This window comes from Lolium perenne, chromosome 1 (assembly GCF_019359855.2).
Source record: "Lolium perenne isolate Kyuss_39 chromosome 1, Kyuss_2.0, whole genome shotgun sequence".
Taxonomy (NCBI): Eukaryota; Viridiplantae; Streptophyta; class Magnoliopsida; order Poales; family Poaceae; genus Lolium; species Lolium perenne.
Genome location: NC_067244.2, coordinates 195,640,697 through 195,712,785, shown reverse-complemented (window position 1 = coordinate 195,712,785; position 72,089 = coordinate 195,640,697). Strand labels below are relative to the sequence as shown.

General features: G+C 45.6%; 1 pseudogene; it reads left to right on the top strand.

Moving 5' to 3' along the window:
- Nucleotides 1–37,542: 37,542 nt before the first annotated feature.
- LOC139829824 (ABC transporter G family member 48-like) lies at nt 37,543–48,441 on the top strand (annotated as a pseudogene).
- The last annotated feature ends 23,648 nt before the right edge of the window (nt 48,442–72,089 follow it).

Genomic DNA, 72,089 nt, shown 5'->3' with positions numbered 1-72,089 from the left:
ACTTGGATTTGCCATGCTTTCTTCAGAATGCCCGGTTCTTGCAATGTCATCAGTGTTCTTCAATGGTCAACACTCATGACAAGGATTGCAATGGGTGACAGTCCACTGGTGTAGATTTTTGCGAACAACTGCACATACAAGTACGGCTACTACCTTGCCAACAACATCTACCCAAGATGGCAAACATTTGTGAAGCCGGTGCACAAACCGCAAAGTAAGAAAATACTTGGTTTCCATATTGCTCAAGCCCGGATAAGAAAGATGTGGAGAGAGCATTCAACATTTTGCAAGCCCAATTTGCTATTATAAGAGGATAGACTAGAGTTTGGGATCAAAAGATTTGTGGTACATCATGCATGTTTGTGTGATTATGCATAACGTGCTCATCGAAGATGAGCGTGTCCAAGATTTAGACTACTCCTACTACGATTTGATGGGACAATCCGTGTAAGTGTATAGGAGAGAAGAGAGGATAGCCCGCTTCATTGCGTCATAGCATTCGATCCAACAAACTGATGTGCATCATGATCTTCAAAAAGATCTTATCGAGAATTGGTGTACATGGAATGGCCGCCAAAACAATTACTTTCATATTTGTATGTTTGTTGTATTATTGTAGAACTATATGTTGTATTGTTGAGAAACTATTTATTGTATTGAGGAACTATCTATTTGTGTTGTAAGAATAATGAAACTATTTATTGTTGATTGTTTTTAGTGTGTGTTTGATTTTTGTTGTTCTATGTTTATGTGTGTTTGGTGTTTGTGCTGCCACGCGCGCTGCATTATTCAACATCTGGTTGCCGCGTTAGTTGCCGCACACGTCATTTTACAGCGTCTAGAAAAGCTGAGTGTGGCTATGACGCTAAACCGACTAAAGTGACATTGTAAAACGTTTTAAAGAGCGACTAGCTTACGGTCACGCTCGCGGAAGCACGCGGGAGACCGCGGACGCTGGCGCGTGGCGTCTGGTCACTCGACACGTGGTAGAAGAAGGCTAGGCGTATATGATGCCCACAAGTATAGGGGATCGCTAAAATTTTCGATGGGAAGTATTACCCAAATTTATAGTTTGCCTCAAAGGGAACACAACAATATCAGTAAGACTATAGAAATTGAGACGTCATTCTCAACCACACTTGTATATCAATAAACTCCTAAATCAAGTGGTGATTTTATAGTTGTTGATTCAAAGCAGTAAAAACAAGTAGTAAATAATAGCAGCAGATTTTTAGTTTTCACCAGAAGTAGTGATGTGTAACTTTCAGTGACTAAAAGCGTAAGCATGAGGTGATAGTGGGGTGTTGCATGAATGATATTGATCAGATAATGTAATACAACTAACATAGAGTCTATCTCTAATTTCGTGTGTGTAGGTGTGTGATCAAAATATAGCTATGCATACTAACAAAGAGAATTTGCATAGCATCTTTTATCATGTCTGCCCATTTTACCGGGGACAACTTTGAACTACAAACAATTAAGGTCTATCCTTTCGAATAGCCCGGAACAAAGCATTAAGTTTCATGAACAGACAATATCCTCAAACTATTATATATTTCCCTTGCTTTTTCATATCTGTCACCTTAGGGATTCGTAGTTTCAACATAATAATAAGCACTACACCTTGCAGATAAATACTAACCTCATATATATGATAAAGAAATATAGGTTCGGTAATGAAATCATGTCACTCGGGCCCTAGTAACAAGCATAAACATAGCAAAGGTGTACCAACACTCATACATCAATATCCTCAAGAAAAACACTTCAAATCTCAATGCATATGGATGATTACATGATCAATCTCATCCAAATCCCATCCACCTCTTAGGCCTACAGAGAACTACTCACTCATGATGAAGGATAGTCAACACATGGTTCTTGCTGATGATGTCGGTGGCGGTGATGATGAAGAAGCCCTCGAAATCCCTCTCTCCGGGGTGGAGAGCAGGATCAATCTGACCCCCAAATGAAGATCGTGGTCTTGGCAGCGCTCTGTTTCGCGAAAAGCTCTATGCCTCTAGACAGGGTAGGTTTTTAGGGTATATAAGGCGTCACGCGAAGGGGGAGGTGAGAAGATGATCGAGGGGAAACGGGTCATGGTGGCGCGCCACTGGGCCTGGTTTGGGCCTCTTGGATCCCCTCTTGTTATTCGAAGCTTCAGATCCCTTCTTTTGGTAAAAAACTTTCGTGGTATTTTTCCCCGATTTTATTTCCTGCGAAAATAGACAGAAATAAGACTTTTGATAAAAACAATGTTAGACTCGCTATTTTTATCCAAGTATGGTGAGATTCGAGAGCAAATCCTGGAGAAAAGTGCTCGAAAAAGTAGATACATTTGAGATGTATCAGCATGCGAGCGAGTCCAGCAGCGCACGGCGAGTTTTGCAAAGTGCTCGAAAAAGTAGATACATTTGAGGTGTACCGGCATGCGAGCGAGTCCGGCAGCGCGCGACGAGTTCTGGCACCGCGTGAGCCAGCTCCTTTCTTGGGTTTGACTGATCGCAGTAGTGCACTCCGAAAAAGTATGCACCTTGCAATGTCACTGCTTTGCACGAGTGATCATGCATGTGATATTTAATTTTTGATTTTTAGTTCCGCAAAAAAATTACACCGCGAAAAACAAAGGCGGTGCAACTCGAAAGAGAAGGAAGTGCAGGGTGGTGCACCACGATTGCACCGCGACTGGAGGCAATGCAACGTGAAAGAAAAGGCAGTGCATGGCCGGTGCACCACCATTGAAGCGCGGAAAAAGAAGGCATTTCAACACGAAAGAGAAGGCAGGACCGGTGCACTAACATTGCACCGCGAAAAATGAAGGCATTTCAACGCGAAAGAGAAGGCAATGCAGGGCCGATGCACTACCATTGCACCGCGAAAAACAAAGGCAGTGCAACCCGAAAAGAGAAGACAGTGCAGGCTCAGTGCACTACCATTGCACAGCGAAAAATGAAGGTAGTGCAACATGAAAAGAGAAGGCACTGCATGGTCGGTGCACTACCACTGCACCGCGACAGGACCAGTGCAACGCTAAAGAGAAGGCAGTGCATGGCCGGTGCACTATTGATGTAGCGCGAACAAAAAGGCCATGGCACCACCTTTGCACCAGAGAATAAAAGATAGTGCAATCTAGATACAAAAGGCAGTACAAATAAAAGTTCATCGAAACGTATCAACATGAGATCTTGTTTTGAAGATCTCGATGCGGTTAGAACAATTGTGAAAATGGATCTTGATTTGGACGCTCGTTTCAAAAGATTATTCATTTTTGTATTCCAATCTAAAAAAAGGGGTACAGACCCATGGACACCCTTTGCAGTTGACACATGGCTAGCATTGGGAGGGGTGCGGAACCCGCGGGATGAGCTTCGTTGTGCCACTTGTAGCGACCTCTAGGGAGAGTGCCGTTTTTCTAGTATTTCTGATATTTTTACCACATGTGATTATTGAGCGTCTGTCTGCTGGGGATGCTCTTACGCACGGGATTATCTGGTCAGGTTTCTCGATCGGACTCATCTTAGGAACGGGATTATCTTTCTTGTAGAGGAAGAAGTCGCATATAAGATTGTGGCTTGGCAAATCCTTAGTCTATGCACTTCGAAGATCACGATCAGTGGTGTGATTGTTCGCGTGGTGTATCAAGGGCCTCTGGTCATGTGCAAATAACCGAAAGCAATGATTGGAAATCATCAAGAAGGCCGACCTAGCTGGCGTGATGGCATCATATCGCCATCCCCAACTTCCTTCCCAAGGGCGGAGATTATGGATCACCAAGCAGGCCGCACTCGCCCGCGTCATATCAACGACTTGGCCGCGCTACTCTACTCCTCGATTCCTCAGGCCCCACAGGGAAGAGCAAGAGATTCTGCAGCTTCATCATCAAGTTGACCATGGTGGTTTCAGACCAGAACCAGCGATGCTTCCTGTAATGTTCCACATCTTTGGCCTCTCCGTCATAAAGTTTGGTCTACAGCCGAGGGGACCTCGCCGTGCTCGTTGGATCCCGCCTTGGCAGGAGAGCGGCCAGCCGGAGTTTGTCGAAGCCTTTGTCGCATCTGCGAGATGGAGTTCACTGGGGGCTTGCACCCTATTTTTTGGTAGTGGGCACTCGGCGCTCCAAACCTGAATCAAGCAAGACACAAGAACACACGATTTTTACCTAGGTTCAGGCACAGGATGTGAAACCCCTACATTATGCTTGTTTGATATCCTTATGCTTAGATAGAGTACAAAGGGAGCTGACACTCCCCCTTCCTTCTCCTCCTTTACAACTTTTCCCCCTCCTTACTCCAAGCATGTGACTTTGCATCCCTTCCTCAACTACTCCCCCGTTTTCGACATAACAGAAATCCTCCTTTTATATTACAAGAGGATACCACAAAGTGTTCGTGCATGTTGCATGTGTGGCAACCAGTGGGAAGGGAGGCAAGATGGCCGAACCGCCGCCGAGAGCCCACATGGCCTGTCCAATCTTGACCTAATGCCCTCGATCCGTCTTGTCGCCCTACCCCTGCGCCTAAGATGCTGCTCTGACGAGCAGTGACAACGCCAATGGTCTCCTCATGAAGAAAACGCCAGGTGGAGAGCATGCGCTCCTTGGATCTGGACACACCTCCCGTTCCCGGGAACACCTTGTGCACCAATTGAGGCATCATGCCTAGTAGCAAAATCTTCTGGGTGGAGCCCCTCTTGGGCAATGTTCCTCACATGGGGCAAAATGCGGATGACTCGGCGACCTCTCGGGGCGAGCTCCTAGAAGATGTCGTGTGGCCTCTGTGAACGGCATATTTGAGAAGTTCCGCCACCGTAGATCCCTGGACCTGTTCCCTGCGATGTCTCCTCCAGGGTGTCACCTCTGCTAGGGATGCAGATCCCGCATGCTTCCATGTTCTTCTTGTGAGCTTGGTGCGGAACTCTGTCAAGACGGAAGGTCCTTTTATACACGAGGCGCTGCCCCCGCCGTTGTCTTGTTCTTCCAGCAAGCCATCGTGCGCTACATGCCTCATCACCTCAAGCAGTGTCTCCACCCACGCGTCTGGCGTGGTGGGGACCCTAGTTCCCAGTAGGTAAATAGTAGCCCCTCGGTCCACTATGTTTCCTCCACCTAGGCAGCTTCACCGCCATCTTCGAGGGGAAGTCAAAGAGGGGGTACACCTTGCCAACGTCCACCCACACCCAACTCTACCGGAAGTTGTAAAGCTTCTTTGACCACTTCCCACGAGGAAGGGATGCTCTGCATGAAGGGAAACTCCCCCCAAGATCTCTGAGGTCCGTGTGCTTACCCGCAAGCATCAGAAGTGGCGGAACAAGGCCACTGAGGGTCGGACGCCCATGAAGGCCTCATAGCTGAAGCCGAAGACAGCGGTGGTGGTCAAGGACTTGGAATGGAGGTGCGCTTGTTGGATGTTGTAGTACTCCAGTAGCGCCGGAATAAAGGAGAGAAGGGTAGCACCAAGCCAGAGTACATCACCTGGATGAAAAAGCGGTACATGGTGGCGGTCACATCGCGCGTGCTTGAGCATGGTGGCCCCATTCTCTTTGATGGTGGAGCCAACCACCAAGAGGGCAAGGGTTACATCCCCCTCGTTCTTGAGGGTCGACTAGAGGGCGGGCGCGTTGATCATCAGCGCTCCCCCCCCCCCCCCCCGCGACGATAAGGTAGGAGCTTTCCCCGTGCCGCGTTTCGACGTCATAGCTCCTGGAGTGAGGTTGGGGTAAGAGGAGAGGGAAGTTGGATGGTGACAACAAGTTCGGATGCGAGATTGGGGGCAAGTGGTGATGGTGAAAGACTGGACAAGAAGAAGTGGGGGAATTTCTGGGTGGGGCTCACCTTTTGAGGCGCATGCAGCAGTCGGAGGCCAGGGCGGTTCCACGATCCAAAAATTCGGAGGAGCATGTCGTTTGGTCTCTACGGTCGAGATGGCAGACATGTTCAGGCGGCAGGCATGTTCCTCCACGTGCCACCGCGTGGGCCCGCAGCTTGTTGGGTCCTTGTCCCTTCGATGCTAGGCTCGTGCGGGCCAGGCCCCAAGGGCTATTGCCGGTGTAGTGGAAACGGGGGTACGAAGTGTCTGTCCCTCCACGAGGTCCGAAGGCTCTGCGAGGATGAAGCCCCTCGTGAGGCACACCTCGCGAGGAAGTCAAGACTTGGCGTTTTCCAAAAGACATGGAGCTCTCGCCAGGATTCCTTTCGCGAGGGGCGCTTGCCAGGCGCCAGGAGGTGCGGTGCAGGATCCCTCCGCAAGGACGGATGCGTAGGGATGAAGCTAAGGATGATGATGCAAGCCATGACACGCCCTAGAACACAAGGCAATCCATGTCCTTTCTTGCATAAAGCAGGATGTTCGTTGCTCCTTTATTCAAAGGTTAGGGGTGTACAACGCAATACAACAGGGGGTGTCAACATCGTCCACTCCCGTAGACCAAGGCGCTTAGCCTAGCCATGGAACATGTTCATGTGCGTAGACCGGGACAACTGTCCTCCTCCTTGTGCATGCCTATGGTTACCCCTCCCCAAGTTTCATTTGGGAGTTCGGCTGGTGCCTCTATAAAAGGAGGGGTGGCTGCCCCTAGGAGAGATCGGCCTTTGATCCTCTCCTGATCCCCTTTAGATTCCACGTTCTTCCACCTAGAGTAGATTGAATATGGATCAGGCCACCACCTTGTAACCACTATACTCGCTCAGCGAGACATCACTACCACTCCAAGGCAGGACTAGGGGTTTTACCTCACCAAGAGGGCCCTGAACCTGGGTAACTCTCTCTATCTCTCTCTATGTCGTGCTGCTATCACTTCTCTCGGCCATCACCATGGCTTTGGCCAGCTTGGAGCGTTTCTTCTTGCCCCTTGTCGCGACCCCGGGGGTCGTAGGCTAGACAAACCCAGATCTGCATCTGGCATAAGCCGAACCTAGATCTCTAGGGCCTACAGGGTGAGAATCGGTAACACAACAGTGACTCTACGACTCTAAGAGCAATACAAGCTCATAACTGAGCTAAAAACCAAAGTATTACAAGCAAAGGTCACTGACCTGACAATTCATCAATCAACGGAAGCGAAGTTATGCTATTCTAAATAGCAAGATAGCAAAAGGCCTAAGATGCCAGGAGCATAACGGCGACGTCCCAGCCCATAGATTCCAGGCTGCCACCTGGGAATCCCAACCTACTTGTCGATGTCGACCTAGAAACCACCATTTGTTGGAGCGAATTCGTCTGAAACAAAGCATGCAAAGCTGAGTACATGGACTCAGCAAGACTTAGTACAACCTTTTAGCAAAGCTGGTATGCGAGGCTTTATGTGGAGCTTATTTTGCGTAGAGCCAGTTTTCCTTTGTAAAACAAGAGGGAGCAGAAGCTCGTCTATTCAGATCATTTTAAAAAAAGGATAAGAGAGCGATATCTCTAGCTCTACTGATCATCATATTGAATCCACCGAATTTTCATCATCAGCTGAACCTATCAACTACAACTAGGAACACCCCCTCGATACCCTGAGGAGGGATCCTTATCACACATTGATTCCAAGTTTTACGATTAGGTTAGAGTTGTCTATGATCACAGAATCCATCACCAAGTCGTCCGTAACCGTGGACACGGATTTTCTAAAAGATTTACCCTGCAGGGGTGTACAACTTTACCCACACGCGCCGACCGACTCTTAGCGCCGTCATGTACACGCTTCCTTGGCGTGCCGGCAGAGGGTGGTCGACCAACACCTTTCCCTTACTTCGCCTATTCCATGAGTCAAACTAACTGGGGAGCTCTGTCATCGTAGGTAGCCATTCTCCGAGGCGGTCCCGGTCATTCTGTGCAGGGGATCCAGTTCAATGCCTCCAGCATCCTTCACCCTAGCCACGCCCTGTATGATGCACTTTGAAAACCTTCTCCACCTATCCCCTATGCGTATGACAAATGGAACTCGCAAACTAATTGACTCATGGGTAAGCTAGGTAAGTTCGGGCCAAGGGGTTCCCATGGGCCCCGTGTGGTTGTACGCTCAGTCTTGGTTCCGAAGGCGAGAACCTCAGGTCCTAGTATCGGCGAGAACGAGTCAAATCACCACATCCCCATGTGGCGGCCCATCCAAGCCTTTAGCATGTTTATTAACATCACCACTGATCTTACCACATCATCATGTTCAACTAGGTTCATTCGTAGCTCTGATTCATCAACCGGATGGATCATACTTCAACTTCTAAGCATGGCTAAGCATATCACATATACGGCTCTAGCGATGCGGACAAGCTCAGACCTAGTTTTGTTGGGAGCGGTGGATCAGTAACTCTGGGCTACAAGGATGGAATATGCACACATAGGATATCTACAACTGCCGATAAAACATATTTGAAGCGGATGCAATATGTAAGAACCGGAAGTAAAGCATTTCGAAACCATATATGAACCAGGTTAGGGCTTGCCTTTGTCCCTGACAAACGAATATGGATCTTCGGAGATCTTGTACTTGAATTGTTCGTCGATGGACAAGTATTGACTTGTGTCGTTGTCGACCATCATCACCTCGGCACGTGCTCTATCGATCGCGAAGAAGAAAATACCGGAAAGGTAAAAGAACAATCAACACATGGCATTGATGCAATACGCATACAAGGATGATGACATGACATATTAATTAGGTATTGAAACTAACCCTAAGACATCATAAATTTAACTGGGGTTCGACGGGACTAGGGTTAGTAGTTCCGGAGCCTCAGAGGGGTTGATTAAGCTCTTCTAAAACAACTAGGGTTCAAAGTTGTTTAACAATGCATGATTTTGTAACCAAATTGTAGATCTCATTTTTCTGAAAATTTTGATATATTATACATATTTTTCTGATTTAAAAATGAATAAGTTATGAATTTCACAAGATTTATTCATTTTAAATCATTTATAAAAAATCTGGAAAAATAATAAAAACCTGACACCCCTGTGGTCTGATAACCTAACGGTCTAGCCCAGGTACCAGTGTTCCTTTGAGATACCAAAACCCCAACACTTGAGCCTCCCTCGAGAGCCTTCAGCTTATATAGGCAAGGAAGTGAGATTGGCAAAGATATTTGAGCAGGGGAAGGAAGTGGAAGATGCAAGATTTGAGGGCGAATGTAGCGGCGGAGGAATCGAGAAGGGGACTACTTTGCTCCTAGCTCTACTTTTAAGAGCATGTGGAGCGGTTCCCGCAGAAAGCCATCATTTCACCGGTTGGTACGACCAATAGTCCACGATCACCTGCTATTTGGTCTCCGTGGCGAGGATCGCACCACGATCAGGGCAATAGGTGGGCCCACGATGCCGTCGGATGACCTGTGCTGCCATGTGTCATCGGTTGGGCCCGACAACTCTTTCTGCCACTTACCATTCGCTCTCGACGCGTGCGGGCTAGGGCCCCGAGGGATACTGTCGGTGTAGTGGCTTTGGGGATGATGCATCTAAAATGCATACACGAACTTTGTAGTTTATTGCCACATATTCCTTCACATTGGCATCTCATATAAGGTTATATCAATGTTTTATATTGTTTTGGAGGATTTTCCAATGCCCCTCTTTATTTTGGTTATAACTCTAAGAACAAGAATCTCCTTTTTGTGTACCTTTTTATTTTTAGGGACCGATATAGAGTCAAATGGACATGGGATTTTTCAAGTATCAATATTTTACGAGGGATGATGATATGAAGCTTTGAAATCACTTAAATGGAGTTAGGAGGCCCAAAATCCTAAAGTTGGTGCGGCCCCCACCTTAGGCCACGCCACCCATAGGATTGGGTGCCTCAAGCATCCTCAACTGCCCATTAAGAGCCCCAGATGATGGTCTTGACCTAAAAATCCCTATACAAAGGACCCCCGCCGTGTATCAGAAAGGAGGCGCAACGTATATCAGAAACACAAAAATAGAGTCGCACCAATGAAGATTGGAGGGGGAACCTATGCCAGAGAGGCTCCTACCCCTCCAAGATCTACATCAACACCACCATGATGAGAAGGGAGTAGTCCACCTCTGGACTATGGGTTTGTGGCAGTAGCTTGTTCTATATCTCTCTTGTTATATCATTGTATTAGCACCATATGAGCTGCCCAACATGATTATGGTCATCTATGTAACCCCTTTGTGGTGGATCCATTTTTGATGAGTTGATATTTGAGATTGGAATCCTCTTTTGTGTGAGATGTATAAGTAGATGCATATTATATACCCCTTTGTAAGTACTTGTTTTGATCCAACTTGTAGAACAGAAGATTTGTGGGGAACGTGCGTGTTAGATGGAGTAACATGGGGGTAGTTATTGAATAGTGACACAAATTCAAGATCTACTTTGGTTTTTACCTTTCTTTTGTTGCATCACTAGGGATTAAGTGGATACATGTGCTATAGTTTCATCTGGTGACATTCTAGGTGGTCTTGTTAAATCAAGGTAGTATATTTGAGATCCAAACATCATGTCAAAGTTATTACATCTATACTCTGTTAATTCTTAAATACTGGATTGCTTGGAGTTTTCCCTTTCTAGCGGAGTATAAGAGATATATGTTGCATTATCTCTATGTTAGGACGTAATTCCCATACATATACTTATTTCACAATATGAGATTCCGCCAACATAATATAATTTATGAATTGTTTAAGTGCATTACACCTTTATGAGAGAGTAGACAAATGAAACCATGAATCTGATGCATGTAAAATGCATACATGAAAATTTTCCTTTATCATATTGAATTACCACATATTTGCAACATATATGATGATAATATTATTTTTACATTGATTTATGGGGATTTACCAATGATCCACTTTATTTGGTTTATAACTCTGCAGAACAGGAAAACCCTGTTTTGCGTATATTTCACTTTTAGAGAAATATACGGAGCCAAATTGACATGGGATTTTTTGAGAATCATTTTTTCATCGGCAGAAGCACCCTGGGCCCTGGAAGCACACATGGAGAGGCCTAAGGGCCGAAAGAGACCAGGTGGCGTGCCTAGCAACGGAGGATGCGCCACCCTGGCTCTTTCGGTCGTTGATCGTCCGATTGCCCTAATTCTTTCGCCCACCAACGTATTTTGCCCTAAAAATCACTATATATATGGTCCCGAAGAGTTCTCGGGAGAAGGGGGCCGCACAAACACAGAAACACGAAAATAGAGGCTGATTCAGAGAAGATTGGAGGTGGAAACTCCGCCAGGATCACCGTCGGAGGGATCTCCACCTTCTCCAACGTCTTCATCATCATCACCATGATCAAGTGAGAGTAGTCCATCTCTGGACTATGGGTTTATGGTAGTAGCTTGATCTATTTCTCTCATGTTCTTCATAGTTCTTAGTGCCATATGAGCTGCATAATATGATTATGGCCATATTTGTAATACCTATGTGGTGGATTCTTATTCTATAATATTGTGCTATGAGATCTGATTATATTATATGTAAGATGTATTAATAGATGCATATTATGTACCACATTCTTAAGTATTTGTTCTGATCTAATATCTATGCAAGAGCGTGTGTGGGGTGATGTGTGTATTAGATGGAGTAGCATGGTTTTAGTGATTAGATAGTGACAATATGTTCAAGATCTATTATGGCTTTGCCTTTTCTTTTTTCTACATCACTAGGGATAAAGTGAATGCACTCTAGTCACCCTCTGAACTTTGAAGCTGTCCTTGCATTTATCTTTTGCTATTCCATAAGGACATGTTGAGTACCAATTTATTATGTTTTCTATATGCTTATAAACACACCGTTGCTTTAAATGCACTATTATTCATGATCCTTTGTTTGAGTCACTCTTCATGTTATAACATAGTTGCTAAGTTTAATTGAATCATATCTATCATGTCTATGTTAGAGTACTTAGATCCCAGCTGCTTTACATGCTTGATCAAGATTGTGTTGGCTTCATGTCACCTCAAAAATTATTTCGTTATCACTTACCTACTCGAGGACGAGCAGGAGTTAAGCTTGGGGATGCTGATACGTCTCAAACGTATCTATAATTTTTTATGATCCATGCTTGTTTTACACCAATTCATATATGTTTTGTTTACACTTCGTTGCACTTTTACATGATTTCCGACACTAACCTATTAACAAGATGCCACAGTGCCAGTTCCCTGTTTTCTGTTGTTTTTGTATTTCAGAAAAGTTGTACAGGAAATATTCTCGGAATTGGACGAAATAAAAGTCGAATTCAATATTTTACCGAAATGAAGACGAAGTCCAGAGGGGGGTCGAAGAGGCACAGCAGGGCGGCCAGACCACCCCATGGCGCGGCCTAGGCCTGGCCCGCGCCTAGGGGGTCTGTGCCCACCAGGCGCCCACCGACCTAATTCCTCCGCCTATTTATACATCTTCTCGGGAAAACCCTGGATACCCGAGCCTCCATCCACGAAAATTTCCGTCGCGGCCGCCATCGCAAAGCCCATCTCGAGGGTTTTTGAAGCTCTTCCCGGCACCCTGCCGGAGGGGAAAATCATCACCGAAGGCATCTACATCGTCATGCCCGCCTCCGAAGTGATGCGTGAGTAGTTCATCCCTGGACTATGGGTCCATAGCAGTATCTAGATGGTTGTCTTCTCCACTTTGTGCTTCATGTATCGATCTTGTGAGCTGCCCTACATGATCAAGATCATCTTTATGTAATCCTATATGTTTGGTTTGCTGGGATCCGATGAATATTGAATACTATGTTGAGATTGATTATATATTCATGTAATATGTTATTTGTGATCTTGCATGCTCTCCGTTGCTAGTAGATACTCTGGTCAAGTGGACACTTGTGACTTCAAGAGTGGGTATTTATGCTCGATAGTAGGTTCATGCCTCTAGTTTTTTGGGAGAGTGACTTTATAACTTCTAAGATTGTAGATGTGTTGTTGCTACTAGGGCGACAACAACAATTTTTTATCCAAGGGTAATTCTATTGTTTATTTTACACATATTGCTTAATGCGATAGTCTGTTGCTTGCAACTTTATACTGGAAGGGGTGCAGACGCTAACCTGAAGGTGGATTATTATTCATAGACGCAGTTGGATTACGGTCTATGTATTATGTTGTAATGCCCAAGACCAAATCTCATAGTAATCATCTTGTCATGTATGGTCGATATTCTGTCAATTGTCCAGCTGTAATTTGTTCACCCAACATGCTATTTCTTTATGGAGAGACACCTCTAGTGAACTCTGGACCCCGGCCCTTCTTCCTTTACTGGTAAATTCAACTGCAATCCCGTTCTGTTTACTTTCTGCAAACATCTCCTTCCATTCGATACGTCTAATCATTTGTGTTCAGCAAACCGGTGAGATTGACAACCTCGATGTAAGTTGGGGCAAAGTACTTTGGGTTGTGTGCAGGTTCCACGTTGTTGCTGACTCCGGTAGTGCACCCTGCCACTAGTTAGCCAGCACCACCTTCAGAAGTCACGCCTTTCTCCTACTGGTCGATTAAACCTTGGTTTCGTACCGAGGGAAAACTTGTTGCTGTGCTCATCACACCTTCCTCTTAGGGTTCCCCAACAGCCTGTCTTCGTACGACGAGCACACGCCATCAAGGACCAACACCTCTATAAAAGGGAGGACAACTTCAATGTAGAAGGGGCTCTCCTCGGGTCATTTTCTAGCTAGGAAATCGCATCTAGATCTAGGCTAGAACTTCTTCTAGCTAGGTACTTTAAACCCCTTTTACCTCGCGAGCCTTCGCGGCGCAATACAGATAAGGCAAGAGTAGGGGTGTTACCTCCTCAAGAGGACCCCAGCCTAGGTAACATCATAAGTGTCTCTTTCTGTCGGGATCGCTCACTCGGTTCATTTCGGTGTCGTTGCTGCCGAGGTCTTTGTGAGCTTGGAAGTCGTGTTCAGCCCCCTGAGTTTGACGCCTCTTTGGGTCGTCGCGAGTACCCATGTTCCTTGGGACACAAACCTCTGGCAAACCCATTGAGGCCTTGTTTGGCGCTAGAGTATTAGTGGGGATAGTCCGCAGCAAACTTCAAATCCCGACGTATTCTAAATGAATGTTTGGTGTAGAGTATTGAGCGACTTTAATTCCCGCTTATCCCCACTTTTTCCCAAATCTTAGTGTATTCTTTTCAATACCCAATACTCTACCAAGTGGATTGGAGATGGGGGTTTTGCGGAGATTGGGTGACCATAGGGATTCACCCAATACTCTAGAGTATTATCCCCACAAACACTCTAGTACCAAACAAGGCCTAAGTCGTGCATCCCAACAAGCACCGGTCAGCCTAGTTAAAAATCAAGTACGTCCGAGTGTTGACGTTTTCCAGGATAATCCGATGGTTTAATCATGTTTGTTTCAGGTCCATCAAGGACTTTCCACCATTTTTTCACCTTCTGAGTAAGTCGATGATGCTGGCACGCAGTTAACGAGCCCGTTGGGAACCCCAAGAGGAAGGTGTGATGCGTACAGCGACAAGTTTTCCCTCAGTAAGAAACCAAGGTTTATCGAACCAGTAGGAGCCAAGAAGCACGTTGAAGGTTGATGGCGGCGGAGTGTAGTGCGGCGCAACACCAGGAATTCCGGCGCCAACGTGGAACCTGCACAACACAACCAAAGTACTTTGTCCCAACGTAACAGTGAGGTTGTCAATCTCACCGGCTTGCTGTAATAAAGGATTAGATGTATAGTGTGGATGATGATTGTTTACAGAGAACAGTAGAACGAGTATTGCAGTTAATTGTATTCGATGTAAAAGAATGGACCGGGGTCCACAGTTCACTAGAGGTGTCTCTCCCATAAGATAAATAGCATGTTGGGTGAACAAATTACAGTTGGGCAATTGACAAATAAAGAGGGCATGACCATGCACATACATGTTATGATGAGTATTGTGAGATTTAATTGGGCATTACGACAGAGTACATAGACCGCTATCCAGCATGCATCTATGCCTAAAAAGTCCACATTCAGGTTATCATCCGAACCCCTTCCAGTATTAAGTTGTAAACAACAGACAATTGCATTAAGTATGGTACGTAATGTAATCAACAAATATATCCTTAGACATAGCATTGATGTTTTATCCCTCGTGGCAACAGCACATCCACAACCTTAGAACTTTCTGTCACTGTCCCAGATTTAATGGAGGCATGAACCCACTATCGAGCATAAATACTCCCTCTTGGAGTTACAAGCAAAAACTTGGCCAGAGCCTCTACTAGCAACGGAGAGCATGCAAGATCATAAACAACACATAGATGATAGATTGATAATCAACATAGCATAGTATTCATTATTCATCGGATCCGAACAAACGCAACATGTAGCATTACAGATAGATGATCTTGATCATGTTAGGCAGCTCACAAGATCCAACAATGATAGCACAATTAGGAGAATACGACCATCTAGCTACTGCTATGGACCCATAGTCCAGGGGTGAACTACTCACACATCACTCCGGAGGCGACCATGGCGGTGAAGAGTCCTCCGGGAGATGATTCCCCTCTCTGGCAGGGTGCCGGAGGCGATCTCCTGAATCCCCCGAGATGGGATTTGCGGCGGCGGCGTCTCTGGAAGGTTTTCCGTATCGTGGCTCTCGGTACTGGTGTTATTATCGACGAAGGCTTCTTATAGGCGAAGAGGTAGGTTTAGGGGCGACGCGAGGGGCCCACACAACACGGCCGCGCGGCCAGGGCTTGGGCCGCGCCGCCCTGGCGTGTCGCCACCTCGTCGCCGCACTTCGTATCTCCCCCAGTGTTCTGAAAGCTTCGTGGAAAAATAAGATCCTGGGCGTTGATTTCGTCCAATTCCGAGAATATTTCCTTACTAGGATTTCTGAAACCAAAAACAGCAGAAAACAGCAACTGGCTCTTCGGCATCTCGTTAATAGGTTAGTGCCGGAAAATGCATAAATATGACATAAAGTATGTATAAAACATGTAGGTATCATCAATAAAGTAGCATGGAACATAAGAAATTATCGATACGTTGGAGACATATCAGTCGACATGTCAACTCTAAGCAAAGAAAAAAGATTATAGGGAAGTCCCTGATGCACTCAGGGGATAATGGCGAGTCCTATTCTATTCGCCACCTTGTTGGGCCTATGTAGTCATCAAGATCCAGAACAACGTGAAGGCCCGATAGATCCTCTCAAGTTCACCGTGGAAAACAAGCTAAGGATCCAACGGTGGTCTGTCGATTTTGGTTTAGATTACTCACTGCATGATATAAAACCCTAGGTCAAGTAACCTATCTAATGCTTGACTTGACAGAGTAGAGGCAGACTTCCGAGATCCCGTTCCCCCTTCATATAGCCTCCATACTCTCCATCTACGCCTCCGGGAACATGTAACATATAGACATCAATATACTCAAAAAGGAGTTGGTCCTTACCTCCAACGCGAGGGGCCGAACCTAGGTACCTCGTGTCCTGTACCAACCTTGTCTAGGTGATCCAATGCCGGCATCGCTTTCCACCTCATGGAAGCTACCCATGTAGCACCTGTCTCATCAATACCACTACCAACGGAGTGTAGCATCCTCAAGGGTGTGAACTTCAAAATATATCTTCGTCCACACGTGTCTCCATTATCTCTTTAGTGAACTCCTTTACTTATGCAATTTCATTTGTGATAGCCCTCACGCTTGAAGTTATATACGGAGTATCTTTTTTATCACCTTGTTGCTTGACTTGCATACATAAGTTATTGGTGCACATAGTTGAGCCTAGCATATATAGATTTTGTGCTTGAAAAAATAAATGCTAATTTTATTTTGCTTTCTTCAAGCCCTAACTATAAAGTTTCAAATTGCTTACTCGCCCCATCTAGGACACTAGTGTCATTTCACCATTATTTGGGTCTTCGCGCCTCGGCGCATCCGGCCCTTTGTCGGCACCAAGCTAACAACTCCCAAGTGCAGTGGATCACCGCAGTACAGTTCGATAAGTACTTGAGTGTCGATGTGAAGTGATGTGAAGTAAAGTGGAGTGACTCAAGGGAGTAAATGTTCAGGAAATTTTTTATTTGATTTGTGTGGTTGTCATAATTAGTGAAGCCCAGTATAGTCTTTTTAGTGTTTCTTCTAGAGAGGAGCCATAGATAGGTGCAGCCATTAATATTATCTAAATAGATTACGGCTGTTACAATCGTTGGCTCCTCATCGTTTTGCTGGTGCATGCATGGGCTTGTGGGCCTGCGTTGCCGCGAGTGGAGTTGCTGGTTGTGAGTCTATCCCAATCAATGTGGCCGGTCCAAGCCTGACCCCAGACGCGTCTCCACCCGCCCCCGCCGGTCTCTCTCTCTGCATCTCCCTCTCATCTTCTTCCAAAGCTCCGGCCTAGGGTTTTTGGCCACCGCCTACTGATCTCCGGCCGCCACCCCGCTCAGCTCGCACAGCCACACCTCCTTTTGATTCTTCCCTCGGCCTCAACTCGATCACCACATAACAAGGCGCAGGGGTTGGGGAAGTACGGGCGGGGTTCATGAGGCCAAGGTGGCGCCGTGCAGAAGGACGAATAGGCGGCTGCAGCTTGGCCTCTCCCGCCGACATTGCCGTGGAGGAAGGGGAGTCCGCCATCTCGGAGGAGAGGGAGAGACCTTGCGCCGCTGCAGCGGAGAGTTAGAAAATACACCCCTAGTGATTGATACCAAGGCCAATTAAGAGCAAACAAGAGAATTATTAAGACATAGGGTCCAAGCACCGATGTAAGTTTAAAGGTCCCCATAGTTATACCCCCTCGCTAATTAACTCTAAATTAATATAACATAAATATAAGAATTGAGACATGGTTTCTATCAAGCTCTAGCTGTCCCTCCTCCTATCATCATGCAATGGTGACAAGGCAATGCATTCCCCAACATATGTGTGCACTCTTATATCAGTACAAGAGATCATCATAGAAGATAACAAATACTTATATGCAACCATCAATAAATTATCTCACAATTGCCAAGAACAAGTCACTACTCAAACAATGACATAGAGGTACAATACATCATGGGAAAACAATAGATTGCCTCACACATCATGTTTGCCAAGAGATTACAAAGGGTAGATGAAGATGGTGTTGATGGTGTTGCTGAAGATGATGATGGTGACCACGCCTGAGGGGGGGGGGGGGGGTGGAGTTCACCTGAGGCGATTCCGGCAACGATATCCCCCTCCGATCTCCACTGGCGGTGGCCTGCTGACTCTCCGTTTATGTGTTTTTGACCTCCGCCGCCGTAGCCTTGAGGAAACCCTGTGGGGTCATATATATATATAGGATTTTTTAGGTCAAACAAAATCCGAGACGAATCGGACGGACAAGGGGAAAACGAGCACATGTGGCATGCCCATAGGGGGAGGGCACATCACATGCCCTTTCTCCCAGCCCATTGACCCCCCTGGTGTCCCACTTTAGCTCATTTTGTTTGTCTCAAAAATTCCGAAAATGGCTCCTGATCTTGCCCTTTTCTAGAGTCCCGTAGCTCCTGGAAAATCGAAAAATACTAACAGAAGGTGTTTTCTGCCAGCCAGAGTTAAAACCAGAGGAGAAGAGATTATTTAGAAAATCCTAAAAAAACAATATGAAACATGAAAATAACATTATATAATATGCAAATATGTGGAAATATTAGCAATAAACTACAAAGTGTATGCATACATTTTACATGCATCACAAGCGCATGCAACCTCTCCTGCAGAGGTAAGCACATGCGGTGATGCATCCCTCGTGCCTCCTCGCCGCAGCCGCAGCACAGGGTTTACCCCATGGACACGCCTCCGTAGGATTAGGACTATGGCAAATAATAGTGTTTGTATCCAAAAATGTTGATAAAACGAGACCAGAGAGACATGGAGAAGTGTCACATCACCAGTGACACTCTAATTGGAAGTGAAACACATCACCAAGATGTTTGGTACCACGTGTGTTTGCTTGGTGCTTAGATCACTCGAAGTTAAAATGGATTCTCTTGTACTATGTTTTCATTTCGATCAACATTTGGAATTTTCTTAAATATGTATTACGATAGAACTGTAAAGATAAATTAATTAATGTGACCATGTACGAACATAATGTTACGGCCCAAAAAGAGTTTTTGTGTTCGTTGTGCCCACGCAGGGACTGCCCAGACCGCACACGTATGATTCAAATTATTGGATGTGACGTCACCCTGCACCTAAAAGTCCTTCGTTGTGCCATAGGAGGCCTTAAAAAGTCCTATCTATAGTAGTGTAAGAAGTTTATGATAAGGAATTTGCTAGTTCTCAACTAACTTCGTGCCCAGTTAAGTCTTACACCATTTGATTTGCATCGTGATTTGTGCTAGTTATGAATTGCAATATGAGTTGCAACTAAAATTTAATGATATTATCTCACTGCGAATAAAGTTAATTCTTAGTCGACTGAGAAGTAGCCACGCCCCTTATGATAAGATGTAGCTTAGCTTGTTAGTTGTGCCGTCCTTTTCTTCTGCTAGCACGTACCCACGAGTGCAAAACATACATACAATAATAATACACGGAGTCTGTGAATTTTGTTGGCGTCATCCTTGGTCGCCTTATTAGCTGATTATTTAACTAACTAATCAGGGATAATGGCTGACTAATCAGCTAACGTATGGGAAACAAAATGAAAACAAATACTCCCTCCGTTCCATTCTATAGTGCTTATAGTTTTTTGACACGGAAATTAGCGCACGAGTATTTTTTGCACAAGACCCCCTGGCTGAACGATTTGATATCAGACTAAAATTAAGGAAATCAATAACTTCCTAACTTACAATAATAAATCCCACAAATCTGTCTAGTTGACTCTCCATATATGTGCAGTCAGGTTTAATTAAGGAAAGAAAAACATTGCTTCCTAAATCTAAGCAATCATTGGGGCCATGCATTAGGAATCTCAATTAATTGTTTCCTATTTTGTATGGATTTTTTTTCATGCATGTCGTATGGGAGTTGACGGGTGGAGGGGTAATTGAAAAAAAGCCAAACTACAACCTTATATTGTGAAACAAATGCCAAAAATCTATAGGCACTATAGAAAGGAACGGAGGGAGTATTATATATAATAACTACAAGGGCAGCATATCCTCTCTCTCCGTAAGTAATGCCGAATTTTGTCTCCTTGTAGATGGGGAGGCGTGAAGTGCCAATGTAGCAGTGGGTGCATGTTGTGCTTGTGCCGCGGCCAGCGTATGCGTCAAATAGATCCTAGTTAATTAATGCGGCATCAACCTAAACTCTGATCATCTAGGAACTTGGTACATGTTGTTATTCAAACAAAAGAAGAACCATGAATGTTGTGACAAAAGTGCAATGGAATGGCCATTGTGGTACCTAAAACAATTGTGGTACCTAAAACGTTAATCTATAAGAGATTTAAACAAACAAATGTTTTGTGTTTTGGCATGGCTAGCTTGGTGTTGTCGACTCCGTTGATAATATGGTCAGTGTTCGATTACTTGCAGCTCGCGGCAAGCTATGTTAGGAACAATTAGTCGTATTAACGAGGAAGCAGTATAATAGAAATTAATTGTAGGTTCAACTAATGAATACTTCTACTTCCTCCGTTCCGTTTTCATTGACGTGAGTTCTAGCTATACAAGGGTACAACATGTGCGTCCACTCACATCAATTTTTTCCGAACAGATGGAGTAGCTAATAATGTGTTAGACGCGTGGTGACCAAAAGTTTGATTGCACGCCGACTGGTTGACAACCTGAATTTAAAGTACATGTTGTTAAGAGAGAGAGAGAGAGAGAGAGAGAGATATATAAACAAATAATTATTTTGTGTTTTGGCATGGGCAGCTTGGTCTGGTCAGTTCCGTCGATGATTTGGTCAGCATTCCATTACTTGTACCCTGCTGCAAGCTATACATTAGAAAATTTTAGTCCTAGTAACGAGGAAACCGTATAATCCAAATTAATACTGTAGCAGGTTTGAAAGATACCGAGTAGCTAATAATAATAATGTGTTAAATGCATGGTGAGGCTGCGGGAATTGACTGATCGGAGCAAAGCTTGCCGTTGACAACCCTAATGATATGCATTGTGGCACACTCAAACAACCGTGGATGTTTATTCAAACAAAACAAAGAACCATGATCGTTGAGTGCATCGCAAGCACCCACTAGTGGAGAAGAGGCCTTTGGTCCCAAGCAAATGTCCCACTGCTGAACCAAACCGGGTCCAATGCCCCCATTGGACCCGGTTCGTTTCTGCCCAGGACGACCCCACCCGCTGGCGCCTGTCCTGTAGCGGCCTTTGGACCCGGTTTGTCATACAAACCGGGACTAAAGGGTCCACCGCAGGGCGCGGCAGGCCGTGTCAGTCGTGGGGAACCCTTTAGTCCCGGTTTGTATGACAAACCGGGTCCAAAGGCCCCCCTCTGGCTATATAACCTTGCCCCTGCCCAAGTGTGAGCCACACTTAGCCATTTTTTCACTATCTTCACAAGAGGGGTGTATTGCTTTCCTCTCTTCTTCACATGCACAAGAGGTGTTCGATGAAATGCTTAAGAGGATTTGCCACTTGAGTTTACACAAATCAAGCCACACTTAACTTGCTTTTTTCTTCTTCATCGAGGTTAACAACTTTATCCTTTTCATCTGCAATTGATAAAATGCATGTGTATATATACATCGTGATGTTTTGTAATGGTTTTGATCAGCTTAATTATATCATGCAGATGAATCGGCAATGGATGTACATTGACCGACGGTTTGACGAGTTCACTGCGGGCCTGGATAATTTTATGGCCGTGGCGGAGGCAAACAAACATGGTGGCTTCATGTATTGTCCATGTGTGGACTGCAAGAATACCGTAAATTACGCTCACTCGAGTCTCATTCACAGCCACCTTCTGCGATCCGGTTTCATGCCCAGTTACTATTGTTGGACCAAGCACGGAGAAAGAGGGGTTATGATGGAAGACAATGACGAAGAGGAAGAGGATGATGACGGTTATCCCAATTTCCCTGAATACGATGATATTGCAGAAGGCAATGAAGACAATGAAGTAGAAGATCAAGAGGCACCAGATGAGCCTGCTGATGATGATCTTGGCCGGGCCATTGCTGATGCAAGGAGAGAATGTGAAACTGAAAAGGAAAGGTTGGCCTTCGACAAGATGATAGAAGATCACAACAAATTATTATACCCAACTTGCGAAGATGGCCATAAAAAGCTAGGCAGCACACTGGAATTGTTGCAATGGAAGGCGCAGAACGGTGTCACCGACTCAGGATTTGGAAAGTTGCGACAATAATTAAGAGGAAGCTTCCAAGGGGTAACGAATTGCCCGCCAAGATGCGTACGAAGCGAAGAAGATTGTCTGCCCTCTAGGATTAGATGTGCAAAAGATACATGCATGCATTAATGACCGCATCCTCTACCGCGATGAGTACGAGAATTTGGATGCATGTCCGGTGTGCACCGCATTGCGGTATAAGATCGACGAGATGACCCTTGTGAAGTTGAGGGCGAGCGCCCCAGGAAGAGGGTTCCTGCCAAGGTTATGTGGTATGCTCCTATAATACCACGGCTGAAACGCTTGTTCAGAAATAAAGAGCATGCTAGGTTGTTGCGATGGCATAAAGAAGACCGTAAGAAAGACGTGATGTTGAGGCACCCTGCTGATGGCTCCCAATGGAGAAAAATCGATAGAGAGTTCCCAAACTTTGCACAGGATGCAAGGAACTTACGGTTTGGTCTAAGTACAGATGGCATGAATCCTTTTGGAGAGCAGAGCTGCAGCCATAGCACCTGGCCTGTGACTCTTTGTATATATAACCTTCCTCCTTGGTTGTGCATGAAGCGGAAGTTCATTATGATGCCAGTGCTCATACAAGGCCCGAAGCAACCCGGGAACGACATTGATGTGTACCTGAAGCCATTAGTCGAAGAACTTCTACAGCTGTGGTCCCTAGCAGGTGTACGTGTGTGGGACGAGCACAAGCAGGAGGAATTTGACCTAAGAGCGATGCTTTTCGTAACCATCAATGACTGGCCTGCTCTTGGTAACATTTCAGGACAGTCAAACAAGGGATACAATGCATGCACACACTGTTTACATGAGCTCGAAGGTGATTATTTGGAAAAAGGTCAGAAGGTCGTGTACCTGGGGCATCGTCGATTTCTTAGGCTTACCCATCCCGTAAGAAAGAAAGGCAAGCATTACAACGGTGAGGCTGATCACCGGAGGAAGCCTCCCCATCGTGATGGTGTTGATATATTTGGTATGGTCAAGGATCTAGATGTAATATTTGGAAAGGGTCCTGGCGGCCGGTCTGTTCCGAATGACGATGCCGGACACGCGCCCATGTGGAAGAAGAAATCTATATTTTGGGATCTACCCTATTGGGAAGTCTTAGAGGTCCGCTCTTCAATCGATGTGATGCACGTGACGAAGAATCTTTGCGTGAACCTGCTAGGCTTTCTGGGTGTGTACGGGAAGACAAAAGATACACCAGAAGCACGGGAGGACTAGCAACGTTGGAAAGACCCCAAAAAGCTGCATGAGAGAGTTAAAGGACGTTATTTATCCAGCTACGCTCTTACAAAAGCAGAGAAGGAAATATTTTTTGAATGTCTTAGCAGTATCAAGGTCCCGTCTGGCTTCTCCTCCAATATAAAGGGAATAATAAATATGGAGAAGAAAACATTCCAGAACCTGAAGTCTCATGACTATCACGTGATAATGACACAGTTGCTTCCGATTGCATTGAGGGGGCTTCTACCGGAAAATGTTCGACTGCCCATTGTGAAGCTATGTGCATTCCTCAATGCAATTTCTCAGAAGGTAATAAATCCAGAAATTCTACCGAGGTTGCAGAATGATGTGGTCCAATGTCTCGTTAGTTTTGAGCTGGTGTTCCCACCATCCTTCTTCAATATTATGACACATCTTCTCGTTCACCTGGTCGATGAGATTTCCATTCTCGGTCCTGTGTTTCTACACAATATGTTCCCCTTCGAGAGGTTCATGGGAGTCTTGAAGAAATATGTTCATAACCGTGCTAGGCCAGAAGGAAGCATCTCCAAGGGCTATGGAACAGAGGAGGTCATTGAATTCTGTGTTGACTTTATTCCTGACCTTAAGCCGATTGGTGTTCCTGAATCGCGGCATGAAGGGAGACTAAGTGGAAAAGGCACGCTAGGAAGGAAATCAATGATATGTAGGGACGGGATTTCTTTGACTCAAGCACACTACACAGTTCTACAAAGTTCCACCTTGGTGGCTCCGTATATCGGTGACCACAAGAGCTTTCTACGCTCCCAGAACCCGGGGCAGTCGAACGATTGGATTAGACGTGAACACATGTCGACTTTCGGCGGTTGGTTGCAAAAACATCTCCTGAATAACAAACATATTGAAGATCAGTTGTACTTGCTGGCCCAGACACCATCTTCGACTGTAGTGACTTTCCAAGGGTACGAGATAAATGGGAATACATTTTACACGATCGCCCAAGATAAAAAGAGCACCAACCAAAACAGTGGTGTCCGGTTTGATGCAATAATGAATGAAGGCCCAAATGACACATATTATGGTTACATAGAGGATATATGGGAACTTGACTATGGACCTTCTTTTAAGGTCCCTTTGTTTAGGTGCAAATGGGTCAACAAAACAGGAGGCGGGGTTCAGGTAGACAAGTTGTATGGAATGACAACAGTGGATCTCAACAATCTTGGGTATAGAGACGAACCATTCGTCCTAGCCAAGGATGTGGCCTAGGTTTTCTATGTGAAGGATATGTCTACCAAACCAAGAAAAATGAAACATAAGGAAACAAATACATCAAACGATGAGCCAAAGCGCCACATAGTTCTTTCTGGAAAAAGAAACATCGTGGGAGTGGAGGACAAGACAGACATGTCAGAAGATTATAATCAGTTTGATGAAATTCCACCCTTCAGAGTGAACATTGATCCAATCATCAAGTTAAATGATGAAGATGCTCCATGGTTACGGCCGAAGAAGATTAATTAAATGATGAAGATGCTCCATCATCAAGTTAATTGAAGAATGTTCATGGCACAAATGAGTATCTCAACATGGCAATCAATTTCCCATTTATTTTTGTGTAATCATGTAACTGTATGTAAGATATTAAAAGTGGAGATGCGCCACGGGAGATTTCCCAACCCTTTCCCCAACACTGTTAGATGAGATGTAGTCGTTCAGGGGCTTGCAGGAAAAAATTCCAAGGCGCAGTTTCTGAAGATGCCGTTGGGCGTGTGCACCAACGACATCTTCGAGAAACTGCGCCACGGGAGATTTCCCAACCCTTTCCCCAACACTGTTAGATGAGATGTAGTCGTTTAGGGGCTTGCAGGGAAAAATTCCGAGGAGCAGCTTCCGAAGAGGTCGTAGGGCGTGTGCACCAACGACATCTTCGAGAAGCTGCGCCACGGGAGATTTCCCAACCCTTCCCTTCATCCATGGGAATGAAACTCTGCTTGGCTTGTTGATCTGCTTGGCAAGGCGTATCGATGCTCCTTTTATAGGCACAGCACCTCTTCTACTTTGTCTTGTTCCTTCGACAGGGCGTCGTGCGCTACATGCTTTATCTCATCGAGCAGTGCGTCCACCCATGCGTTCTTATCCTGCCGACATCTTTAGTCCCGGTTGTACCCACCAGCCGGGACTAAAGGTTACCCACACGTCCTTATCCCACCGACAGTTTTGTTAGATGACACAAAAAAGGATCTTTAGTCCCGGTTGTACCCACCAGCCGGGACTAAAGGTTACCCACACGTCCTTATCCCACCGACAGTTTTTGGCGCTACTGCGTTCCCGCCTATTTTTCTTCCCGCGCTTTCCACTGCTTCCCGCCTCCGTCCTCCCGCCATTTTTTCACTATATATATGTTGGCTTGGCCTCCATTTACATATCACATCTAGACTCATATCTGCAAACCTCATCACCAGGTCACATGGCTTCCATCGTATCTCTAACCCTCCGGGAGGCGGAGGCGCTTTGCGCGTCGAATTACCCCTGCCCGCCGGGCTACCGCGTCCCTACCGGCTGGTTGCTGAGCGTCGGAGGGGTACCGGTCCCTCCTGTCCCTCTAGGTGTGGCGCGCGAGATGGCCATCACGAACCACTACTACTTCGAGCTCACGCCAGAGCAGCGGAGGAATCCCCAGTGGCATCCCGACTACAGCCCGACTTGGGAGAGCTTCTTCATCAATCGGCGTGAGAGGGCGCTCGCCAGGCACGAGGAGGGCGGCCCGCCTCCTTCGAACTTCAACGAGGCCGGCCGTCGGCTGTGGTGGCGCGACCGAACTCTCCAGGGCGTCATGGCCCACCGTGGCCCCCGCCTGCGCTACCCTCAGTCCCAGCCCACGCGTGCTCTCCCGCCGAGGTTTGACTACCGCGACCCCGATGCCAGCGACGATGATGACGGCGACTACGACGACTACAGTGGCGAGTACTATAGGGCTAGGCACGAGTATGACTGAATGACTCGAACAGTCGAATCTGGCCATGTATCTTAATTAATTTTCAGTTGAGCTAGGCACGAGTACTATAGGGCTAGGCACGAGTACTATCTGGCCATGTATCTTAATTAATTTTCAGTTGAGTTCTGTACTTTAATTCCACATGTAATCTGGCGGGAAACTTTTCTCATCATCAGCGTCTGCCACAACGACTTTATTGAAAATACAATAAAATAGATAAACAACTAGTCTAGTCGATCTACTCGTCGTCGGAGGTTGTCTCGGTCCAAATGTCGTCCCACCGAGGGTCGTTGTCGGCCCAAGTTGTATTCGTGTTATCGAGCTCGAACATGGCGACGGCCCGACGGTGGCGCCTGTTGGACCTGCGTTGTGCCCGGAGGTCAGCGAAGAACGCGGCGGTGTTGTCGACGTCGTTGGGGAACTGCGCCCTCCACTGGCGCATCAACTCCTCGTCATGCTCGGCGATGGCGATCCGGCGCTGCACCTGGCGGTGGCGGCGACGGTCCTCGTCGTCGATGAGGCACGGCGTCGGCGCGAGGAACTCCGCCTCCTCTAGCGATTCGACGTCTGGGAAGTTCATGTCGCACCGTGGCCGCCGAAATCGCCATGCGGCCGCGTCGTAAGCGCGCGCCGCCAGCTCCGGGGTGTTGTACGTGCCGAGGGTGAGCCGGAAGCCACCGGCGCGCATCTCGGCGTAGAACCTACCGTTCGGCCGCGCTCGGACGCCACGGAAGCCGGACGAGCCGCGACGGCGCGGCGGCATCCCGGCGACGAATGAACGGAGGCGACGGCGACGTGTGGTTCCGCGCACGCGGCGCTTTATAGCACAGCGACGCGGCAAGTTTGGCGACAGGTGGCGCGGGGAAGCGGCGGGGCGTGGCACGTGGAAGCGGCGGCGACACGTGGCGCGGGGAAGCGGCGGGGCGTGGCACGTGGAAGCGGGATCTACACGTCGCACGGCGGTGGCGGCGGGGCGAGACACGTGTGGCGGTGGCGGTGGTGGTCAGTACATGGCGGTGGCGGTGGTGGGCAGTACACGGCGGTGGCCCGTACATGGCAGTGACGGTGGTGGCCAGGCGGTGGCGGTGGCGACGGTGGCCAGTACACGGCGGTGGCGACGGTGGCCAGTACACGGCGGTGGCGACGGTGGCCTGTACATGCATGGAAGTGGCGGCGGGGCGAGGCACGTGGAAGCGGCGGCGACACGTGGCACGGGGAAGGGACACGTGTGGCGGTGGCGGTGGTGGCCAGTACATGGCGGTGGCGGTGGTGGGCAGTACACGGCGGTGACCCGTACATGGCGGTGACGGCGGGGCGAGGCACGTGGAAGCGGCGGCGACACGTGGCACGGGGAAGGGACACGTGTGGCGGTGGCGGTGGTGGCCAGTACATGGCGGTGGCGGTGGCGGTGGTGGCCAGTACATGGCGGTGGCGGTGGTGGGCAGTACACGGCGGTGGCCCGTACATGGCGGTGACGGTGGTGGCCAGGCGGTGGCGGTGGCGACGGTGGCCAGTACACGGCGGTGGCGACGGTGGCCTGTACATGCATGGCGGTGGCGGCGGTGGACACGTGTGGCAGTGCGGTGGCTTTTTTTCATTTGAAATAAGGCGGGAATGAAACTTTTTTAAAAAAAATGGCCTTTGGACCCGGTTTGTATTACAAACGGGGACTAAAGGCCTTTTTTGCGCGCGCAGCGAAAACGCAGCAAAAATGGCCTTTAGTCCCGGTTTGTATTACAAACCGGGTCCAAAGGGGGGCCTTTGGACCCGGTTGGTGCCACGAACCGGGACCAAAGGGTCCTCCACTATATAAGCCAACACTTCGTCTCCGCGGAGATCAATCCCGCGGAGACGAAGCAGTTGGACGCCGCCAGGCTGCCCGACTGCGCCGCGCCCGCCGCTCGCCGTTGCCGTGCGCCACCACCTCCGCCGCCGCGTGCGCCACCGCCTCCACCGCCGCCTCCGCCTCCCTCTCCGTCCGCGCGCCACCATCTCCCGGCCCGCGCGCGCCTCTCGCGTCGGCCGCCTTCCTCTCGACCACCGCCGCCGCCGCCGCGCGCCATCGCGCCGCCCGCGCGCCACCGCGCGTGCCTCCTCGATCGACCACCGCCGCACGACGCCGCCGGCCGCCGTCCTCCTCTCCGCGGCAAGGTGAGCCCGCGCCCCGGCCCCTTTTTTTTCTAATTTGTTAGTTTAGTTAATTTTTCAATTTGTTAGTTTAGTTAATTATAAAATTTGTTAGTATAGTTGTTAATTAGTATAGTTGTTAGTATATATTGTTAGTGTGTTAGTGTGTTAGTAAATTAGTTAGTGTGTTAGTGTGTTAGTAAATTAGTTAGTGTGTTAGTAAAACTAGTTAGTTAGTGTTAGTAAAATTAGTTAGAGAAAATTTAGAAAATTAGTTAGTTAGTGTTAGTAAAATTAGTTCGAAAAAAGTTAGTAAAATTAGTTAGAAAAATTTAGAAAAGTTACAAAATAGATTCATTTGTTTCGGCGCTTGCCCGCGCGCCGACGACTTAGACCGTGGCGGTGCCGAGTCCGTAGCGGTGCCGCCGCGCGACATAGACTTAGGGTCGCGAAATAGAGAAAGAGCGAGCGAGGAGGAGCGCCGAGTCCGTGGCGGTGCCGGTACTGCCGGCGCCCCTGCCGACGCCCCCAAAACAGGGTCGTGGAACGCGGCGTTTAGTACAAAAGTAGTGAAGTTTTTTATTTAGCACAATATCATGTTTTTTATTTATATTAGTACATATATGATTTGTTTTCGTAGCTACGATGCCGCGACCGCCGCCGCGCCGTGGTCTGACTCTTCTAGAGGAGATGGAGCAGATGGGGGAGGTCCGGGACTGGGCTCCGCCGGGGTGGCACTGGGAGGTCTTAGCTTCCGGGTCGCGCACCTTGGTGCGGAATCCGGGTCCCGTTGTCGACCCGGATATTCTTTGGTGGAGGTCTTATGGGCCACGGTCATTTCAGAGGGAGCCGGCCCCGCCGGAGGAGGTAGCTCAGCACATTGAAGCGGAGGACCAGCACGTTCGCCGTTACATGTACGCGTTAGACAACATGTATAGGACCGGATGGAGCGTTATGCGGGGATCTCATGTTAGCTATGCTCCCGTTGTTGTTCCGTGGCTTTGGGGGCACACCCCAGCGCGGCTCGGGACCCGGTCGGCGCCCTCTAGGACCCGGTCTACCGGTTGAGTGGTTGTAGTAGTGATTGATATGTATTAGGGTTAAATAAACATGAACCCGATCTATGTATGCATGTAACTGCAGTATCTGCTTTCAGCACTATATTATCGATCCTTAGTTAAGAACTACATATGTAACTCCATTTTCAGTTTTCTGCATTATCCTTAATTTGATCATATGATGGTTCCTATGTATAGCTTGCAGGTCGTTGTAGAAAGCATGGACAGAGATGAAATTCAAGAAAATTTCATGGAGGAACTCATAGCAAACGGTACTCTGGATGATCGCGACGACGACGTTATTCCAGATGATGGCGGTGACGATGTCACCGCAACTTATTTGAATGACTCCGGTGAGGGAGCGGAGAATATTGAGGAAGAAGATCCTAGTGGCGCCGGTGAGGAACAAGATCATCATAATGGCTCCCGAACTATAGTTATCACCGAGGTATATAAATTAATTAAGCCGCTGTTGATCGACTAGATGCATTAACTAATTAAATTGTACTGACTATGAACTATTTCTTTTTTAGCCCTCCGGATCGAGCACTTCTTTTGTAAAGTCGAGGAAGCGAGGCCCGGCCAAAAAGTTGGATGACGGTGTTAGGCACGACATCACCCACATCGAAAAGGATGGTAAACCGATTGCTCCAGAGAAAGGTGCAAAGGCATTTATAGCTCAATGCGGAGTGCTTGTTAGGGACCACGTCCCGATCACCGTTCGAGAATGGCACAAGCCGAAGGGACTAGTGCTGTCTGCAGAGGAAGAAGCTCAATGTCTTTATATCGATGATGTAGCCAAAAACAGAATTATGAACAAGCTCATATCACATTTCAACATAGTACCCGAAGAGGGGGGTGACGCTGGAAAGGCCAAGATGGAGCAGGCCCTCCGCGAGTTTGGCAAGAAGAAGATGGCCGAACTATTCAAGAGCCACAAGAAAAGATTGCGCCGCCTTATCAAGTTAAAGAAGACTCCGGACAGTGAGAAGGTAAAAAATCACTGGGACGAATTCGTGAAGTACAGCACGGAGTCAGAAGAATTTAAGAGAAGGTCGGAAATAAATAAGGCAAATGCTGCGTTGAAGCTATATCACCAAATTCTGGGTCCAGGTGGATACAGGGCTAACCGTCCTAAGTGGCAGGCAGCTGAGGCGGAACTGACCAGTAGAGGGATCAGATTAGGGACACACGGTTGGATCGAACGGTGCAAGGAGTGGTTCTACGGGATTGGGGGAACGTTGGATCCAGAAACAGGGAAGTGCATCTATAAGAAAGCTCATCTGAAGGTTCCCATTGATGCCCTGGAAAAAGCACATAGGGACGTGGAGGCGAGGTTGTTCCAGCCTGAAAGAGAGAACGATGAGCTGACACGCGCCCTTGGGAACAAAGAACACGGCGGACGAACACGAGGCACAGCAGGCTCCGTTCCGTGGAAGTATGGCTTTCCTGCGGAAAGGAAGAGATTTCCTGATAAAAGCCATGAGAGGAGGAAGGCAAGGGAAACAGACACTTTGGCTAACTTAGAGGAGGGTATGAGCACCATGCAAGCCCAATTAACCATGGTAACCCAAGTACTTACATCTCAGATGGCTCGGGGGCAGGCTGTAGATCCTGCACTGCTCAATGCCCTCGCCCCGCTGCAATCTCAACCACACCGGAAAAGCAGCGTGGCTTCCTCTCAGCAGGTGGATAATGATGATGATGATGAACAGGTGGTCGAGCCTCCTCGCTACCCCCCCGTGGATGATCTCACTGAGAGCCGTCCTTGTGAGCTGCATGTTAAAGTTTTCAACCTATCCTTCAAGGCGGCGGTCGGCATCCTCTTACCTACAAGGTCTTACCATTGCCGTCCGGTCCAAGACGACATTCTTTGTTGTGATGGTGGATGAAGTGTTGAGAGAGTATGAGGGGTTGGTGCTTGAGCACCCTGCAGTGAAGATGGGGAAATCAAAGAATCGGGACAAGCCCGTAGAACCACCGTGCAATGGCGGAAGGAGAACATTGTGTTTCCAGGTGAGAAGCCAACAAGCGAGGCCACCTCCGCCTCCTCCACCAACTGTGCAGTCACCTCCGCGTGATGATTCTCCTCTGCGCGATGATGATTCCCCTATCCATGACCAGTCTCCTCCGCGTGAAAATACTCCGCCGCCTCCTCCTCCTCGTCAGGAGACTCCGCCGCCTCCACCTAAGCAAAAGAGGAAGCGGTCCGCGGCACCTCCTACAGCTCCGAAGAGATCATCAACGCCCATGACGGCACAGACTCCCCAGGTGTTACCACATGAGCAGACTGAAGAGCAAAAGGCGTTTCTTGCGCCGAAGAAGATGTTTATTCCACCGCAGACAGTGAAGCACTTTGCCGAGACGAGAATGAAGAGACCTGAGCTGAGAGCTGATTATGACCGCTCTCTTGGACAGTCCTCTAGAGCGAGCAAAGAAGCAAAAAAAGTCGCCCAGCTTGGACAGCAGGACATTCAGGCCGCACCCCACTTCATCGTGGAGCCATATCATGATCCAGAGACGGCATCGATGATCGAACGGGCGGCTAGAGCTCTGGGAGCATCGGATTGAGTACGAAGATTACTATCCAACGGCTCAAGTGGTAAACAAGTATAGATACGGATCTGATCTCGTCAAACCTGGCGAGCTCGCGCGTCTAGGGACTCAGATGTGAAGGTTGCATGACTGGTACCTGAAAGCCTGTCGAAGATGTGAAAGCTACATCACGGTGTATCTTAGAGATGAGCATTACTTCCGGGGGGAAGACGAGATAAACCTTGAGTTAGAAGAACTGTTTCAGTTATTCAATCAAGACGCCCTCGACAAAGCTGTCATCAGTTGCTACTGCCTGTAAGTGATTTATTTGTGTAATTAAGTTTGTAGCTCATTCATTTGCACTAACAATTATCCTCATTATATTCTTTGTGTACGCTATACATTTAATTATGCAGAATGAAGAAGCTGGAATACAAAAGAGGCAAGCTCCTACCGCTGGGGTTCATAGACCCAAACACAGTTCATGAAGTTACGGTTCGACGGTACCCCAAGGACACAGAGGACAACATCGTAATGTTTTTAGAGAAGCAAGCAGACAAAGAGGATATATTCTTTCCCTACAACTTCAAGTGAGTGTTATATATAACATACATTATGCTTGTGCACCTTCCACTTTATTCTCGTAATCATTGAGCTATGCTTGTGCAGTTTCCACTTTATTCTCCTAATCATTGATCTTCACCTTGGAGTCGTAAACGTCATGGACTCGAAACGTAAAGAATATGCGGAATGGGCGGACATGGCTGCCATCCTCCAGAGGTAGTTTCAATCAATTTCGTATTGGCATCTTCATCTGCTCTAATTCGAAGATATCATCAACTAATCAATTACTCATTTACTCATTATTTTTTGCCGGGCAGGGCTTGGAAACGGTTCATCAATACTGTTCCGGGTGAATGGAAACCGGAGCTTACATTTAAAGATTACCCTGTAAGTAGTACTATATATATAGCTATGTCCGTGAAACTTTATATATGATATTTACTTTCAATACGATGCTTGATTATTAGTTTGATTGAACTATTTTTTCGTAAAGTGTATGAGGCAGGAACAAGGGAATAACTTATGTGGATACTACGTCTGCACCTTCATGCGTGACATGTCCTGTCCCAAGGGTGGGGATGCCCAAATACACCACACTCGTGTACGATAACAAATTTTCACAATTAATCTTAATTAGTACCATCTATTGTATTGAGTTCCATTCATATATTGATCTCCTTTTTTAAATATAGATGACACGCCTGCGGAACACTCTCATAACAGCGGATCAAATAAAAGCAATTCAAGAGGAAATCGCGGGATTCTTTATTACCGTGGTCCTTACCCCAGGTGGAGAGCACTATCGGAAGATCGTGACGGCGGAGGATATTCGTTCAGGAGATGTTGTATTGTAAATATGCATGCATTACGTGTACTGTGTTGACTATGTCGTGTACTGTTGACGATGTCTATATATATTCATGACGATTTTTTGTGGTTTCTTGAATGATATATATGCATTGCTGAAACTCTGCCGCGGCAGAGAAACGCCCTGTTTCTCTGCCGCGGCAGAGAAACGCTGGTACAGCCTAAATCTGTGCCGCGGCAGAGAAATAGCAATTCTCTGCCGCGGCAGAGAAACATAGACCCGGTTCGTACCACGAACCGGGACCAAAGCCCTTCCACCGCGAGCTCCCTGGCCGCACCACGTGTCGAGGCCTTTAGGCCCGGTTTATCTTTGAACCGGGACTAAAGGGTACCCCCTTTAGTCCCGCCTAGTTGGTCCCGGTTCGGGAACCGGGTCTAAAGGCCCAAATGGACCGGGCCTATTGCCCCGTTTTCCACTAGTGACCATTTTTCTATTACCTCAAAATAGGCTTTGGCCGCTATTTATAAATTAAGCTATACATGGGCGAATCAATACAAGTGGAGATCCTCTTGCAAAGGAGATCAAAGATAAAATAAAAAAAAATAAGAAGACCAAGACTTGCCACCGACAACTCAGGAACAAGCCAAAGGGTACCGGAACTCCACGCCGATGCCCCCAACAGGGTAACGACACAACACATTGTCGTCAGCGAGGCCAGACGATCAAAGGTTTTCACCCAGAGCACACACATGGAGAAGGTGACCACATCGGCGCCCCCAAGAGGGTTATGAGGCCCACAAGCCTCACCGCCGATGGTGCCAGAGCGCTGAGCTTTCTCCCGAAAAAACTCCCGAACCATGTCTGATATTACGGAATGCTCACTATCCCTGAGCTAGGCCTCCGTAACACGATCTGGGAGTTGCCTTTGCAGAAGCACCATCAACACCAGGATCTCCTCACAACCTGCTCATCGCCATCCCCATGACCGAAGATCAAGGCTATCACGACCACCACATCATTCACCGAAGAAACACCCACGCAGTCCACTTTGCGCAGCCGCCGCCCCAACATCCAAGATCTCGCACGATTAACAGGGCAGCCACCACCACATAAACTCCTTCCGATCTGTCATGAGAGGTCAGACCATCCAAATGGTCCATGGATAGTGCAGAACGACACGCAAGTCAAATCCGCAGCTCCCGACCAGAGCTACCAAGCGATCACCGAATCTAGGCCCATGTTCCGAATCCAGCACCTTAGTCGCACCATGGCCGAGGGATGGGCTCCCCGCAGTTGCCACTGAAACCATGTGGACACATGCCCACCTAGCCCGAATCAGGCCTAAATGGGCCTAGATATGGGTCAAGGGTAAGGCCCCCCATCCATGGCTAGCTCTGCCTGGTCCGTCCCAGTCCATTCCGGCTCCGGGAGAAGGGACGCTGCTGCATGGGCGAGCTTGGACCGCTGCCTCCACGGGCCGCAGCAGCGACAAGCGCCACCACCCTCTGCCGCCTCCACCTGCGAGAAGCCGCCCTTGACGCAGCTCGCCGGCCACCGCCACGCTAGGCCACGCAGACTCCTACGATCCGCACCTGTGCCAAGAAGAAAACCGTCTCGTCGAGTCTCCTACCGCTTGGGAAAGGAAGGCCTGCCACCGCCGTCATTGCGCGGGCTTATCCCGGCAGCGCACACCGGTGGCAGCCAGGGAGGGAGGGAAGATGGGGTGGGGGTGGGGGGATGGGGGCGACCGATTTTATCTCGTTATATTTAATCAGCCAATTTTTCTACTACCTGAAATGGTAATAGTCTCTATAGAGTTTAAACAAGCAAATGTTTTGTGTTTTGTCAAGGGCAGCTTGTGGGTGTTTGGTCAGCGTTCCATTGCATTACTTGCACCTCGCGGCAAGCTAGGTTTGACTAACAAATGCTGCTATATAATAATGTGTGAAAAAAGGCGAGGCTGCGGGCTTTTGACTAGTCGGAATAAAGCTTGCCGTTGACAACCTCAACCTCAATGATATGGCCTTCCCTTCATTCGGTTTCAGATACTTACCAGAACATGCATATATGTTGGCATGCATGGCCCTTGTCCTATATATTCCCTCCACTCTAAGTATGAGGGAGGCAGCTAGGTAGCCAACGGATGGAGTTCACTGCATCGCGTGTTTTTAGTAAGAAACTGAAGATATTCCATCCCGAACCCTAAACTCGATTTCTTGTAAATTTGGTGCCAGAATTTGAAACTAGAACATCCGTGAGAATTTAGTAACATATATGCAAAATAGGAACAAAACGTTCCTAAAAACTACAATTAAACTAGCATCACTACATCACCGGGACTTAGGGTGTCTTCTGAAACGGCGGACGCGGAGCTTCACGCGTCCTCGTTGGTGGTGCTATCGGCATCAGTGTCGTCGTTGGAGACTTCCAACTCATCGTTGGAGTAGTCGATAATGGGGTAGCCACAACGCGCCATCTCCGAGTAGATAGATGTGTGCTTCGCCCGCTGGATGTCGCGTTCCTCCACCTTGGCAGCGTCGCAGATGTTTGGTTTGCTTTCTCCCACATGTCGTTCGACGCGCTTTGCCTTCTCCCACATGTCGGTGACGACCGTCAAGAGGGAGTTGTGTCGTGCCACCGCGAGCTGGCGCGCCCCCTGCGTGGTATCATCTTAGTCCTCATTCGGGCTTGAGTCGAGCTCGATCGGCGGGAGCAGAGGCCTCCCGAGCGGCGCCGGCACCCAAACCTGCTCTGATGCCGTCGACGGCCTCGCCGTCATGCACGCCCGAGAGGAGGCCAACCCACGAGGGGGAACACATGCTGCAATGGGAGAGCGCGCCGCGACGACACGCTTGCTCGGAGATGCTCGCGGTACGCTCGGCGGGCGTCTCTAGCGCTCGCGTCGCCGGCCCGTAGCCGTGGCCGCGCGATGGATTAGTGCGGTCGCCACGCACTGAATTCGGTCCCTCCATCGGGGGAGAAGGTAGAGGGGGGAGGAGAGGAGGCGACTGGCGGCGGCGATTCGGTTTTGCCAGGGGTGGAAGTGGGAGGAGGGAGAGGAGAAAATGGATGCAGGTGCCACATCCAAACCCTCAACCCTAGTTATATAGGGATTTCGAGCATCACATTTCATGATGTGGGTTGAAATACAACATCTGTTTGGGCCCGTTTTTAGGCAGAAACTCCGAATGAGGTATCTGTGTCTGCTAAAGATGCTCTAACACCAGATGGTTCTAATATAGGGGTGAAAACGGAGAGGATACAATCAAATAGTAGCGAAACCATATTCGTATCCATATTTATTTCAGATTCAAAATCAGAGTGGATGGTGTGTGGATACGGAATCAGAGCCTATCGGTTACGATCCGAATATAGGGCGAATACGGTTCAGTTGTGGATAAACATTTTGTCGAATCTATCTTTGAAAATAAAAATAAGATCGACTGGTGGACTAAAATTACCTTGTAAAAATTCTTCTACAAATCAGGAGTAGATGCTACTAGCGCCTAGAAGCTATGGGTACGGTGTTACAAGGAGCTGGCAACCATGGGTATGGTGTAGGGGCAACTGAAGGAGGGTAGGGCGACAATGTTAGGGTATGTATAAAGAGGTCACCATTGTGGGATGGGCTGAAATTTTATATATTAGTAAGTCAAAGATTTGATGTATTAGTTACCGAATATTGGTATGATATAACCGTAAAATACGGTATATTTTTAGATAGGGATGGATGTAAGCAATACCATATTCTTTTCAGTATCCAATAACTACTAGTGGTATCCGTGACTGTATCCGTCAACCATCCGACCGAATTCCATTTCGCCCTCCGTACCTCCGATCGGTCGGTCGGAAATTATCCACTCCGTTTACACCCCTACTTTAATTTGATTGGATTGCACAGGAAAGGAATACATGCATATCGAAGATCAATCTCCATCTCCGCACCTGCTAGCTTCTCCTCTAGAGGCTTCTGTACCACTTGAATATAAAGTCTTGGCCTAGCTAGAAGTACAAGAAGGTACTACTAGCTAGCAAGGCAGAGAGGAAGCATAGCTCTCTAGACTGTAGCCAGCCATGGAGCCATCATCCGGTGCGCCGGGGCTCGGCACGGCAGGTCTCTCAGGCAGCCGGCGCAGCAGCCGCAGCTGGGGCAGCTCCATCTCTCACTCCTTCCGGCAGCCGGGCATGGACGACGACCCGTTCCGGCGCGGCTCCGCGTCCTCCTCCCGTCGCCACGACGACGACGAGGAGAACCTGCGCTGGGCGGCGCTCGAGAAGCTCCCCACGTACGACCGCATGCGCCGGGCCATCCTCCTCGGCGGCGACCACCAGCTGCAGGACATGGCCGGCCTGGTGGAGATCGAGCACCTGGCCAGCGGGGACGGCGGGCGGGCGCTGCTGGAGCGCGTGTTCCAGGACGACAGCGAGCGGCTCTTGAGGAGCTTGAGGGACAGGGTGGACAGGGTGGGCATCGAGCTCCCGGCCATTGAGGTGCGGTACCAGGATCTGTCCATCGAGGTGGACGCCGTCGTGGGCAGCAGAGCGTTGCCCACGCTCTGGAACGTCACCACCAACTTCCTCCAGGTAGGCGCCGTCTGCTTCACTTGTAACCATGCATGCTCTGATGCTCTGCTTCATCCTTTTATTTTCCCGTCTTCTTATTTACATGTTTACATAATCTTTCTATTTCATATTCCCATCTTTTTAGTTCAGTACTATGCGCAAGAAAGTCTATACAACAGAAAATGGTCAACAAAAATTTGATTTCATAATTTATGAAGTACAAATATCAAAAACATGAAAAGACATAAAAACGACTAACGTGGACTCCTAGCCCTTGGGCTACTCAATTGGGTGCCACCATATGATCTCGATATTCTAAGAGATACCTACAACATGTGACAAATTTACGAGTGTAAATTGTAGCACAAGTATAATAAGAGTTCTACGGAAAGTCCAAATGTAGCCCCGAGTTACATAGCTCTCTCTCTTTTTTACAAAATTCGAATTCAACATTTGAAGTTTCAAAAAATTCTGAAAACAATTCTTGGTGTAGGCAATGATGTACTCTACTACTGTGCAAAATCTCAGGATGAAATACATTATATTCGAGGTTACAGAAAAATGACCAAATTCTGACAAATTTTGGAGGTTTCAAAATCTGTACTGTTCACTTATTCAGATCCATTGATTTGTGAATTTTGCACAGCCCAAAATGTTCAGTCTTTCGTATTGCTTCTTTTTCACAGTGGTAAAGTCAACATTATCTATCTCAAGATTTTTTGTCATATTTTTTTTGAAATGATGAAACACCATTTTTTATTTTTTTTAAAAAACAGTCTACATCTAGCTCGAGCTACAAAATGCCACACTCAAGAGTTCTACCTTTTGATAAGATAGTACTACCCCAGTACTCCTATCTATAAAAAGATATCTTAAATTTGTCTATATACATCTAAATTTAGATAAATCCAAGGCATTCTTTTATGAACTGAGAGAGCATATTTTTAGTTCAGTACTATGTATATGTGGGTTAGATTAATTTCACGTTTCCATGTTTTCTTCAAGGGAAAATTAACTTACCCCATTGAGCAACAAGTAGTGGAATGGAGAATGTTGTATGTACAAAAGTATTTTCCGTGAAAATCATGCATGCCTAATTGCCTATTCATGTTGAATGAAGTTGTTTTTCTACATGAATACGAGTTTGAAATCCAACAAAGTTCATGCTCAACTTTGATTACCATCTATTATATACTAAAAGAAAATTACGAAATTAAAATAGAGACACCACGTTAATCCACATCACTTAAATTATTATAACAGTTAGATCTAAAATTTATGACTATGATTTAAATAAATATTAATTGTGGAAAAGCAGGCCAGTTGACATGATCAATTATGAAACTATATATCAACGCTTTTTTCCACATGATAGAATAGATCGGGCGCAGAAGGCAAATCTGATCATGACGTTGATAGTCTCCTCATAGTAGGTGTTATTATTCTTTTTTGCATAATAACGTGTCAACCTAGCTACAAATTTAAAGTATCCTATTTTGGTTCTTACAAAAAAAAATCAAGTTAGCTAGCTGGAACGTGGGTGCAGTTCCAATTTCACACGTTAGTATAAGTTTTGATGGGCTCCCGTATTTTTTTTTTAATTTGGACTCACTTAACATTTTTGTACATGGAAAGTGAGAGATCACGTATGATATTTTCCTGGGGGCTCCGTAACTTTTTCCTTTTTTATTTTGGTCTCACGTTATTGCTTATACACGGAAAGCAACTTTTGAGGGGAAGAGATCCGTACTAATAGGCAAGTCTGTTCCCTTAAAAGGCAAGTCCATTTAGGCAAATAACCGTGAAGAATCAGATAATAGGTCACATGTTTAATATTATGTAGTATCAAATATGGAAGGGCACGTACTAGATCACCGCGAAAAAAGAAAAAAGTAACCCGTAGCGTTCACGTTTAGCATCAAATTGTGTCACTATGGGACTCTAATTGCTTTTGATAGAAAAATTTCTAGACTAAGAAACTTGGAGTTGTATAATCAAATAAAGTAGGAGTCTATAGAGATAAAGTAGGTGAGAGACATGGAGCTGCTAAGCATAGAAAAATATGCTATTCAGTTCACGTACGATGTAAAGGAAAATTGCTCTTAATTGTGGCACATATATGTCTTGATGTAAAATGACACCGCAGAGAAAAGAATAAAATATCCTACTGTATACATTTAGTTGGTCAGTTCACCGACATTTTTTGTTCGGTCCAGCCAGCTACAACTTGCATCAATATTTCTGTTCAGTTTAACATGCAATTTTTTCCTCCATTTGGCCAGGCAAGTACATTGACATCACACGAAAAGACATGTATTATAGCCTATAATAAATCGTATATATGTTAGATTTATTTTAGCTATTAGGTCTGTAATTTTAATAAATGTGTAACATGTACTTTAAAATTTTAATGATACAGTCAAGATTTAAAAATGGCTAACGGTGATTGAAGAGTGTATGCTACGAAGGACTTTAACCGGACAAATAAAGTCCTTGATATGTATACAAGCAACACACGTGCACGAGGAAAAGAAGCCAAACCATGTACGTGCCAATTTAAGTTTGTGTGCACATCAAACTAAATTTGAAGTTTAAATTCAATATATCAATAATCTTCATAACTGAATCGGTCATATCTGGAAGCCCCTCCGAATTTCTTCTAAAAGAAGCCCTCCTCCATAAGGTGGCTTAAGGAATGGTGCATCAACTAATCTAATTTCTTTAATTTTTATTGATTTGTATACTTGAATTGGGAAATAAAGTATCCCTTCTAAGTTCTAACTAATAAATATGCATACAAGAATGCAAGCTAATACGCTATCCACCCCAACTACCCATGATCGTGATTGGTCCTAATTAGAATGGTGCAAGTTTAATCTTTTACACATACATCCACGCAATGGACGTATATACGGCAAGGGTAGTCCATGTTTGATGCAAAAAAAAAAAATCGTAGAGATGTTTCTCAACCTTACGTCTATTATTAGGATCTACTAAATATATATATTCCAGTATTCGACATGACTATATGAATAATGACCAATAAAGTTCAGATGTTTCGCAGTAAAGTAATAAAATGTTGCCATAAAAATTATAATAATGATTTTTCGTTTCTTAGAAATACAATCATATACAATTTCATTTAGGAATATATCCATATTTAATAAATTGTGAATTTCTCAATGAAGAAGGAGGTAAATGGGACGGAAAGAGATTGTAAAAAGTAATACAGGTGCGAGGGCCCCTGTGCTAGTTTAAAGTTTCTTGAAATTTGATTATATATATTTTTTCTTTTTACGTGAGTTCGGTTTGGACGGTAGGTGTATTTGGGCGACCAAATTTTTTTTTAACGGTTTGAGTACGACAAGCAGGCTGCCGCGTCACCCCAGGCTTCCTCCTCCTCCTCCCTCCTCTTACCACATAGGCACATACTACAGGCTGCAGCCTGCAGCTCCCTCCGCCGAGCCATACCCGCACGCCAGCTCATACCACATCATGGACAACTCCTTGCCGCCGGCGGTCACGTTGCCACCCGTTGGAGGAGGACTTTCCTATTTTGGCCAGGGAGCTATGCGGCGGCGTCATCGGCCAGGGACAGGAAGGGAGAACAATAGGGAGCTACATATTCAGCGGCCGGAATGAAAATCGTTACATCCGTCCATCAGTACGCAGGAACAGAACTGTTCTAGATGCTAACATTGATCAGCTGACTCCAATCTACGGTGTCGCCTTGGAGGTGTTCGACGGAATGTCTCAAGAGGCCAAGCTCCGTTGCTTCATTCCCTACTCACGTTGATCACCAACTAGTACTACTACTAGCTTCTTTGCTTGTTTCTAGCACTCATTATTCACATCTTTTGTAATATGATGTACCCATCTCCATTACCTCTCTTCTGTATAGTATATGCATCATCGTGCACGAGTTGAAGAATATCATGATTTTCTTACACAACATCACAATTCCTGATGACCGCAGAGTCTTATTGGACGGCTTGCCTCATCCAACAAGAAAACCATCAGCATACTCCAAAACGTCAATGGCATCCTCAAACCTTCCAGGTAACAAAACAAACTAATCATCACCACCTTCTTATTCTTCTTCTTCGTCCTGCTACTGCTACTTCTTATTTATTACGATTGCTATGCCTCTCACCCGAGTATAGCAGGCACATATAATGATCAGCTCTACCTGTTTGTGTAACTTGTATTTTCAGGATGACTCTTCTTCTTGGACCTCCTTCTTCAGGAAAGAGCACGCTTATGCGAGCCCTTACCGGCAAGCTTGACAAAAGCCTCAAGGTTTTAACTCGTATTGTCATTTTTTCCCCTTACGCTTTATGGCTTCATGCATAAAAGATAAAAAGCAATCACCATCCTGCGAATCTGGCAACACACTCAGGTATCTGGCAGCATCACATACTGTGGACACACATTATCGGAGTTCTACCCCGAGAGGACCAGCGCGTATGTTAGCCAGTATGATCTCCACAATGCAGAGATGACAGTAAGAGAGTCGCTGGATTTCTCCAGGCGCTGCTTAGGTGTCGGTGCCAGATATGACATGCTTGCAGAGCTCGCTAAGAGGGAGCGTGATGCGGGCATAAAGCCAGATCCTGCGATCGACGCTTACATGAAAGCTACAGCGGTGGAGGGACAGGAGACTAATATTGTAACAGATCTTACTCTCAAGGTGAGATTCTGACCTATCTTTTCATTACATACAACTCTCTAACAAAATTGTGCTCATTGAGTCTATGAAAAAACTCCCGCTCAGGTGCTTGGGCTTGACATCTGTGCTGATACAATGATCGGTGATGACATGGTAAGAGGAATTTCCGGTGGGCAAAAGAAGCGTGTCACAACTGGTATGCACACACACACCTATATATGATAAGCACAACTGCTCAATTCAATGTGGACAAATAAATTTCTCATTTAAACTGTGTTATGCTTATCTGGTTTTTTACTTCTGCTGATGCCAGGGGAAATGTTAACAGGACCCGCAAGGGCCTTGTTCATGGATGAAATTTCCACTGGTTTGGATAGCTCTAGCACATTTCAGATTGTAAAATATGTGAAGCAGTTAGTCCACGTGATGAATGAGACTGTGATGATATCCCTCCTACAACCACCACCTGAGACATACAACCTGTTTGATGACATTATTCTGATATCAGAAGGATACATAGTGTACCATGGGCCACGTGAGAACATCTTGGAATTCTTTGAATCCTCTGGTTTTCGGTGCCCTGAGAGGAAAGGAGTTGCCGACTTCCTTCAAGAGGTCACTTCCAAGAAAGACCAGCAACAATACTGGTACCGTGAGCAGGAACAATATTGTCACGTGTCAGTACCAGACTTTGCTGAACGTTTCAAGTCATTCCATGTAGGCCAGCAGATGCTCAAGGAGATGCAAATCCCTTTCGAAAAATCCAAAACCCATCCTGCCGCGTTGACCACCAAGAAGTATGGCATATCCAGCAAGGAGTCACTCAAGGCAGTGATGTCGAGAGAAATGTTGTTGATGAAGCGCAACTCATTCCTCTACATCTTTAAGGTCTCCCAGTTAATAATCATTGGGCTCATGGCCATGACTGTGTTCCTCAGAACAAAGATGCCCAGTGGGCAGATTTCTGACGGTGGCAAATTTTTTGGAGCTCTGACTTTCAGTTTAATCACCATCTTGTTCAACGGGTTTGCGGAGCTACAACTGACCATAAAGGTGCTTCCTACGTTCTACAAACAAAGGGATTTACTATTCTTTCCCCCGTGGACCTTTGGACTCGCAAACATACTCTTAAAAGTTCCTGTTTCTCTTATGGAGGCTGGGGTATGGGTCATCCTCACGTACTTCGTGATGGGCTTTGCACCTTCTGCAGGAAGGTAAGCATGCAAGTATAATCCTTGTGCCCACTTAGCCGTTCGCATTTGAAAATTTCTAATTGGTAACTCCATTTTTCATCTATCTGCACATTATAGGTTCTTTCGTCAGCTTTTAGCTTTCTTTGCTACTCACCAAATGGCTCTGGCTTTGTTCCGATCTATGGGTGCTATATTCAGATCCATGGTTGTGGCCAACAATTTTGGGATGTTTACGATCCTTATTATTTTCATATTTGGAGGATTTCTCATCCCTAGAGGTAAGCATGCTGATCTTTTGTATCTACCTAGCTAGGCACGCTAAATCAAATATCTGTACCTCGTTTTCATGGATGAAAGTAAACCTTCTCCGTCCCTAAATTTGATGTGGACAGGTGATATCAAACCATGGTGGATCTGGGCTTACTGGTCATCTCCTATGATGTATTGTCAAAACGCAATATCTGTCAATGAATTCCTTGCCACTAGATGGGCCAGTGTAAGTTTTTCACAGGACCTTTTATTTCTTTGGTTTAGTTTCTCTAAACTCGGACACCATCATATCCTAGTGTTGTAAAGGTGACAACATCTCAACTAATGCGAGTCTTTCAATTTTACTACAGCCGAACAACGACACCTCTATTGATGCACCAACAGTAGGCAAGGCTATTCTTAAATCGAGAGGCTTGTTTACTGATGATTCGGGCTTTTGGCTTTCCATAGGAGCTCTTATCGGATTCACTATTTTGTTCAACATCTTGTTCATTTTGGCACTTACGTATTTAAGCCGTAAGTACCATTTTGTGGGTTGAGATTAATGTTTGATGGCTTGAAGAGCTAGGTACTTACATTACATATATTCTTTTCTCTTCCAGCTAGCGGCAGCTCAAACACACTAGTTTCAGACGAACAGAATGAGAATGACACAAACAAAGAGCCAATTTCAGAAGCCAATGCATCATCAACCATGTCATCTTCAATACCTATGGGTGAGGTCTTCTTTAAGTATCTATGTTAGACTAGTGCAGGCTTTATAACATTCTTAAGTTCCTGTGATATTTATCAAGCCAATTGGCGCCTTAACAATAATACTGATTAGTCACTATATATTTGCACTTGCTGTTTCTGTAGGTACTAACAGAGCCACAGATAGGCCAACTCAGTCCCGAATTGTCTTGCCGTTCCTGCCTCTTTCACTTTGTTTCAACCATATAAACTATTATGTGGACATGCCTGCGGTAAGCATACCTACCTTCCTCCTCACACATATTGTGTTAGGATGTAAATTTCTCACTTGTATGATGAACTTATCTACAAATGTGGACAAAAAGGTAAACTGTGTCATCTTCTGTTCCAGGAAATGAAGGAGCAAGGATTTGCGGAAAGTCGTCTCCAGTTGCTCACTGATATCAGTGGTGCTTTCAGGCCAGGTGTTCTGACAGCATTAGTTGGCGTGAGTGGAGCTGGAAAGACCACTCTAATGGATGTCCTGGCAGGAAGGAAAACTAGTGGGTCTGTTGAAGGAAGTATCACCCTCTCTGGTTACCCTAAAAAGCAGGAAACTTTTGCCCGAATTAGTGGCTATTGTGAACAGACTGATATACATTCACCAAATGTTACTGTATACGAATCCATTCTGTACTCTGCCTGGCTGCGTCTTTCATCAGATGTAGACGAACAAACAAGAAAGGTATATATTCAAGCCATCTTTCAAACTCAAGTAAAGATGCAGTGTTATATATATTTGAAACTTCACACTGTAATTGTTTCTGATTAAATAAATCAATCTCCACCTACACAGATGTTTGTGGAGGAAGTCATGACCCTTGTAGAGCTTGATGGGTTGCGTAATGCGATGGTTGGTCTCCCTGGAGTTGACGGGTTATCGACTGAGCAAAGGAAGAGACTGACAATTGCTGTGGAGCTGGTATCAAATCCTTCAGTCATATTCATGGATGAACCAACTTCTGGTCTTGATGCTAGAGCAGCAGCAATTGTCATGCGGGCGGTCAGAAATACAGTCAACACTGGGCGTACTGTGGTTTGCACAATCCATCAACCCAGCATCGATATATTCGAGTCTTTTGATGATGTACACTCTCTTTCTCTCTATGTATCTCTCTATTTCTATGTATCTCTCTATTTCTATGTATTCCTCTGTTTATCTAACTCTTAACTGGTTCCTTTTGTAGCTTCTGCTTTTGAAAAGAGGAGGGCAAGTCATTTATGCTGGGGAACTTGGTCACCACTCTCATAAACTAGTTGAATATTTTGAGGTGAGTTACTTCAGGTACATGTTTCGGTTTGGGGTAGCCATGATTTCACTAATTTTGAGTTAAATGCCTGCTTACAAATATGATCTGCACGCTCAGAAAAGCCATTAAAGACCAAACAGGTCTTGATCTCCTTGCTGGTGTAGCAGAAGTAAAAGAAACTAACCGCTGAGTCTGTGGTCGCACTGCAGGCAATTCCAGGTATTGCGAAGATCACAGAAGGATATAATCCTGCAACATGGATGCTGGAAGTTAGCTCCCCTCTAGCCGAGGCTCGCTTGGAAATAAATTTTGCTGAAATTTATGCTAATTCTGGTCTTTATAGGTAAGTACCTCAGTCCTTGAGCTTAACTCTTTGCCATTTTAACCAGCGGTTGTAATTTCCATTAAAAAAATACATATTTCGTTGGAACGTGCGCCAAAAATGCAGTTGTTTTCATTCATACCATCCACACTGAGTTCCTGTTAAATATGACCAGGGAAAACCAGGAACTTATTAAGGAATTGAGCGTTCCTACGCCAGGCTATGAGGATCTCTCATTTCCTACAAAGTACTCTCAAAATTTCTACAACCAATGTGTTGCAAACTTCTGGAAGCAATACAAATCTTATTGGAAGAATCCACCTCACAACGCCATGCGCTATCTTATGACTTTGCTCAATGGGCTTGTATTTGGCACGGTGTTTTGGCAAAAAGGAACAAAAATGTATGATCCCATTTTGTTTCTATACTTGAGAGTTGAGACTAGTGCTGTTGAAAGATGATACATTAGCTCTCATGGAGACACTAATACTTCTGTTTGATTTGTTGGCAGAGATTCACAACAAGATTTGTTCAATCTACTTGGAGCCACTTATGCTGCTGTATTCTTCCTTGGGGCTTCCAATTGCTTTATAGTTCAACCTGTTGTGGCAATTGAGCGAACAGTTTTCTACCGTGAAAAGGCGGCGGGGATGTATTCTCCATTATCCTATGCATTAGCTCAGGTAATTTTTTTCTTCTTATTCTGATGCTCATTTTGATTAATTTTTCATTGTTCTGGATGCATTGAGCATGTTACAGCTGAAAGGTATGATCAAAATATAAGGAGCATAAATTCTAAAGTTGCTTGGTTCTTGATTAACCAGCAAAAATCTAGGAAGCAATTAGCAACCGTACCAAAACTAGAAAAAAACAATTAGCATTATTATAGTTAGTAAACAAGAATAAATCCAATGAGTTAATTTCGCTTGTGTAGTTCTAATGCGACGGTTTTCTGAACATTTTTGATACGAGCAAATCTAAACGCAAAGTCCTGAACTTCGTGCAACATATTCTTGTGGCTTGTGTAGTTCTCAAGAGTGTGCAAATTTTGACTTGTGCAGACAAGCGTGGAGATCATCTACAACAGCCTGCAGGGGTTTCTATACACAATCATCATCTATTCGATGATTGGATACGAGTGGAAAGCTGACAAGTTCTTGTATTTCCTGTTCTTCATCATTTCAAGCTTCAACTACTTCACATTGTTTGGCATGATGCTGGTGGCGTTGACTCCATCCGCGATGCTCGCAAACATACTGACATCCTTTGCGATGCCTCTGTGGAATTTGTTTGCTGGATTCCTCGTGGTCAGGATGGTAAGCAAAGCCTTAGATTAGCTGCGCTGTGAGTCTTGAGTATAACTAAAAAGATGTTTTATCGAGGATGGTTGCTGTTGCTGTTTCAGGCGATACCAATATGGTGGAGGTGGTACTACTGGGCGGACCCGGTGGCGTGGACCATCTATGGCGTCGTGGCGTCGCAGTTTGGCGAGAGCGCCGGCACTATTTCAGTCCCCGGCGGGAGCCCAGTTTTGGTGAAGAAATTCCTTCACGATGCTCTGGGAGTGCGGCACGATTTCCTTGGCTACATTGTGCTAGGCCACTTCGCCTTTGTGATTGCTTTCTTCTTCGTGTTCGGTTATTCCATCAAGGTCCTGAACTTCCAGAAGCGTTAGGCGGCGGCATGCGTTCTTTCTTGTTGATAGGGAAGCAATCTAGTGCAGTGTGCATATTGGAATCAGTAGGACCGAGAGACATTCCATATTGTCTGATAATGTTGTGTACATGAGATTCAGTAGCGATACACATTTTTTCTTGCTTACTGTTACTAGTAGTAGTACAGATGGGATCATGGGAGAAGGGGTCCATTCTTGTCTCTTGACTGTTATTGCGAGAATCAAAGTTTGGTCTTCAACCGTATACCGGATATTCATGATCTTGGGAGTTTTTTTTCTCTCTCACTCCCATATAGGATATCATTCATCTTCCTCCATTATGATGAGTTCTTTTTTTTTTTTGAAACTGTAATCACATTCCATTACCCGCTAAACTTAGCTAGTTTTAAGGCTGGTCATGTTCCTCTGACTTATTTTAACATAAACAAGGAAAATTTTATGGTACATCTTACTACATATTTTAGTGTGTAGTATAGAAGATCGGATGGTTATAAAATTGGGCCGCATTTAGGCCAAGGATTAATCTATCTATACCTAATAATAAGGAAGGAAGCGTTTGGTTGGGTTGGTCCGTCTGTTGTTCGCTTCTTATTTTCTTGGTTAGGTGTTTCGATAGGGATTCATCTTAGAGCATCTCCAACATGCGCTGTATAAACGGCCCACGCTGAAAACTGGCCGATTTAGTGCGTGAGAGGGCCAAATCGGCGCTCCAGCTGCTGTAAAACCGGGCGCATGACAAAGTTTTTCAGGCGCGCGTCAAAGTTGGTGCGCCGGCTCCAACGTGCTGGAAAACATGAGGCTGCACGTGAAGAGCCAACTACCCAGCTGAAACATCCGCGCACTCGTGCCGCCGCACCCTCCATTCCCCAAGCTCATCGGTGACCCAACCCTGCCCAATAACCACTGACATATGGAAAGTTCGTTTCCAAAAGGACCTTATGCTTCTCCAATACAAAGTGAAGGCGGCTCTTGTTTAATCCCTTATTGACTGGTTGCGCAATATCTTTGTATTTTAGATGTCTTCCTTGTTCCATTTCCTCCCCCCTTAACTTCCCCTGTACTATAAACTTTGTACAGTGTGTCCTTTTAATATAAAAATTACACCACAGGGGCTTCCCCTACGGTAAAGTTGTCAAAAAAAAAAAAAAACCATCGCCGCTGCTACCCGGCATCCTGCCGTGGCCGTAACCCCTTGTCCTGCGGCCGCCTCCGTTCGCGTGGATGCCCGGGAGCTACGATTCGTCCGATGAAGAATGAGACCTTGAAAAATAAGAAAACATAGCTATGATATAGGCTATGTGCGCGAATAAAAGGCGGAAGCACATTGGTTCCGTGTTCGGACGAGAGAAGTTGTGGAGGAAAAGGATCAAAGGTCGCAATAAGTTGATGGGGAGCTAGCTGTGGAGAATCCAACATTCCCCGAGTGCTATTTTCGTCGCCGTTTTAGGATGAGCATCAAGGTGTTCAAGGATATTACAGAGGATGTGATGAGGCATGATCGGTTCCTTTGAGCAAAGGAGAAATGCCACGAGAGAACTTGGACATAGCACTTACCAAAAGGTGACCGCTGCCTTGCATATGATGGCTTATTGTATTCCGACGGATCAAGTTGATGACCACTAGGCAATGGGTGAGAGTAAAGCCATCAAGTGTGTGAAGCCCTTTGAAGTTGCAATGGTGGAAGTGTTCGGTGAGAAATACTTGAGAGCCCCCAATGCTCAACACACGACTAGGCTTTTGGAGTTCAACAAAGCTAGGGGATTTCTAGGTATGATTCACTAAATTGATTGCATGCATTGGAGTTGGAAGACTTGTCTTGTGGCATTGCATGGAAAATTGAAAGGCCACAAAAAAGATTCAACTATTATCCTTGAAGCCGTGGCCGATTACAAGACTTGGATTTGCCATGCTTTCTTCAGAATGCCGGGTTCTTGCAATGTCATCAATGTTCTTCAATGGTCAACACTCATGACAAGGATTGCAATGGGTGACAGTCCACTGGTGTATATTTTTGCGAACAACTGCACATACAAGTACGGCTACTACCTTGCCAACAACATCTACCCAAGATGGCAAACATTTGTGAAGCCGGTGCACAAACCGCAAAGTAAGAAAAAACTTGGTTTCCATAATGCTCAAGCCCGGATAAGAAAGATGTGGAGAGACCATTCAACATTTTGCAAGCCCAATTTACTATTATAAGTGGATAGACTAGAGTTTGGGATCAAAAGATTTGTGGTACATCATGCATGTTTGTGTGATTATGCATAACATGCTCATCGAAGATGAGCGTGTCCAAGATTTAGACTACTCCTACTACGATTTGATGGGACAATCCGTGTAAGTGTATAGGAGAGAAGAGAGGATAGCCCGCTTCATTGCGTCGTAGCATTCGATCCAACAAACTGATGTGCATCATGATCTTCAAAAAGATCTTATCGATAATTGGTGGACATGGAATGGCCGCCAAAACAATTACTTTCATCTTTGTATGTTTGTTGTATTATTGTAGAACTATATGATGTATTGTTGAGAAACTATTTATTGTATTGAGGAACTATTTATTTGTGTTGTAAGAATAATGAAACTATTTATTGTTGATTGTTTTTAGTGTGTGTTTGATTTTTGTTGTTCTATGTTTGTGTGTGTTTGGTGTTTGTGCTGCCGCGCGCGCTGCATTATTCAACATCTGGTTGACGCGTTAGTTGCCGCATACGTCATTTTACAGCGTCTAGAAAAGCTGAGTGTGGCTATGACGCTAAACCGACTAAAGTGACATTGTAAAACGTTTTAAAGAGCGACTAGCTTACGGTCATGCTCGCGGAAGCGCGCGGGAGACCGCGGACGCTGGCGCGTGGCGTCTGGTCACTCGACACGTGGTAGAAGAAGGCTAGGCCTATATGATGCCCACAAGTATAGGGGATCGCTGAAATTTTCGATGGGAAGTATTACCCAAATTTATAGTTTGCCTCAAAGGGAACACAAAAATATCAGTAAGACTATAGAAATTGAGACGTTATTCTCAACCACACTTGTATATCAATAAACTCCTAAATCAAGTGGTGATTTTATAGTAGTTGATTCAAAGCAGTAAAAACAAGTAGTAAATAATAGCAGCAGATTTTTAGTTTTCACCAGAAGTAGTGATGTATAACTTTCAGTAACTAAAAGCGTAAGCATGAGGTGATAGCGAGGTGTTGTATGAATGATATTGATCATATAATGTAATACAACTAACATAGAGTCTATCTCTAATTTCGTGTGTGTAGGTGTGTGATCTAAATATAGCTATGCATACTAACAAAGAGAATTTGCATAACATCTTTTATCATGTCTGCCCATTTTACCGGGGACAACTTTGAACTACAAACAATTAAGGTCTATCCTTTCGAATAGCCCGGAACAAAGCATTAAGTTTCATGAACAGACAATATCCTCAAACTATTATATATTTCCCTTGCTTTTTCATATCTGTCACCTTAGGGATTCGTAGTTTCAACATAATAATAAGCACTATACCTTGCAGATAAATACTAACCTCATATATATGATAAAGAAATATAGGTTCGGTAATTAAATCATGTCACTCGGGCCCTAGTAACAAGCATTAAACATAGCAAAGGTGTACCAACACTCATACATCAATATCCTCAAGAAAAACACTTCAAATCTCGATGCATATGGATGATTACATGATCAATCTCATCCAAACCCCATCCACCTCTTAGGCCTACAGAGAACTACTCACTCATGATGAAGGATGGTCAACACATGGTTCTTGCTGATGATGTCGGTGGCGGTGATGATGAAGAAGCCCTCGAAATCCCTCTCTCCGGGGTGGAGAGCAGGATCAATCTGACCCCCCAAATGAAGATCATGGTCTTGGCAGCGCTCTGTTTCGCGAAAAGCTCTATGCCTCTGGACAGGGTAGGTTTTTAGGGTATATAAGGCGTCACGCGAAGGGGGAGGCGAGACGATGATCGAGGGGAAATGGGTCATGGTGGCACGCCACTGGGCCTGGTTTGGGCCTCTTGGATCCCCTCTTGTTATTTGAAGCTTCAGATCCCTTCTTTTGGTGAAAAAATTTTGTGGTATTTTTCCCCGATTTTATTTCCTGCGAAAATAGACAGAAATAAGACTTTTGATAAAACAACGTTAGACTCGCTATTTGTATCCAAGTATGGTGAGATTCGAGAGCAAATCCTTGTGAAAAGTGCTCGAAAAAGTAGATACATTTGAGATGTATCAGCATGCGAGCGAGTCCAGCAGCGCACGTCGAGTTTTGTAAAGTGCTCGAAAAAGTAGATACATTTGAGGTGTACCTGCATGCGAGCGAGTCTGGCGGCGCACGACGAGTTCTGGCACCGCGTGAGCCAGCTCCTTTCTTGGGTTTGACTGATCGCAGTAGTGCACTCCGAAAAAGTATGCACCTTGCAACGTCACTGCTTTGCACGAGTGATCATGCATGTGATATTTAATTTTCGATTTTTAGTTCCGCAAAAAAAGTACACCGCGAAAAACGAAGGTGGTGCAACTCGAAAGAGAAGGAAGTGCAGGGTGGTGCACCACGATTGCACCGCGACTGGAGGCAATGCAACGTGAAAGAAAAGGCAGTGCATGGCCGGTGCACTACCATTGAAGCGCGGAAAAAGAAGGCATTTCAACACGAAAGAGAAGGCAGGACCGGTGCACTAACATTGCACCGCGAAAAATGAAGGCATTTCAACGCGAAAGAGAAGGCAATGCAGGGCCGATGCACTACCATTGCACCACGAAAAACAAAGGCAGTGCAACCCGAAAAGAGAAGACAGTGCATGCTCAGTGCACTACCATTGCACCGCGAAAAATGAAGGTAGTGCAACATGAAAAGAGAAGGCACTGCATGGTCGGTGCACTACCACTGCACCGCGACAGGACCAGTGCAACGCTAAAGAGAAGGTAGTGCATGGCCGGTGCACTATTGATGTAGCGCGAACAAAAAGGCCATGGCACCACCTTTGCACTGGAGAATAAAAGATAGTACAATCTAGATACAAAAGGCAGTACAAATAAAAGTTCATCGAAACGTATCAACATGAGATTTTGTTTTGAAGATCTCGATGCGGTTAGAACAATTGTGAAAATGGATCTTGATTTGGACGCTCGGTTCGAAAGATTATTCATTTTTGTATTCGAATCTAAAAAAAGGGGTACAGACCCATGGACACCCTTTGCAGTTGACACATGGCTAGCATTGGGAGGGGTGCGGAACCCGCGGGATGAGCTTCATTGTGCCACTTGTAGCGACAGATGCGATGCATGTCGACCTCTAGGGAGAGTGCCATTTTTCTAGTATTTCTGATGTTTTTACCACATGTGATTATTGAGCGTCTGTCTGTTGGGGATGCTCTTACGCACGGGATTATCTGGTCAGGTTTCCCGATCGGAACTCATCTTAGGAACGAGATTATCTTTATTGTAGAGGAAGAAGTCGCATATAAGATTGTGGCTTGACAAATCCTTAGTCTATGCACTTCGAAGATCACGATCAGTGGCGTGATTGTTCGCGTGGTGTATCAAGGGCCTCTGGTCATCTGCAAATAGCCGAAAGCAATGATTGGAAATCATCAAGAAGGCCGACCTAGCTGGTCTGATGGCATCATATCGCCATCCCTAACTTCCTTCCCAAGGGCGGAGATTATGGATCACCAAGCAGGCCGCACTCGCCCGCGTCATATCAACGACTTGGCCGCGCTGCTCTACTCCTCAATTCCTCAGGCCCCACAGGGAAGAGCAAGAGATTCTGCAGCTTCATCGTCAAGTCGACCATGGTGATGTCGGACCAGAACCAGCGATGCTTCCTGTCATGTTCCACATCTTTGGCCTCTCTGTCATAAAGTTTGGTCTACAGCCGAGGGGACCTCGCCGTGCTCGTTGGATCCCGCCTTGGCAGGAGAGCGGCCAGCCGGAGTTTGTCGAAGCCTTTGTCGCGTCTGTGAGATGGAGTTCACTGGGGGCTTGCACCCTATTTTTTGGTAGTGGGCACTCGGCGCTCCAAACCTGAATCAAGCAAGACACAAGAACACATGACTTTTACCTAGGTTCAGGCACAGGATGTGAAACCCCTACATTATGCTTGTTTGATATCCTTATGCTTAGATAGAGTACAAAGGGAGCTGACACTCCCCCTTCCTTCTCCTCCTTTACAACTTTTCTGTTGGAGATATGCCCAAGAGGCAATAATAAAGTGGTTATTATATATCTTTGTGTTTATGATAAATGTTTATATACCATGTTGTAATTGTATTAACCGAAACATTGATACATGTGTGTTATGTAAACAACAAGGAGTCCCTAGTAAGACTCTTATATAACTAGCTTGTTGATTAATTGATGATCATAGTTTCATGATCATGAACATTGGATGTTATTAATAACAAGGTTATGTCATTATGTGAATGATGTAATGGACACACCCAATTAAGCGTATCATAAGATCACGTCATTTAGTTATTTGCTATAAGCTTTCGATACATAGTTACCTAGTCCTTCGATCATGAGATCATATAAATCACTTATATCGGAAGGGTACTTTGATTACATCAAACGCCACTGCATAAATGGGTGGTTATAAAGGTGGGATTAAGTATCTGGAAAGTATGAGTTGAGGCATATGGATCAACAGTGAGATTTGTCCATCCCGATGACGGATAGATATACTCTGGGCCCTCTCGGTGGAATGTCGTCTAAATTAGCTTGCAAGCATATGAATGGTTCATAAGAGACCACATACCACGGTACGAGTAAAGAGTACTTGTCAGGAGACGAGGTTGAACAAGGTATAGAGATACCGATGATCAAACCTCGGACAAGTAAAATATCGCGTGACAAAGGAAATCAGTATCGTATGTGAATGGTTCATTCGATCACTAAGTCATCGTTGAATATGTGGGAGCCATTATGGATCTCCAGATCCCGCTATTGATTATTGGTCGGAGAGAGGTCTCAACCATGTCTACATAGTTCGCGAACCGTAGGGTGACACACTTAAGGTTTGATGTCGTTTAAGTAGATATGGAATATGGAATGGAGTTCGAAGTTTTGTTCGGAGTCTCGGATGGGATCCAGAACATCACGCGGAATGGTCCGGAGAATAAGATTCATATATAGGAAGTCATTTTATAAGTTTGAAAATGATCCGGTGCATTTATGGAAGGTTCTAGAAAAGTCCGGAAGAAATCACTATGGAAGGCGGAGTCCCGGAGGGACTCCACCTAACATGACCGGCCAACCCTAAGGGGGTGGAGTCCCAGGTGGACTCCACCAAGGTGGCCGGCCAGCCCCCTCCAAGGAAAGGTGGGAATCCCACCTTGAGTGGGAATCCCACCTTGGGTAGGTTTCCCTACACATGGAAGGATTTGGTTTGGGGTCTTATTCGAAGACTTGTAGACCAACTCTTGGGGGTTCCACCTATAAAAAGAGGGACAAGGGGAGGGGGTCGGCCACACCAAGCCCTAGTTGGCCGCACCCCTATAGTGGCCGGTGCCCCCCTCTCCCAAACCCTAGCCGCCCCTCCTCCACCACCTCTCCCGCATACGCTTAGCGAAGCTCCACCGGAGATCTCCATCGACACCGTCACCACGCCGTCGTGCTGCCGAGATTCCAAGGAGGATCTACTACTTCCGCTGCCCGCTGGAACAGGGAGGAGGACGTCGTCTTCATCAACACCGAACGTGTGACCGAGTACGGAGGTGCTACCCGATTGTGGCACTGTCAAGATCTTCTACGCGCTTTTGAAAGCGGCAAGTGATCATCTTCTGCAACAACGAGATCTAATCTCATAGGCTTTGGAAATCTTCAAGGGTTAGTCTCGTTCATCCCCTCGTTGCTACCATCTTCTAGATTGCATCTTGGCTTGGATTGCGTTCTCGCGGTAGGAAATTTTTTGTTTTCTATGCAATGAATCCCTACAGTGGTATCAGACCCGTATCTATGCATAGATTGGTTGCACGAGTAGAACACAATTGTTTTGTGGGCGTTGATGCTTTGTTGTCTTTAGTTTGAGTACTTTGCATCTTTGTGGCATAGTGGGATGAAGCGGCTCGGGCTAACTTTACATGACCGCGTTCATGAGATTTGCTCCACGCTCGACATGCAACTTGTATTGCATAAGTGGCTTTGCGGGTGTCTGTCTCTCCTACTATAGTGAAGATTCAATTTATTCTTCTATTGACAACAGTAGTATCACCATTGTGGTTCATGTTCGTAGGTAGATTAGATCTTACTCGAAAACCCTAAACCACGTAAAATATGCAAACCAAATTAAAGACGTCTAACTTGTTTTTGCAGGGTTTGGTGATGTGATATGGCCATAATGTGATGATGAATATGTATGAGATGATCATTATTGTATTGTGGCAACCGGCAGGAGCCTTATGGTTGTCTTTAAATTTCATGTTGAGTAGTATTTCAAAGAAGTTGTAATAGTTGCTACATGGGAGAACAATCATGAAGACGGCGCCATTGACCTTGACGCTACGCCGACGATGATGGAGATCATGCCCCTTGATGATGGAGATCATGTCCATGCTTTGGAGATGAAGATCAAAGGCGCAAAGACAAAGGGGCCATATCATATCACATATGAATTGCTTGTGATGTTAATCCTTTTATGCATCTTATTTTGCTTAGATCGCGATGGTAGCATTATAAGATGATCCCTCTCACTAAAATATCAAGATAATAAAGTGTTCATCCTTAGTAGCACCGTTGCCAAGACTTGTCGTTTCGTAGCATCACGTGATGATCGGGTGTGATAGATTCAACATGTGAATACAACAGGTGCAAGCCAGTTTGCACACGCGGATACTAAGGTTGCCTTGACGAGCCTAGCATGTATAGACATGGTCTCGGAACACGGGATACCGAAAGGTAGAGCATGAATCATATGATTGATATGATGAACACTTTGAGTGTTCGCCACTGAAGTTACATCTTGTCTCGTGATGATCGGACTTGGTGTGGTGGATTTGGTTCGTGTGATCACTAAGACAATTCGAGGGATATTGTTTTGAGTGGGAGTTCACCTAGTTTTTTAATTTTGTTGAATTAAAATTTGAACTCAATTTGTCATAAACTTAGTCTAAAATATTGCAAATATATGTTGTAGATTATGGCGTCCCCATCAATCAATTTTAACCAGTTCCTAGAGAAAGAAAAGCTTAAGAGCAATGGTAGCAACTTCACCGACTGGTTCCGTCATGTTAGGATTTTTCTCGCTGGTGGAAACCTGCAATATGTGCTCGAAGCACCGCTAGGTGACCCTCCTGCAGAAACTGAAACCGATGAAGTAAAGAATGTTTACGAGACTCGGAAAACTCGGTACTCTCAAGTTTAGTGTGCCATCCTATGCAGTCTGGAATCCGATCTTCAAAAACGTTTTGAGCACCACGATCCTCATGAGTTGGTCAATGAGCTGAAAGCTATCTTTGAAACTCATGCGGCCGTGGAATGCTATGAAGCATCAAAACACTTCTTCAGTTGCATGATGGAAGAGGGCAGCTCCGTTAGTGAGCACATGCTCATCATGACTGGGCATGCGAAGAAACTCAGTGACTTGGGAATAGTGATTCCTAACAGACCGGGGATTAATCGTGTCCTTCAATCACTGCCACCTAGTTACAAGAACTTTGTGATGAACTACAATACGCAGAACATGAACAAAGAGTTACCTGAACTCTTCGCCATGCTGAAATCTGCTGAGATTGAGATAAAGAAAGAGCACCAAGTGTTGATGGTCAACAAAACCACCAGTTTCAAGAAACAGGGCAAGTCTAAAGGAAAATTCAAGAAGGGCGGCAAGAAAGCTGTCGCGCCTCCTGTGAAACCTAAGACTGGCCCTAAGCCTGATGCTGAGTGCTATTACTGCAAGGAGAAGGGACACTGGAAACATAATTGCTCCAAGTATTTGGCTGATCTGAAGAGCGGCCTTGTCAAGAAGAAGAAAGGTATATCTGATATACATGTTATAGATGTTTATCTTACTGGTTCTCGTACTAGTACCTGGGTATTTGATACTGGTTCGGTTGCTCATATTTGTAACTCGAAACAGGAACTACGGAATAAACGAAGACTATCGAGGGATGAAGTGACGATGCGCGTTGGAAATGGATCCAAGGTCGATGTGATCGCTGTCGGCACGCTCCCTCTACATCTACATTTGGGATTAGTTTTAAACCTCAATAATTGTTATTTTGTGCCTGCGTTGAGCATGAAAATTATATCTGGATCTTGTTTAATGCAAGACGGTTATTCATTCAAGTCGGAGAATAATGGTTGTTCTAGTTTTATGAATAATATCTTTTATGGTCACGCACCTGAGAAGAATGGTTTATTTCTATTAAATCTCGATAGTAGTGATACACATGTTCATAACATTGATGCTAAGCGAATTAAATTGAATGATAATTCTACTTATATGTGGCACTGTCGTCTTGGTCATATTGGAGTGAAACACATGAAGAAACTCCATTCCGATGGATTACTTGAATCACTTGACTTGGAGTCACTTGATAGATGCGAAGCATGTCTAATGGGAAAAATGACTAAAACTCCATTCTCTGGTATTATGGAGCGAGCTATAGACTTATTGGAAATCATACATACCGATGTGTGCGGACCAATGAGTGTAGCCTCGCGCGGTGGTTATCATTATGTTCTAACCTTCACAGATGATCTGAGTAGATATGGGTATATCTATTTCATGAAATATAAATCCGAAACTTTCGAGAAGTTTAAGGAATTCCAAAGTGAAGTAGAAAATCAACGTAACAAGAAGATTAAATTTCTGTGATCTGATCGCGGAGGCGAATATCTGAGTTATGAGTTTAGCATGCATTTAAAGAAATGCGGAATACTTTCACAATTGACACCGCCGGGAACACCACAACGAAATGGTGTGTCCGAACGTCGTAATCGAACTCTCTTAGATATGGTTCGTTCTATGATGTCTCTTACTGATTTGCCATTATCATTTTGGAGTTATGCATTAGAGACAACTGCATTCACTTTAAATAGGGCACCATCCAAATCCGTTGAAACGACACCGTATGAATTATGGTTTAATAAGAAACCTAAGGTGTCGTTCCTTAAAGTTTGGGGTTGCAAAGCCTATGTAAAAAGGTTACAACCAGACAAGCTAGAACCCAAAGCGGAGAAATGCGTCTTCATAGGATACCCAAAGGAAACTATAGGGTATACTTTCTATCACAGATCCGAAGGCAAAATCTTTGTTGCTAAGAACGGAACCTTTCTTGAGAAAGAATTTCTCACTAAAGAAGTGACTGGAAGAAAAGTAGAACTCGACGAGGTTACCGAACCTTCTCTCGTTGATCAGAGTGGCACAGTACCGGAAGATGTTCCTGTGCCGCCTGCACCGGTGACAGAGGAAGCTAATGATAATGATCATGAAACTTCAAATGAGATAGCTACGGAACCTCGCAGATCGACAAGGGAACGTACCACTCCTGATTGGTTTGATCCTTGTCTAAATGTCATGATTGTGGACAACAATGATGAAGACCCTGCGACGTATGAAGAAGCGATGATGAGCCAAGATTCCAACAAATGGCAAGAAGCCATGAAATCCGAAATGGGATCCATGTATGATAACAAAGTGTGGACTTTGGTAGACTTACCTGATAGCCGCAAGGCTGTCAAGAATAAATGGATCTTCAAAAGAAAAACATATGCTGATGGTAATATTACTGTCTATAAAGCTCGACTTGTCGCAAAGGGTTTCCGACAAATTCAATGTTTTGACTACGATGAGACTTTCTCACCTGTAGCGAAGCTAAAATCTGTGAGGATTTTGTTAGCAATAGCTGCATTTTTTGATTATGAGATTTGGCAGATGGATGTCAAAACGGCGTTCCTTAATGGAGACATTGAGGAAGAGTTGTATATGGTACAACCCAAAGGTTTTGTCGTTCCTAAAAATGCTGACAAGGTGTGCAAACTTCATCGTTCAATTTATAGACTGAAGCAAGCATCCAGAAGTTGGAACCGACGCTTTGATAAGGTGATCAAAGACTTCGGGTTTATAAAGTGTCATGGAGAGGTCTGTATTTACAAGAAAGTGAGTGGGAGCTCTGTAGCATTCCTGATATTATATGTAGATGACATATTATTGATTGGGAATGATATAGAACTATTAAGCTGTGTAAAAGGTTATTTGAAAAAGTGTTTTTCAATGAAAGACCTTGGTGAAGCATCGTACATTTTAGGCATCTAGATTTATAGAGATAGATCAAGACGCCTAATAGGGCTTTCACAGAGTACATACCTGGACAAGATTCTAAAGAAGTTTAGAATGGACGAAAGTAAGAAAGGGTTCTTACCTATGTTACCAGGTAAGGTCTTGAGTAAAACTCAAGGTCCGGCTACGGTAGAAGAAAGAGAAAGGATGAATCAGATCCCCTATGCCTCGGCAGTAGGCTCTATCATGTACGCCATGCTATGTACTAGACCGGATATAGCACATGTTGTTAGTTTGACTAGCAGATATCAAAGTGATCCAGGAATGGAACACTGGACAGTGGTCAAGAATATCCTGAAGTACTTGAAAAGAACTAAGGATATGTTTCTTTGTTATGGAGGTGACCAAGAGCTCGTTGTAACCAGTTACACCGATGAAAGTTGGAACACTGATCCTGATGACTCTAAGTCTCAGTCTGGGTACGTGTTTATATTGAATGGTGCTGCAGTAAGCTGGTCAAGCTCGAAGCAGTGCACGGTGGCGAAGTCTTCAACAGAATTGGAATACATAGCGGCTTCAGAGGCTTCATCAGAAGCGGTATGGATGAAGAGGTTCATTGTTGAGCTTGGTGTGGTTCCTAGTGCATTGGACCCACTAGTCACTTATTGTGACAACATGGGTGCCATCGCCAATGCACAAGAACCAAGGTCACACAAGAGGCTGAAGCATATCAAGTTGCGTTATCATTCGATTCGCGAGTACATCGAAGATGGAGAAGTAAAGATTTGCAAAGTACACACTGATCTGAATGTAGCAGATCCGTTGACTAAAGCTCTCCCTAGGGCAAAGCATGACCAACACCAGAATGCCATGGGTGTTAGGTATATTACAATGTAATCTAGATTATTGACTCTAGTGCAAGTGGGAGACTGTTGGAGATATGCCCAAGAGGCAATAATAAAGTGGTTATTATATATGTTTGTGTTTATGATAAATGTTTATATACCATGCCGTAATTGTATTAACCGAAACATTGATACATGTGTGTTATGTAAACAACAAGGAGTCCCTAGTAAGACTCTTATATAACTAGCTTGTTGATTAATAGATGATCATAGTTTCATGATCATGAACATTGGATGTTATTAATAACAAGGTTATGTCATTATGTGAATGATGTAATGGACACACCCAATTAAGCGTAGCATAAGATCACGTCATTAAGTTATTTGCTATAAGCTTTCGATACATAGTTACCTAGTCCTTCGATCATGAGATCATATAAATCACTTATATCGGAAGGGTACTTTGATTACATCAAACGCCACTGCGTAAATGGGTGGTTATAAAGGTGGGATTAAGTATCTGGAAAGTATGAGTTGAGGCATATGGATCAATAGTGAGATTTGTCCATCCCGATGACGGATAGATATACTCTGGGCCCTCTCGGTGGAATGTCGTCTAAATTAGCTTGCAAGCATATGAATGGTTCATAAGAGACCACATACCACGGTACGAGTAAAGAGTACTTGTCAGGAGACGAGGTTGAACAAGGTATAGAGATACCGATGATCAAACCTCGGACAAGTAAAATATCGCGTGACAAAGGGAATCGGTATCATATGTGAATGGTTCATTCGATCACTAAGTCATCGTTGAATATGTGGGAGCCATTATGGATCTCCAGATCCAGCTATTGGTTATTGGTCGGAGAGAGGTCTCAACCATGTCTACATAGTTCGCAAACCGTAGGGTGACACACTTAAGGTTTGATGTCGTTTAAGTAGATATGGAATATGGAATGGAGTTCAAAGTTTTGTTCGGAGTCTCGGATGGGATCTAGGACTTCACGAGGAGTTCCGGAATGGTCCGGAGAATAAGATTCATATATAGGAAGTCATTTTATAAGTTTGAAAATGATCCGGTGCATTTATGGAAGGTTCTAGAAGGTTCTAGAAAAGTCCAGAAGAAATCACTATGTAAGGCGGAGTCCCGGAGGGACTCCACCTAGCATGGCCGGCCAACCCTAAGGGGGTGGAGTCCCAGGTGGACTCCACCAAGGTGGCCGGCCAGCCCCCTCCAAGGAAAGGTGGGAATCCCACCTTGAGTGGGAATCCCACCTTGGGTAGGTTTCCCTACACATGGAAGGTTTTGGTTTGGGGTCTTATTCGAAGACTTGTAGACCAACTCTTGGGGGTTCCACCTATAAAAAGAGGGACAAGGGGAGGGGGCCGGCCACACCAAGCCCTAGTTGGCCGCACCCCTATAGTGGCCGGCGCCCCCTCTCCCAAACCCTAGCCGCCCCTCCTCCACCACCTCTCCCGCATACGCTTAGCGAAGCTCCACCGGAGATCTCCATCGACACCGCCACCATGCCGTCGTGTTGCTAGGATTCCAAGGAGGATCTACTACTTCCGCTGCCCGCTGGAACGGGGAGAAGGACGTCGTCTTCATCAACACCGAACGTGTGACCGAGTACGGAGGTGTGATACGTCCATTTTGCATCACTATTTTATATCATAATTTACTGTTATTCATTGATATATTTCATATTTAGAGGTGATAATTATGTTATTTCATCTATTTTGCATGTTTCATGATTATTGGAGGATCATTCACCGGAGTCAGGATTCTGCTGGAAAAAGCACCGTCAGAATGCAATATTTCGGAAGACCAACAATTGACGGAAATTACACGGAAAATCTTATTTTTCCAGAAGACGGAGCTAGCCAAAAGGAGGAGCCGAGGAGGGCCGCCATGGCCCCCCATAGGCCGGCGCGGGCCCAGGCCTGGCCACGCCGCCTTATGGGGAGGGGGCCCACAACCCCCTTCTGGCGCCTCTCCTTCGCGTACTTCTTCGTCCCGAAAACCTAAGCTCCAGAGGATAGTCGCGAAGAGTCACAGCCGCCTCTGCGGGGCGGAAAACACCAGAGAGAAAAGAGCTCTCCGGCAGGCTGAAATCTGCCGGGGAAATTCCCTCCCGGAGGGGGAAATCGACGCCATCGTCACCGTCATCGAGCTGGACATCATTGGGATCATCATCACCATCATCTCCATCATCATCACCGCCATCTCCACCGCTGTACATCATCACCGTTGTAACATCTAGGGTTGAATCTTGATTGTTTGATAGGGGAAACTCTCCCGGTATTGATTTCTACTTGTTATTGATGCTATTGAGTGAAACCATTGAACCAAGGTTTATGTTCAGATTGTTATTCATCATCTCATCACCTCTGATCATGTTACATATGATGTCTCGTGAGTAGTTCGTTTAGTTCTTGAGGACATGGGTGAAGTCTAAATGTTAGTAGTGAATTATGTTGAGTAATATTCAATGGTTTGATATTTAAGTTGTGGTGTTATTCTTCTAGTGGTGTCATGTGAACGTCGACTACATGATACTTCACCTTTATGGGCCTAGGGGAATACATCTTGTTTTCGTTTGCTAATTGTGGGGTTGCCGGAGTGAAAGAAACCTAAACCCCCGTTGATATATCGATGCAGGAGGGATAGCAGGATCTCAGAGTTTAAGGCTGTGGTTAGACTTATCTTAATTACTTTCTTGTAGTTGTGGATGCTTGCAAGGGGTATAATCACAAGTATCACTACAAGAAAAGTTCTGATAGACAACGTCTCAAAATCGTCCGCTAAGGGGTATTTTTCGTCGCCTATGGGCCTAACCCGACGATATGGGTTCTGTTGTGGAAACTGCGTCAGGCAAAGTCCTACGACGATTTTTTCGGTCCGTCGCGCTTGGGCGCCCTTCCGCCACGGAAAATCGGACCGTTGCCCAAGTGTTTCCGGGAGCCCGTTGATCGCCGACGTCATGCAACCGACACGTGGCGTGACGCCGTTAATCGCGATTAACGGCGTTAACCGGCTGAAACCCCGTGGTAGATGGTAGGCCCACACGAGGCCTGCCACGTCTTAAGCGGGCCGGCCCATTAAGTTTGCGGGCCGGGCCAGCTGACTTAGTTTGACCGGTCAACTATATAGCTGGGTTGGTCCATTAGTTACGTGGGCCGGGCCTAACCTCTAAGGTTGACTGGTCAAAACTTTAATGGGCCGGCCCACTAAGTATGTGGGCCGGGCCGAATGCACTCGTTTGACCGGTCAACAGGCAAAAGGGCCGGCCCACAAGACATGTGGGACCCACTTTCCTGGTATCGGGCCGGCCCATTTACAAAGTGGGGTCCACATTAAAGCAACTGGGCCGGCCCAAGAAGTTATTGGGCCGGCCCAATTAGCATGTGGGTCCCACTTTCCTGCTATCGGGCCGGCCCATTTAGTACGTGGGGTCCACATTTGATCAAATGGGCTGGCCCAACAAGCCAGTGGGCCGGGCCAAAAGCACCGGCGGGTCCCACTTTCCTGTTAAAGGGCCAGCCCATTTAGTATGTGGGGTCCACCATATAGCAAGTGGGCCGGCCCAACAAGATAGTGGGCCGGGCCAAAAACACAGGTGGGTCCCACTTTCCAGTTAAAGGGCTGGCCCATTTAGTATGTGGGGTCCACCATATAGCAAGTGGCCCGGCCCAACAAGATAGTGGGCCGGGCCAAAACATTGGTGGGTCCCACTTTCCTGTTAATGGGCCAGCCCATTTAGTATGTGGGGTCCACCATATAGCAAGTGGGCCGGCCCAACACGCTAGTGGGCCGGGCCAAAAACACAGGTGGGTCCCACTTTCCAGTTAAAGGGCCGGCCCATTTAGTATGTGGGGTCCACCATATAGCAAGTGGGCCGGCCCAACAAGATAGTGGGCCGGGCCAAAAACACAGGTGGGTCCCACTTTCGTCTTAAAGGGCCGGCCCATTTAGTATGTGGAGGCCACCACAAAAGCAATTGGGCTGGCCCAACTAGTTAGTGGGCCGGCCCAGTAGTGGGTGGGGTCCACCTTAAAGCAAGTGGGCCGGCCCAATAAAAGTGTGGGGTCCACAGTAAATCAAGTGGGCTGGCCCAATAAGTAAGTGGGCCAGCCCGTTTAGTTGCTGTTTATATGCCGGCGTAATAGGCGCTTTAGGATTTTGCGGGCCGGCACATATGTGATTTCGCTTAATTGGGCCGTTTAAGGGATGGGAATTCGTGATTTAGATACTGAGAATATTTATGCAGCATTGATTTCTGTCGGATAGCCTCACTTACCACAAGCACCAAAGAAAAAATGCGCGAAAGAACTATAAAAACTAACTAAATATTACATCAGCTGCAAGGCATTGAAAAAATATTACAGAACCCAGAGAAATTGAATGGTAATTAAACCTAGCAATACAATGAAGGGATCCGACAATCTTTTAAGTTGTCCATGTAGCACCTATATCTGAAACAAAGACATTACAAGTTAAGACAGCAACAATGGAAAGGCAAAGACACTACAATATTGTTTGCCAAAGAATTTGGAACTCATCATTTCGTCGTTATAACAAGATCATTGTAATGCGCACAATAAGCAAACAAAGAGTGCATGCCGCATACCAACAGCCAATATAACAGAGCATGTTAGAATGAAACAATGAGACTTACTACTGTCGAGTCCCATGCAAACCAACATGTTCAGGGAGTACAAAATTGGCATGAACAACATAGTAGCAGGCTATAAATTTTGTAACAACGACTGAGCAAGATGAAGTTATGATGGCTACATCTACAGAGCAGGGAATGTAAACCAAAAATAGAAGTTACGATGGCAAAAGCTAAAGAGGAGGGAATGTGAACCAACATGTGCCAAGTGCAATTACTTCATTTTGGCCGTGAACTAAATAATACTCCTGAACTTATAGTGAAGGGGATGCAAATCAAGATGTTTCGGGATATAAACTTGTAATGAGCAACACATAGAGGATAGTTAATGCTGGAGCTTAGGATGGACCAGATACAGAATATAGTGGGATCACCTGTGAACTTGTATAAGAGGGAATGCAAACCAATATGTTCAGCTTTCCATATGTGAGCGTCATGCCAAGTCAGAGAAACAAGTCAATAATGCAGCTTTTGAAGAACAAGATGGCACGCAAAATTATTATCTAGTAGTATGACAAGTTTATTTGTACTACAGGCTAGATAGCAGAGTGATATCATGCCAAACTAAGTCCTTACTTTGTTAGCTTACAATGAACTAGATACAAAAAATGGCATCACTTGTAGTACAGGGAATGCAAGCCAACATGTTCATGGAGTAAAAAATTGGCACAAACAACATAGTAGCAGGCCATAATTTTTGTAACAACGACTGAGCAAGATAAAGTTATGATGGCTAGATCTACAGAGCAGGGAATGTAAACCAAATATAGAAGTTACGATGCCAAAAGCTATAGAGCAGGGAATGCGAACCAACATGTGCAATTACTTAAAATTGGCCATGAACTAAATAATAGCAGGATGTTACTATAATACCTATAATTTTTGTAACAACGACTGAGCAAGATAGAAGTTATGATGGCTACATCTACAGAGCAGGGAATGCAAACCAAAATGTTCAATCGCTTAAAGTTAGAAATGAAGTAGAAAATAGCAACGTGTTACGGTCATAGCTAGGAATGAACTAAAAGAGCTTCAGACAAACAAGCATCTGAACCCAGAACATGGCGCTAAAACAAGGGACTTACATTAGGAGAAGCACTCTGTGGGAGTCACAGCAGATCTTCCTGGGGTTGATAGACCCGGTGATGAAGTACGCTACATGTGCTACTTGGGGTTGGAGAGACGGCCATTACACTTCATGGTTACTCATCTCATCTGCAAAAACGTAACGGCGCGTCGTTAGCGCAAACAGGTTCCCCCAAGATTAAACAAGAACTTGCAGGCAAGCAATAGAAAAGCGACAGTAGAAGAGTTTAGATCATGCACGGCGCCGGTGAAGCAGATCCGGTTCATGCACAGCGGTGTCGGTGAGCAAGATACGATGCGGTGGACGACGGATCCGGTGAAGCGGCTCCGGTGGGGTGGACGATACCGCAGCTGAAGCGACTGCGGTAGACTGCTGGATGAGCATATGGTTTCGAGGTTCGGCGGGGATGATCCGGTTCGGTTGATGATGGCGTCGATGAAGTGGCTCCGGCAGGCAGCCGGATGACGAGGATCGCGAGGGCTCGGGTAGGCCAGGGAAGTCCGGCGGGGATGTTCCGGTGCGGTGGTCGTGGAGGTGGGAGAGAGGGACTTGGGAAGTTCCGGTGGGTGGTCTGAAGGAAATGTATTTTTTTGGGAGGGTTTCCTGGGCTAGGGAGGTGGTGATCCAAAAAATGACGGGCAGACCCCCCCACCAACCGACTTTGCTGCCATCTCCACAGGGGTAGAATAGGAATTTGGAAGCGTGTGAAATTTTTGTATTTTGTGGGCGGCAAGTTTTGCCGCTATGAGATTTTGAATTTGGCCACCGTCCAAGTATAATGATAAAAAATTGTGACACCGTACTAGTACCTCTGTTCAAGGCCGAGTGCAAAATCAAATCATCATCACGTTGAATATAGGTCACTACCATGATCATGATCTATCTTCTGGACAGAGATCCAGTGCCCCCACGTTCACAGGGCACAACGTGACCTGAGGCTTCCCATCCACCATTCGTTTCAATCCAACGGCAAGGAAAGCAACAGCGTGACCCGATTAATTTCTGCTGAGCTGAAGAGCTGCTGTGTTCTCTCAAACCTGAAGAAATAGGGAAGGGAACAGAAGATGATTTTGGTTCCGAGCGCATCTGTCCGGGCCAAAAATGTATCTGGTACAAACTCCAGCGGGACGATGCATAGTGACTGGGCCATTCGCAGCGATGCAAACATGCCCAAATATGTGTCTCGGATCCGTCGCGCGGACGCTGCGTGGACGCGTAAAGTGTCCGCTCGCGTCTGGCGAACGTTTCGTCGGGCCCGCTTGGCAGTGACCCAGCGTCGATGCGTCTTCTCAGCGGTGCCGCTTCGGCAGTCTGCGGTCGCGTAAAATGGCGATGCCTCGGGTGGCACGCGTCGTCACCTACTTCTGCGAATGGCGATGCCACGCGTGCAGCGGCCGTCGCGTGCCTCCGACCTATATAAACAGGAGCGTACGCATATCATCTCCTCCCACACTAAACCCTAGCCGCTGCCGCTCAACCTCCTACTGGGTTTTGTATAGAACTAGAACGCATAATTTAATCTCAAGTTTGATGTGTCCTGTGAACGTGGGGGCACTGGATCTATGTCCCTATCTTCTTAATCCCAATCAAAAATGCGTTTGAAATATTTCAGGATTGGTGGGAGATTTTGCCGCCCGACTGAGATTAAATTAAACCACGCGTTCGACAATTCAAACTTGAGACCAAGGCTATGATACCATTTAAGTTCGAACTGATTGAAAAAGGCTATGCAATTAATTTATATAACATCCACAGGAACAACTACCAAGTTGATCCCAACCGCAGATAAATGCATCCACCAACAAAAGTAGGAATGGTGCCTTATTCTAAGGAAACATTTCACAAGACCAATGTACTCACTATGTAGTGTTCATCTCCAATTATCTATGGCATTTTCTAAGTCTTTGGGAGATTATAACGAACTTGATTGGCCTCGTGCAATAGGGCATCACATGCTTCTAATCTTGATCTCAACATGTTAACTTTTGTTCTTAGCATAGCTGTTGCAACTCGTTCTACTTGGAGTTGTTCCTCCAAAACTTGAGCAGAGAAAGACTTGGACTTGGGCTTCAAAACCCAGCATTTCGCAGGAAAGAGATATCTTTATCTTTCCCATGTTTTGCCATCTCGAATTTCATATTAGCATGACAAATTTTGAGTTGTGTAAAAAGAAAAGTTATTACAAAGAAAAATGCAGATGGTAGATTTAATGTGTACGAACTACTTTTAATCATACAAGTTGGCATGCCTGACTATAATAAGGACCGTCTATCTTGCTAGCAGGCATAATTATTAAGGTATTATTAATGGGCTACCATGTTCATAGTCTTCGAAGAAATAGCATTTATTGCATTACGAGCAGAAAACAGTTCACACGTGCGCTCAGATTCAAATTTTCAGCATGCAGCCGATTTATGGTTTAATTGAAGTACACATCATTATATTATTTCACACAAAATACAGCAGCCACATGGAACATATCTAATTTTAGTACAACAACAAAATTTGCAATTATTACAGACCAGGAACTTTTGAACGAAATTTTGAGCAGTAATTAATTACAGCATTGGCATCAGCAGTCCACTTGACTGAACAACAGAATCAAAGTTTATTTAGACACCTTCAATTCCTGACACATCACAACCGGCTTACCATGACAAGTGCATAGGAGATTCTTTAGAACATTTTCTGTCAAAGTTTGCCTATTTTTCAATTCATGTATCTCTTGGCGTGTGTTGGCAATTATTTCATCGACATCTTTGTTTTCCCGCCCAAATATATCAACTGCCTCTTGGAGTGCATCCCCCAAATCTCTTTGTGCCGGATTAAGTTGAGCAATAGATACCATGGGCCTATGCGAGCAATATGCACTCTCACTACTGCTTTGTGAAACATCAATACTTGAGGCATTGGCCCTTGCTTCTGGCTTTGTAGCTTTATTTGAAGCCTGAAATTTAGATAAAACAAGTTACAACATCATATGATGCAATAAAAGACCTCCAATTTCAAGAGCATCATTGAGCTGATATAACATAGCAAGCAATCCAAAATAGAGCCTCGTACATCTATTTCTTGGAACGGTTGGTGTCTTGGACTCAGTGGACCAATGAGAGCACGTGCACATCACATCGTTGCTCTGTGAAATGACCGCAACACTTGATAAATGGGTTGTCCCTACCGACATTACAGCTTTGTTTGCAGGCTGAAACTAAGACAAAACAAGTTAAAATGCAATACAATACACGGCAAACAAACAAGACCTTGACATAATTTTGAAAGAACCATGGGCAGATATAACAAAGAAACCAGTTAAGCCACATGCCTCTTAGAACAAATCAAACTAGATCATGGCGATGATGTATACAATGAACCAAGCAACTAGACATCATGTGCCCAATAACGAAGCCAGGTCACTGCATTTAAGAAATCTAGCAAATAGCCAAATACGGTCAAAACATGTGCATGTTGGATTGGATACAATTAGGAAAATAATGTATGATTGATTTAAGCATGCTCAGATAGTGCCTTCGACAACGTAGAAGGTCAATGCAACAATTAATTGTATGGCTTGTATGAAGTGCCATAACATTTAAATTAAGCATAACGAGGCATTGCTTAATCTGAGAACTGAGTGCTAGCTCAGTGGCAAGGCTTGCGAGTGCACAGCCAGCCCACCCGGGTTCGAGTACCAACGGGACCGAATTAAACAAGAATGAAGCGAGATGTCAGTACAAGTAGTGGCAATAGAAATGCAAAATCCATAACAGGGCCAATGACAACATTCACTTGCCAACAAAATCTAAGGATTTAGGGTCTGTTTGTTTGGGCTGCAGCTTTTGAGAAGCAAACAGAATGGTGGGCTGTGAAAAAGCATGAGAAGCAGCTGTTGGAAGCAGAGATTTGATGTCTGGTTGAAGTGCTTTTTTATGGCTGCTGCTGTTGGTTTAGGAGTGAAATGTCTGAAATGCCCTGAGTGCTGAAGATGTTGAATATATGCAGATTTGAAACGAATTTGCTATTTATAATAGTTTCATTACATAATTATCATGTTTAATAACCCCAAAATACTTCAATTTATCTTTCTTTTTTGCTAAAATAATTTTGAACACTTTTTGTATCGGAATATTTTGGAGTGTTGTTTAGAATTAAATATAGCTTTTGGCTTCTAAGTTAAAGTTTTTACGGCTTTAAAAAAAGTGTAAACAATATCACAAGACATCTCACTAACCGTTAATTGATCGATCACCTTAATTTTAGGAATTAATCAGTCGATTGTTAATCAGCGAGGTTGCTTTAAATGGGCAGGCTCTAAGCTCTAAAATATGCTACTGTATATTGAAAAGTAAGATTTGCAAAATAGCGCACAAAAGGATTTTTGCAGAAGTATTGCCTTGATTGCTTGAAGTAAACGATGACATCCAAAATAAAATATATATGAATAGGATTGTCAAATCCTTCTCATCTTCACCGTCATGTGAAACTGGTAGCTACCATATACAGTACAGGAGAGGAAAATAAAATTGCATCGCATGAACACCGTGCTCTGTACCAAACTACCAATTACTCGTACATCAATACTTCAATACCGTGGATTGGACGGAACTGTGGAGGAAGAATTTCCTGCAGCCGAGCGGGTAGTGAAGAGCCTCGCGCCGAAGTGAAGATGGACCAACCGATGGAAGAGCAGCTCCAGGCGGTGCTGAATGAGAAATTGCGACCTGCGACGCCTCGAGCACCTCCTGTCGCCGGCGGCCGTGCTCGTATTCCTCCTCCTAGGTCGCGCCTCCCTGCTCAGCGTCCTCCTCCTAGGCCGCGCTTCCCTGCTTGTCCGCCTACGCGCAGAGGAGGCGGTCGACCTGGCCCTCGGCCTCGAGGCTGACCATGGGGCCACGCATGCTATCGCGGCGGAGGCGCGCCCCTGCTGCAGGAGCTCCTACACCATGCTCTCTGGCGTTCCCGACGAGCTTGCAAGTGGGGACGGACTACTGGGACGGCGGCGGCGGATACTGGCGACGATGCCGGCCGGAACGACGACGGCGGCCCGGCAGAAACCCTAACCC